The sequence below is a fragment of the Amphiprion ocellaris genome, chromosome 6, assembly GCF_022539595.1.
Source record: "Amphiprion ocellaris isolate individual 3 ecotype Okinawa chromosome 6, ASM2253959v1, whole genome shotgun sequence".
Classification (NCBI taxonomy): domain Eukaryota; kingdom Metazoa; phylum Chordata; class Actinopteri; family Pomacentridae; genus Amphiprion; species Amphiprion ocellaris.
Window position 1 is genome coordinate 30,819,220 of NC_072771.1, and position 54,787 is coordinate 30,874,006.

Below are 54,787 nucleotides of genomic sequence, written 5' to 3' on the forward strand. Positions count from 1 at the left end.
AATGACTTGATTTAGTTTGTGAGGGCTATATTTTAAACTTTAGGGAAATATCGGGTAAGACGCCGCTCTGAAGTAAGAACCCCCCTCCCCAAAAACTCCCCTGCTGACTGATCATTATTGTTAGATAATATGCATTTGCATGCAAGTAACGTCTTAGAAATACACACTTTGCTGTGACCATAGACATAAAGCGCTGCATATTTGCAAGTTCTGATCGCTAAATCCAGATGAAAGCAGCTGTACATGGATATAAAGTGGGTGATGTAGCTTTAACAATACGGGCGCAATCAGTTTTTGGCAGACAATCACTTTTTGGCATGACACCTGATACTCACTTGAGAGGCTGAGGGTAAAAAATGAGAACTGGATCCTGAATGACATTAATGGATGAAGTATTCTGGTATGTAGCAATCCCACAATTTCAAAAATATAATCAAAATGTGATTTGAACTCCCTCTCTGGTCTTTTATTTAACCCCTAAACCTCATCTCTGTGTATCAAAGTTACATATTTGAAGTATTTCCTGTGAAAATGTGTATTCGCTTTTTAATGAGTACTTTTATGTTGAAATTCCCAGTCAGGATGCACTTCCCGTGTTGTTTGAGGTTTTGTGCTGCAGCCAGCAGCCCTGTGGACAAGTACAGTGTGTGCAATGTACAGAAATTGTCCAGACTAGAGCAAGAACTCTTTTCAAATATTGCTGTTTGTTTTGGTACCTGTAGTATACAGATGTTTATCAATCTATAAACAGACATGTATAAAACAACATCTGTATTTTATGTCGCATAGGCATCTTTTGATAGCAACTTCTTAAATTGGCAGAGAAAAACTTGAGTGGCGTAAACATGCTTGCTGCAAATGCAACTTTACAGGTCTGCACCATACTGGCAAAGACAGAACTTAAAACGTCACATTTATGTTCTGTATTTCTAATGTTACCACCAAAAACAACAAAGGAAATTAAAACAGTTTAGGTGGGTCTCTGTTGGAAAATTCCTCTTTTTCACTCTCTGGAGACCTAAAATCCATTTTTATTTTAATCCATATTTTATTTGCTGCCAGGTGGTTATTTTTATTACCTGTCCTGCCAGGTGTGAGGCGCTGATAGCCCTGAAGTCAAACTCTACAGTGTAAAATTGTTGCACAGTGACACCTGGTGAGAAACAGGCTGCAGAGCACCAGGAATGAGTGCATGAATTCAGAGCTACACTGTGATGTTCTCTCTGAAAAACCACAATGTAAAACGAAAATATAATGCCCTAACAATCCATCAGACTGACTAAAAGCTCTCTGCAGCTCAAAAACGACCAGAAATATCACACAATAAGATATGAACATTGTTTATTGAATGGTTTACAGCAAAACATTTTTTCAGAGTACCATAATAGGACAATGTATTAAATACTATTGGTTATTCAATGTATTATTTACACGATAGCATTGAAAACTGTTATTAGAATGATAGAAATTCATGGAAAAAATTTCATTGTGCTTCTTCACTTGGCACTCTTGAAAAACAGATTGGTATAATTCTCATTTACGTGGTAAATTTGACACGTTCACATATTCATTTAGTCTGTAATTACAGTAACACACACACACCTGGAGCTGGAAATGCACCAGCTGTAATTGTAGATAATGTGTCTAAAAAGTATACAGTTTCAGTATTGGTATTTTTTTTTAAAAAAACAAAAAAAACAGAACCCACACTGTAGCACTTGTTCCCACAGTGTTGTTTCGGGACAAGCCAAGTGTGTAACAGTAATGATAGCGCTGTGCACCGATGCAGACTGAAGTAACTGAGCCATTGTCAAAAAGTGATTGCACCAAGATGAGCCTTTGGCAAGAAAGAAAGGAAAGAAAGGAAGAGCACTACAGTTGGAAAAGAGGATGAGTCAGTCCCTCCCATTGATGTAGTCACATGGTAATGTTTGCAAGTACAAAAACCGAGTTATAAAGATAACATAAGGCACATATAAAACAAAAATGTAAACAGCTCTATGATTGGATATAGAAATTCAGTATGAGCAATAATTTTTAAAGGCCCACTGTGAGGACTGTTAGTGTTAATTTCCAACATGGAATAGTAAATATATATAAACCAAGAGGTTAGATGTTCACATACAGTGTGGGCCGACAACATTTACACTCATTTAGTAACATTCAGGCTAATCAGTTGTAACAAACATGGGATGATTTGATTGTATAAAGTGAAACGATCGCGTCAAGTTCTGCAAGTTCAAGGATAAACTTTCTTCCTTTATTAAATACAAACGTCGACAGAGAACTAAGTGACAAGCTCTCTTATGACACAGCATCATCTGGCCACTGGCTAACAAGGGCTAAAAATAAAGGGTGTGTTGCTCTGAGCCAGACATCCAGCTCCCGCCACAGTCCCCGGTAACTGTCGAGAGGATGCTCTGACATTAGCAACCACAAGGCCTCCCGGGTGAGCGATGCCACGGTGGGAGACTGGAGGAGAATTTGGACTAGTTTGTTCTTATTGCCAGAGTATCCTCACTTTGCTATAAGTCACAACATTAAAGCAATGTAAGAGTTCAGGAGGTTAGAAGTTGTAGGAAACATCATGGATTTGTACCTTGAAAGCTGCTAACTGCTCTGGTGTCCATGTCATAAAACCGTTTCTTTGCTCGTTCTTTAATTTCCTTAGTTCAGAAAAGCACTAAACAGTTTCCTCACTACATTCAGATAGCACCAAATAGGAACTTTAAGCATTGAGCTGCAGGATTGTGTGTCAGCTTCACCACTGTATGTTGTGGTTATTGTGTCATAACAACGGGATCTATGTGGATTTGTCTATTTATGTGGCTTTCAAGAAACAGAAACCATCTCAGGCTTTTCCTTTCCATTAGAAATAAACTTAACTGTGGGGATTGTAGCAGTTACTATTTGTTTACTGTATTGTCCAGGTGCGCGACCAAGTAATTTTCATGTACAACTCACGAAAGCATTATATTTTCAAGGTCCTTAGAGCTTAAATGGCCACAAAGCAATTGCACAAGTACATTTAGATATATAGGAGCTAGAAAGGAGGGGGAAACTTGAACACTGACTGACAATATAGTAGCATATTTTTTCTGAATTGTACCGACTGAGACCAATCAAAGCCAAGGTCTCTGCAGTGTGTTAGAAAAATTGGCGATTTTTAATAGATGATTGCCATTTTAAACATTGTACTCTCATCATTTTTATTGTCACTGGCAATAAAATGTCTTTATGTGGAAAAGAGCATATGGTGTGTTTCTTGGATTGTACAAAAGATAGTGTTAACATTTAAGACAGATTGCTTCCCCTGTGCCAGACAAGATTTGGAATCAATCTAGAATTTATAGCTGTCGTTTTTCTAATGGCAATAAGACTATAACTTGCAATTAGTTTTCTCGCCTTTCTGTTGGGTTCAGAAGGGTTTAACAGTGTAGAATGATCAGGAAGGAATGGAATAAGTGTGGAATAAAGAGATTATCCACCTCTGTCAGTTCACTGGCTTTGCAGCCACTGCACCCTCAGTTCCTCCACCTCTCTGCCGTACCAGTCATGGAGTTTGGAGAAGCAGCCGGTGCCTGGAGAGACGGGGCTTTCCAGAGATGCTCCTCTTCTCCTGGGCGGCACTGGTGGAGCTCTGACTCCATCGGCCCCATAACCACCCACATTCCCAGAGTCTGCGCAGCCTTCCCAGGCCACGCAAGACGAGGCTCCCTCCACAAAGCCGTTAGCTAAGGCAGCTGGTGGTTTACTCCATGCAACCCCATTCTCTTTGGAACACCCAGAGATGAGCTGCACCTCGTCCTGGAGGCTCCTCTGGCCAGATAATGAGCCTGACATGGGAGGGGCACTAGATGATGATGATGACATGGAGGATGAAGAAGATGAAGAGGATGATGCTCCAGACCTGGACCGTGCCACCTGGTTTCGCCTGGAGGACTTAGGCCTGCCCTGCGGGCCTCCAACTCCAGCCCCGACCAAGCTGCCTCCTGCAGCCTCCTGGATCTCCTCCAGCTGCCTCTCCAGCTCCTTCACCACCAGCCTCATGTAGTCAAAGCTGGCCCTCGACAACGCTTTCACCCACGACTCCATGGCTGCTTGGTTCTCAGCGGCCATCTTGTACACCCGTGCTTTGGCACAATCAAACTTGATGGCAAAGGCAAACTCCTCGGCTGACTCGCAGAGCTCCACGGTGCATCCTTCAAGGACAATCACACCGATGGGCTCTCTGCTGTCACGCTCTTCAAAGTAGAAAAGCATGTTTCCCTTCAGGACGAACCAGCGGCGGTGATAAGCTGTGTTGCGCTCACCCTTCTTGAACAGGAAGCCCGTCTTATCTGGCGGTGAGTCACAGGTGGCGTAGTGCGCCACGCTACGTTCGTTCAGCTTCATCTTCTCCCTCCTCCTTTTCCGCAGCAGATTCTTTATTTACCTACAAAATATTGTAAAGACAAAGGTCACATCCGAAGTTGGATTAGTCTAAACTCGAGGATGCCACAAGAGTATGCTGCTTTTCCTTCCTGCAAGTCGCTGCACAGGCAGATTTGATTATTAGTTGCTGTCTCAGCTTTAAAGTTGTGCTAATCTCTGTTTGCTGAAAGAAAAAAAACTGCAGCGTCTCTCAGTGCCACATTATTCTACAATTAAGGATCTGAAAAGTTTTATGTTCAGTAAGCAAACAAACTGAGCACTGTTAGAAAGAGGTCAGAATACAGGGTCGTATTGAAAAATACGAGACTGACTCGGTGTTGTACTTCTGGGCTCTTTTGAGGGCAGACACTTGCCAACTGGACTTCAGTCGACATGCTCCGGTTTCCTTCCCACTGAACTATCCTGTCAGTGTAAACACTGTTCTTGTACTTTTATAAGAACTCCCACAGTACAGGTGCGTATAGACAATGTCAAACTTAACGCCGAGAAAGCGCAACTATAGTATTAAATACAGGAAATACTGAATAGACTTGACACACTACAGTTCTAGGTCAATTTATAAGTCTAACTTATACAACAAGAAGGAATTGTTGGGTTATAGGCTGTGTGATCACATGTTCAGCTGTAAAGTAGGACTCAGACCTTCCCTCTCTGTAAACAACTACTAATCCAATTTTACAGTTAAGAAAAAAGTAAGGCTGGATCCTGGAGTAACTTCATCTATCCCTTTATTTGGCATAACTTTTTTGTATCTATACCTACAACCTGACTTGACAAAGCTGTTAATAAAATCCACATTTTAAAGTATGTTTCTACTTACGTGCTTATCTCATATCCAGCAGACATCCACCTCTGTCCTCCATCACATCTGGACCAAGTCTCCACCTTCTTCTTCTTCGTCTGACTTTTTCTGTCCCCTCGGATGAAGACTAGAAAAGACAAATGTTGTATTACATTCTCATTTTAAATACACTAGAAAGACAGAGGAAGTGGCGGCTAACATGTTACAGATTAGCTAGTTTTTTCCACCTCTGCCAGCTAATCGTGTCTGGACGAGTGATTCAGTTTCCAGCGAGCTGGTTGGTCACAAGCTTTTGACACATCAGCACTTTGCCGGAATTGATCCTGGGCCTGCAATAACTGTTTCAGACTCACAACCACAACACAGAGCCTCAAAAACACGCCTCTGTGCCAACTTGGCCTCACGTATCCAGCCACTTTGGTGAACACAAATATGCATCTACATTGTGGGCTCAGAACAAGCTAGCAGTCAGAGCTAAACTCACCCGTTTCGACATTATTTTGCATTTTATTTGAGTGTGTAGTTTGTTTATTACCTGTAAATAAAGGCGTTTTCTTCTTCTGTCAGTCTTTTCGCTGTTTATTTCATTTTTCTTTCTTCCTCCCTTCTTTCTTTTTTCTTTCGTTCCCCTGTCACGTGATCAACCGAGAGTGGTATGTCTGTTGTGTAGTATGCGGCCACCTTAACCGGGCGGAGTTACCCTTACAACTCAATGCCGCCCCTGTGAGGTGTGCTGTACGGATATGCGGTACTTTGAAACATGCGCACCCCGACTTTGCCCTTGTAGAGGAGGCTGCTGTCCGCAGTTTCACCTGATGAATTACACCAGTTTTCATGAATCTGAAACCGGCTTTTGGTCTCTCGAAGGTTAATGAGGTCCAGATTTGATGTATTTAAATAAAACTTTATTAGAGGTCCTTAAAAAGACTTCAACTGCCATTTTTATTTTTTAAATTAAACAAGATATGTTGCCCAAATCTGACACTGCATTGTTCGTCTGCAGACTCCCTCACACTAACATATTATGATGTAATTAATATAACAAGGCAACTACTTCGCGAAATGTGGTCATTTTGTTCACCTTAAGTGAAGAATTTAAAGTTAATATTTTGAGGAATAATCTTTTGTTGTTGTTGTTGTTGTTTTTAATTTTCAGAAATCTCAAACAGTGTTTAAACAGTTTGCAATTTCTCTAAATTCATGTAATAGTCTTAATGTAGTGATTTTTGATTTGTACCTGGTGTTCTATGGTCCACATGAAAAGATAACTTAAAAACAGAGTAAACATTTGCCGATACATATACATACTTAGACAAAATGGTACAACAAAAGCACCCTAGAATTAAAGGCATTTTGTGTTTTATCGCTAGCACTTACTTGCTACCCATTCACATACAAACAGCTGCACAGCACAACCTCTGTCCTCTTCGGAGTTTGTGTGCCTTACTGGAGGGCACCAAGGCAGTGAGTTAAGAATGTGCTTTTCTTATGCACATTTTCTTAGCATATTTTTCCGGTTCATGGGTTTGAACTTATGATGCTCCAGTCTCTAGACGACCTCTCTGTCCCAACGGCCACTACTGCCCTGTCCTTCATTTTATGGAGCTGAGCTGCTGGCTGCAGCCGGGTTCTAGCGTGTATGACCATGACAAACCACCATGAATTCATTAGAATATCTTCTGGAGACAGTTGATGGCCTTTAGCACCGCCGGCCTGCTATCTCGTCCCACTAATCTTCAATTAACTGATGCAGCTGCTGATGCCAGTGAATGCATTTTTCTTTTTGAAACAGCTTTTTGGTTACTTTGATTAAGTGCGGTGTTCTTGCAGTCAGTTTAATTTCCTCTATTTAACACCCAGTTCATCGAGTCTTGACATTAGGAAAGATTAATCTGCAGCCACTGCAGTTTAGAATAGAGAGTACGGACATAAAATCAACACTAAAGTTATTGTTCAGTTTAAAGTATACACACAGATACACACACATTAAATGCAAAGTGTTTACTTCTCACAAGTTATTTCCCAACAGTTTGTGGACACACAACAAAATATCACTGACAGCTTTTTTGAGACATTCCAATCATCTTTAAAACTGTTTTTTTTTTTTTTTTTTTTTAATTGATCCAAAGTCTGGTTGTGAATTCAGTCTAGGTGAAGTTGTGTTGTTCATCAGCAAACATTTCTGAACCCTTTAGTGGCTAGAATGACCTATGAATATGTGTTTGCTTATTTATAGTAATATTCCTCTTACTTTTTATTCTTTATATTTTGATTTTGTCCTTCTCTGGTTTCGATAAGTGCTATATAAGTAAACTTTTTTTTAATTATTTCATTACCAATGGCTCATTGGCCAAAGCAACATGAAACTTTATCAGGTTTACAGTGACTGCAGGATTTACCTGTTGGACATCATATGAGGAAATGAGAGACAATTATTTCTTAACTCTATATTATGGAGAGCAGAGCACCCTGCATGTTGGATCCACCAACAGACAGCCTCTCCACAGAAATGCATAGAAAAACACAGTGATGGCAGGACAAAGTGAAGAGTCAGTCATGCATTCATTTAGCCCCATGCCTCCTGTCTGATAAAGCACAACTAGGTATTTGGTTTATGTCACTTTTCTTCACCACCCAACATTTTCTTTCTCACAATACAACCTGTTCTGTATATTTTCTTGTAGTGGCAATGCTGAAGTTTTTTCATCCATACAAACACTATCCTGCAAAAATAAATAACTCATCCTGCTCTGCCCTGCTGGGAAACATGTACCTCGAGGGAATGTCAGCTTTCATCAAAATACCTCTCAGTCATCCAACACAATATCAAAAATATCATCTCTTTAAATGTTAAAGTCTCTGTAGAAAAATGCCTGAAATATATTGATATCAAACATGTATATTCGTATACAAAGAAAATTTGATGCAAATTATTACTTCTTCAATAATCCTTTAAAGCTGTAACTATGCCACACTTTACTGAATCGCTGTATGTTGTTGTGGAGAAAAAAAAGAACACAGCTTGCATGGCACCAGTTGAGCAAACAGATTTTGATGTACAATGAATATAATCTCTGGACACAAATCAGTGGCCACATCATCATTCATTTGAAAACATTAGTTTCTCCAAAAATACGCAGTGATTGTGCACATGGCACATGTTGTTATCTCCTTATCTGCAGTCCAGCAGAGCAGCATTTTTGCTCACAGGCGGACCTGTTGGGCTCTCCAGACACAATTACAATTCTTAAAAGGCAAATTCCATCGGTTGAGTGGAGCTATTGATTTCCATCTGAGTATGCACAGAGCGAAAGTCTGTGTAGACATCTATCAAATACTGGCTGACATCAATTCACTCTGGTCTGGTACGTCTTCATCTAAACTCACCTCTGTCATTTTGATGATAGAGATTCAGCAGTATTCTAATCTTTAATTTAACCATTTAAATGAACAAAAATATCCCTTCCATAACTATAAATTCATCTGTGTGCACTCACATACAGTGCCTGCTCTTCCTGTTTACACTATTTGACAGTGACATTGCCCAGCACAGCTCTGCCTGAAGGTTGTTTAGTGCTCAAAAGTCAAAGTGTGAATTTGTCTCCTGTCATTTGAGAGCCATTAACACTGTATGTAGAGAAGGTTGATGCTTGGCCTCAGCTCCAGCTCTTCCGTCCCTGATCAGCCAGGGTTGAACAGCGTATGAAGCGAGCATCTCTTCCACTTGTATCTCAATGGGCCCTGCAGAGGAAATAGAGGAAATGCATTAGAGTGAATATCTGACTGCACTGAGGAGAGCCACTTGGTAGAGCACCAACAATTGCTTTTCATAGAGCAGAGTGAAAATATACTAAGGTATCATTGCCCAGACACAAGCACCCAACAACACATATACAAGTCATCAAAGTTAATAAGAACTGTCTTTTGCATTTTCCTCTGCAGATTAAAAAGCCTCCCAAATACAATTGCCAAACCTCATGTCACTCTTTAAACAGCTGCCACTTTTTCACTGTTTTGTTTGGCACGTCTGGAGAGGTTCAATGAGCAGAGGACCTCATCTGGGCCACTGTGGCTCTTACAAATCTGATCCAGTTCTTGAGATATTGTTTACCTTCCCAGAGTAAGGTGCAGCTGATGCCTCTAACTTTTAACAATCTCCAAGAGAGCATGAAATCCTCAGATTAAGTTTGCTTCACCACCAAAGCTTTCCTAGTTGCACTGAGCCATCTCATGCCCTCTGACTCTTTCTTCCACACATGGCTGCATGTACCCGTGAGTGTCTTTTTGTACTCTCATACAAATTTAAACACATGCACATGTATCTCTTTAACATTAAAATATATGCATGTGAGTGTGTGCACACATTTTGACAACACACACGCACACATGCCCACTCACTTTGCCACATCATGACTTTGTCTGAGTCACTGATAAAGAAGCACCAAGACAAGCCAGTATTCATGGTTAATGTGCACCAGATTTACTTCTGAATGTTCTGATGTCTGGCAATGTAGGTCAGGTCTATTTTGTATTCTAATGAACTTTGCATACAGTATCTGCCAATACAAATGCGACGCCTCTGGCACATAACACCAAAATTATTTGGTTTTTCATTTTGTTTAATGCCTCCCTCACAACATTGTCATTTCCGATGATCATAATAAAATGTAATCGATTGAAGAAAACAAAAGTCAAAGTAAATGGTGCATACAGAATGGGGATGAGCAAACAGACAACTGTGTCTCTTGGCAGACTATCACCACCAACAATCAGGCAGAGAAACAACAGCTAATTAATATTCACTGGCAAAATGCGTGTCTCACTCTGACACATTTATTGAGTTTTATTGCACGTTGTGCACTTGGCAAGTTAGAAAACGAGATGAAGACAATACAGTCCGTGGAAGTACTATAAGCACACATATGACTATTGTGTTATAATAAACAGATCATAGTAACAGGTTTACATTTAGAAATGCAACTATATTAATCAACCATTCAGATCTAAGAGATTTTGAATGCATCATGGAGGCTTACTCATGTACCTAATGAAATGACATGAGCAGGACGTGGGGTTGAACTCTAAAACACATGAGCTATAAATGGAGGAGCTACTGCACGTAATAATTTATTACTGGATTCATAACCACCACGATTAGATAGTTCCATCCCTAGAAGGTCACTTGTAATGCAAAGGTAAGGAGAGAAAGATACGGAGGCTGCTGCTGCTCTGAATAGAAAAAAAAATCTGTGAAGTTTTTGATTAGAACATACAAATGGAAATGCTCCCAAAGGTGCTTGGTGTACAAAGTGTGATATGTTTTAATAATAGCTAACTCACCCACATGTATATAGAGATGCATGTTCACAAAGAGATTGTTATGCATACAGATGCTGCTGAGTGGGAGTGAAGCATCATCCAAGGGGAAACGAAGAAAGAAAATGAAGAAATAGTGTGAGAGAGAGGCAGGGAGGGAGGGAGGGAGAGAGAGAGGGAGAGAGAGAGAGAGGGAGAGAGAGGGAGAGAGAGAGAGAGAGAGAGAGAGAGAGAGAGAGAGAGAGAGGTGGGCTATGAACTAGAACTGTGAGCTGTAGGGAGTAGGTCAGTGCAGTTGAGTCAGTCCTGACTCACAATGGAGGCGGTGAAGATCCACCTCCTCCCTGCCCATTACAACTTCATCCTCAAGCCTGAAGCATTGAGTGCAGATAGCCTTTATAAAAACTCCTACACCTATGGTCAGAGGAGCAGCGGTTTCATTGTTACAGGAACAATCTGATAATAACTTGTGGATGTTTTAAAGGTGGAGTCTTTCTGCAGAAAGACTGACTGCGTTTTTCTCCCCATCCTCCTTCCAAGTCACTTCCTTTCAGAGCCAGGGCTGTGTACAAACACAAGATTTTTTTTTCATTGTGCATACACAACGGACAGCAAGTGGACTGTGATTAGATGTTTGTTGAATTGAATTGAACAAAATGTGTGTTGGATTAGAATTGCAAACTTAATTTTTTAACAGTAAAAGTTGGTCAGCCAAATGTCCAAACAGTTTCTACCACTTCACACTGGCATCTTTCCCTCACTTTGACCCTTTATGTATATGAGTAAAGATATGAACTACTGTTGAAACGCAGCAACATCCATTGTGAATCAGTGGCAAACCCTCCTTTTTAGGTGCAGTGCATTGAAGTACAGTCTACTGAAAGCAGGCAGCAGCCTGTTGTAGGATTCATAATCTTCCTAATTTGGACCAACTTTTTGTTTATGCAAGGTTCATGTATAGCTGCTTGTTTTTAGACAATAGGCTATTCATTATTGTGTAGTGAACTCAAGCTCCTTTTAAGAAACTAAGGCAATGTTTTGCAGCAAAATACATTGTATTTCCTGAAGTGAATTATGGAAAACCCGCTTGTCTGACACTGAAACTCAGGTACCAGTATCAAAGCATTTCAAACAATACCCACCTCTAGTAAACACTGCACTAATATCCGCCAGTGTCAATAGTCAAATGTAGTAAACTCACGATTGTGAGTTAGAAAAGGGAGATGTAGATATCCACTGTAATAGCTCAGAGACTGCACAAACAACATTTGTTGTCAAAGCTTTTCAAACTGTCTCACCTCTGAGTTGTAGTCTGTACACATCCGCAAGTTTTTTTTTTAGCTTTAGTGTTGTGGTAAGAGGTTAATTAAATCCAATAAATTTAATCTTACCGTCAGAAATTTTAACTCAATAGAAAAAAAGACTACTTTTGATTAAAAACTTCAATAAAAAAGTCAGAAATACTTCAGTTGAAAAGAGGATACTGATGAGCTAAAAAGGGGGATTACAGATTTAATTTATTTTTTACAATTTTCAAACACTGTGCAAAGCCTCAATCTGATGGTCAAAAAAGAGGAGCGCATAGAAGGAGAAGAAAAGAAGCACAAAATGCCTTTGCTTTTTCAAAGTGTTTTCTGTTATCATACAATGCGAAGTCCACTGTGTCGATTTCCTCGGTTCGATGAATAGTGCATTAGCGAGTAAGGCAGTGCTACAGTAGCATAAGCTCCTAAGAGCTGCATCTATTGATGATACTGGCTGCACTCCATTCTGTTTTGTTCAGCTCTCTCTCTCTCTCTCTCTCTGTGTGTGTGTGTGTGTGTGTGTGTGTGTGTGTGTGTGTGTGTGTGTGTGTGTGTGTGTGTGTGTGTGTGTGTGTGTGTGCATGCTGCTGCCAGACTCATTACAACCCATTAATACAAGGTAAATACAGTGAATGTTCAGAACTAGGAGCAATTATAAAGGGGACAAACATGCATCCACATATGCTCCTACATGGCAGCACAACACAATGCAGCCAAAACAGAACCACCTTCCACTGCATCCATCAGTGTGGGTCTTTCACCATCTCTCTCCATCATACATTCTTCCTTTTGCTCGTCTCTCTCTTTCATTCTGTCCCTCACTTTCCCTTCCTCTTTACCCCTCCACAGTCTCACTCTTTCTCATTTTTCTCATGGCTGAATATCCGCTGATCCCTAATCCAGATGCTGATTTTAGATTGTAGGGCCAGCGAGGTCGTGCATTGGATTAAGTCATCAGTGTGTGTGTTATTTCATACCCTGATTCTTTCAGCCCTCAACCATCAAGCTTCCCACCACCACAACCCTTGACACAAACATATGAACGATATACATATTAAATGTGCTATTTATATAACATCCACACAGAACTGCCCCTCCTTTCACATATATTTACCTTTCTGTTCCTTTTTCTTCTTTTCTTACTTACTTTCTGTGCTTGTTAGCTTGCTCTACCCCTCCCTGTTTATCATAAAAAATATGTGCTGCAGCAGTTCAGAGCTTTGTCAAGGCTAATGTTGGTACAAAGGCTGTCTGAGGCAGTGCTGTTATCTCCTGTAGTCTAATCCAGCTAATTAAGGGCATTGCTGGGAGGAAGGTGCTACTATTCTCATCTAACTCCAGGATATGCTGCATCCCCGAGTCTGCCAAGCTGAAATGTGGTTTTAGACACACCTATGCAAATATGAGAATGTGTGCACAGACACTCAAACAGTTACAGATTCTTTGACATTTGATTTGAAAGCAGTTTCTTATGTATTTAAAATATCAGCACACATAGCTCGCACACACGCACACAGAGCAAACACAAGCTTTATTAAATTTGCTTCTTAATAGAGGCTAATAAAATGGAGACTACCAACTGCTCATATAGACTGAGACAGTATGATATTACTGCTGATTTATATTCCCTTAAGGAAATAAAGTTCAGCATTTTTTCCCTTCCTGATTCTCTCTACTTAAGAGCAGAACTGATTAGATTACTGTCCTTGTAGTCTCATAGATATCACAGTTGGTGGTATAGATATCACAGGGGGTTGGAGGAGGGTGGTTGTCTACACAAATGAGAGTTTTATTGCTAAACATTGAATTTATTAAAAAACGAAATACGAAATTTTTCAATTAGAATGTGCTGTAAAGACATTCGTTAACACAAATCAAAATGGCAGTTGTGTCATCTAACACTTCTCTCTCTCTCCAGCCCAACACCACTCTTTTTCTCATTTTCCATCCCTTCTTTTACTCCTACAGTCTGTCACACCGAGAAAATGGAACTTGGAAGGTGATGAAGGAAGAGGTAGTCTGAACTCATCTATCTGTCAACCCTAATTGTTTATCTGGGCAGGTATGTGTGCAGGTATAGATACCACTACCGGTCTGTAATTGTTTTGATGTATTTGTGCATCCTTTAACTACCTTTATGCGTAACAATATGTAGGTGTCAGTGTATGGGAAAATCTTTAGGGTTTTGGAGGAAATCTGAGGAAAGCAGGTTTACTTGTTTCAACCAGAAGGACATGAATTAATCAGAGTTCCTCTCTGTAACAACTTCTTGAGTTTGAGCCTTGTTAGTACCGAGAGTTTCCAGGAAGACACAGATACAATTAAATTTTAGTGTTGTCAGCTATCTTTCAGCGATCCTTCATGAAGTCACTGTATATTTTTCAGTTAGTGGTCTTCACCTGGAGACATCACACTACACATATTCACCTATGCCCACAAACACACACACGACTACACACAAATAAACTTGTATGCAGACAGACTCACACATATGCATCAGTGCACACATGCAATTGCTCTTTTTCTTCCTCCCATTCTCTCCCTGACAAACACACTCAGACATGCACAAACACTCACCGCTTCTTCCTGATTTCTCTGTGTATGTTTCAGTGCCCATGGCGATGCCTTTCTCTCTATTCCACTCTCTTCATCCATCCTTTTGTTTCCTATTTCCAAATCTTTCCTCTCTGTTTGGATAATCCAAAGTTCAGCTGGAGTAGAAAGCGTTCATAAAGTAGAAAACACTATGAATGATTCAAGAATGTTTAAGTTAGACAGAACGAGGGGGTTCGGTGTCAAACCGTGGTGGTGGTTGATTTGCGTAGGATTGTTTTCTGGGGCTTGAGGGAAGATGTGTGAGGAGGCACACAAGGCGGAGGACTGTTTGTTGTTGGCGGGAAACTGTGGCTGACCGAGAGCCCGCCGTTTTCCAACATCAGCTCGTGAGAAAGCGCGTGGGGAGGAGGTGGGGAGGAGGAAGAGCAGCAATGCACTGGGCTGAGCCTCAAATCATTCAGCTCAGCCTGCAGGTGTAGTTCTGTGTCGTCTACATCATACTGGAGGTCACAGTCTGGGCAGTAGCCATGATACTGGACCTTTTCACTGAAACGGACACGTTCCCTCTCACGAGGCTCCCTGCCAGGGGCCTTGGGGCATTTGTTCTTGTCATGGTGGAGAAGTGGCATGGGCCTGGGCAATGTAGGAACAAGACCTGACTCAGGGATTCCGCTGTCATTAGAAATGAAGCACGGCGTGGAGGAGAATAAATCCCTGCTTGGTTTCAATGGGAAAACCCCGCCATTTCTTAATAGAGACCCGTTAGCCTTGGATATATTCCCTGATAATACTAATGTCGGATGAGGCAGATTCTTAATGTTGTGATCCTCGGCTCTCAATGGGGTAAGTCTTGGAGGTGGTAGGGGCGGGTGTGGTTTCTTGAGTACAGTCAGGACTGCTGAAGGGTTGACAGGGACTGGGGTGAGGGCTGCAGGTGTTCTGAACAAGCAGTCATCAGGGAAGAGCTTCATCTTCTCCAGGCTGGAAGCAGTGGTGGTGGTGGTAGAGCTCGAGCTGGAGTTGAGTGTGTCCGTCTTAGAGCTGTCTGTAAGTCCGTCCTCCTCCAGTTGTAGGTCGCAAGTCAGGGTGTCAATGTCATGAACAACCTGGTGACAAGAAGAGGAAAGAGTCACTGTGACAGCTGAGGTCAGGAATAATAAACAAAAGTGACAATGTGGCATGAGTGAATTAAATATCACTGATAACAATCTTAGCTAGAAAAGCTTGCAAATCTGAAAAGAATGATGATATAGATAGGAGCCTCATGGGCAAGAAAGTGAAGATTAAAAGTCTGTTCTTGTGAGGAGCTGATGGTTTTATGTCTGCAAGTTCTTAATTAATCAATTACTTTCAAATTAAATTTAAAGAAGACACACTTTGATTCAAGATTTATGGGGTTATAGATTGATTATGATATCAAAGCCACAACCGGACTGAAGAGAAAATAAATATCACTACAATTTATTGGAAAAGCCATGAGCCTGCAGAACTTAACTGATACACGACAACAATCTCATGCATGTAAGAGTACCAACCATATCCTATAATGCATGACAAAAACACCCCTACCATTATATAAAACTGATATTCTGGAAGAATGAAAGAGGCACAGGATGGAGGCAAAGGGATATAACAAAAACAAAGGGGTATTCATATGAAAAATCAATAGACTGTTGGTCCTTTATGAGGCAAAATCAGCATAAAAAGAAATACTTAAATTTCTGAATGAATTCATCATCTTGAAATGTAAGATCATTTATGAATACAATAAAGTGCAGGGATGGCTACAAAGAGGACACAATAAACAATAGAAAATGACTGGAACGATCTAGCTTGGTAGAAATTAATTCAAGACATTGCCAGATCCCATGTGTATAGAAGATATTTAGATCCAAAGACACTTGCTTTGCCCTCCAAAAAGAAATGTGCTTTCACAGCTTGCAGGAGAATTGTTGCAGCAAATAAAAAAATAGTTTTTTGGCGGCAAGTAATACTAGAAATACACATCAAACATCCATATAATATATACTGTACGGACATGCATAGAGACCAAAATATGTGTAACAACAGATGTTTTTCAGGAAATTATGAATTTCCACCAATTGACCAATCAGTATGTATCAATCTAAGGCTAACAAATGGCTGATTAGACAACTAATGAGTGATATACTACGCTGTACTTTCACACGTTAGCTCCTGTACAAACAATGGATCACATGTCTACAGAAAGCAAACATTTGCACCTTTTGCACATCCATGGACAAAGCTACTCTCCCATACATTTATGTCTGCAGTGCTCAGACAATACCTGTAGGCTGGCTGGGTTTAAATCACATCAACACATAGCAAACACTGGCCGAGTAACCATTTAGCAAGGAAAATTAAATTTAATAGTGGTGCTAAACTCTGCTGGAACAAATAACCGATATTCAGTTAAATAATGTCCATGTTCTTCAGCCATTTTCAGTAGCCTATCCAAAAATATTCCCTTTTGAGGAGAGAAGCTTCCTGGTTCTCTTCCCTTTGGTTGAGTAGTTATTCCTTTGATGCCCAGAACTGAAGTAGTGTTGGACATTTTATTAATAGTTGCCTGACTACTGTGGATCCAGCACTTGGCCAGTCTAAGGAAAGTCTAATAAAAGTTGAGTTGAGCATGGCTAAGTTCAAAGCACCGTAGATGAAACAACCACGGAGAGAACCTCACCAGAAAGGAAAGTTAATATATTTTTCCTTTACAAAGCAATGACAAGTGCTCATGTTCATTTTTTGAATTCCAGATGCACACCTCAGAGTACCCATTACGTTAACCTACTTTAAAACGTGACTGCTATCATCAACACTGGCTTGAGGAGAGACTAAGAGAGAAAGTGATGAGGAGAGAAAGGAGAGAGAGCGAGTGACTGAGTGGGAGAGATAAAGCGAAAGATAGAAGACCAGGACAGAGAAGGCAGTGGAGCTAAACTCTCCATGCAGTCTTTAAATGGATAATTAGTTGGGATACACACAAGAGGTAATACCAGTATCCCAGTGTGCAGCCCCTGCTGTAGGCCAGGCAGCTCGAACGGCTGTGCCAAGCATCTGGGCAGGGTCCCTCCTCAGAGCCAGGCTCGGCTCCAGCCCTGTCTGTGAGTTATAACAGATAACTGCATTTCAAATGGATTATACCCCAAACACTGGCTTTGATAGTAACACCCCCTCGAGGTATGTGTTTAGTGTGTGCGGTGTCAGAATAACTGATTCTCTACACAATTTCCTGCAAGCAAAAAAATAAAAAATAAATAAAGAAAGAGGGAAAGAAAGAAACAAAGGGGACATCACAAAAAAATCACAATAGACAGATTACAATGCATCCTTGTTCTCATTTATCTTTGGCCCCTGCTGTGAGACACTGTAAACTGTTGAAGAACACAAAAGAAGTCTAATTTAGCTCAAGTTTCAAAAAAAAGAAAAAAAGGAGAAAGGGGAGCAGAGAGGCAGAAGGAGACAGATGCTGTGTCGACTAGCCATCCATAATGCAGGAACCAAAGGCTGTACGCAATAGGGTTTTATTAGAATGACAGCTTGACACGTTAAGGCGAGAGGTTTGGCATGGCAATGCTGGATGCCTGCTGTGTGGCCAGCAGAGGAATGTAAACGTAAAAGCAGGTAAGACTGCAGGATATTTTAACTGAGCTGGCAGCACGGGATTCAGTGAGGGGCATTAGAGGGAATACTGATTCAAAGCAAGCATTGTAATGTGAATGAAATGAAAGAAAAGGTCTCTGAAATTATGTCACTGCTAGGTATTACTGCCTCTATGAGAACAGCTTGCTCTGAATGAAAAAAACCCCACTGAATATCATCTTATAATCCCTGAATCCTACAGGGACCTCCCTTCAATACCTCTGTCTGTGCATCTCTGAGATTTAAAAAAAGGCCAATCAGACAGCTTTTCAGAGTTCTGATCTTTAACAAGAACAAGAGAGAAGAGCAAGAACGCAGGCAACGAGAGATAAAGAAGAAAAAAAGATGAGTTGCTGCGATAAACAGACGTGGTGAAGACATGAAGATAAAGACACCACGAGAGACCTGAAAGAGAGATGACAAGAGAAAAAGAAAGGACCACTTCGAAGCAAACAACAGTCAGCATTAAGATGATGAAACGCAATGCAAAAATGCCTTCCTGGTTGAACCAACTTGGCCATTAAATATTAATTGTGATACAGATTTTCTCACTTTCATCAAAGCTTGTGAGTCAGGGGGGCAAAGACGGTGTCCTGTCACTTCACACCCGGCATCCTCCTCTGCCACATGTCTTTCATGTTGGAGATAATGATCACATACATCCTATACATTAGTGGGTGGGGGGTGGGGGGGCACAATCTGAGTGTGTGTCAGTGAGTGTGTAGTCTTTTCCAGGCCCCAGTGAGGTGGCTGTCAGTCCCCCATCTCCTCTCAAGACAGGGATGCTTAGAAAGAGCATCCTCTCCCAAGGGGAAGCCTGTAGGAACAACATAACACATGGGAGGTGTTTTTCCCTGCTGTGATTTTTTTTTTTTTTTTTTTTTTTTTTTTTACCTCTTTCAGCTCTTTGGCTACATCCTTGAGGTCTCCCAGGATGGTTTCCAGATTCTCCACGATTGTCTTGATCTCCTTTTTCACTTGTACTTTGGAGACTACTCCTTCAGCGTCTGCATTTGGTGTCCCTGACATTCTTCAGCTTATGGCAACAATCTAGTTCGCGAAGGATCTAGTGTCAAATCCTTTGGTCGCTGCCACGCTGCCACTTTGCCAACGCATTTCTTTAAAAAAATAAAAAATAAAAAGCAATATTTAGTCCTCCGCTGCCTCCACTTTTGCTCCTACATCACCAGGACGGAGCGAAGCGGCGTCGGGCAGCATTCTATATCTACCACCAGGCATGCGCAATAGAGCGGAACGCGAAAAAATAACGGTTATGTCAAAATATCGTCTCATAGTGTCTGAGAAACGGCAGGTCGGTGCACCTTTATGTCCGACGACAGCGGAGAATGACGTGCCACGAATATCCCTCACGTTGACAGAGCGCTAAATTCAACATTTTTTGCGAGAAATGCGCTAAAAAAAACAACAACAACAAAAAAAAAAACGTGTTAGCAACGGCAGATACAGAGAAGAACTGAGAGAAGAAGAAGAAACAGGCAGCTGTCCAAATACCGCCGGTCGTTATTGTAACGGTCCATAATCCTCAGGCATCGACAAAATAGTAATACACTCCTCCTCGTTCCGCAAATACGCGCTTCTGGTGGTGATAAGCTCCGGATAGCCGCCAGCTAACGACACCCCAGAGGCACTTTCCTCCGAAAAACAGCCCGTCAGTTTCATCGTGTCTCCATCGCAGCGTCCTCCGAGAGTCTGAGCAGCCAACGTCCAGGCGCAGATGATGCTCTCTCTCTCTCTCTCTCTCTCTCTCTCATTACACTACCCACACTTTGTTTTCTTATGTGCGTGCTTGTGTGTGTGTGTGTGTGTGTGTGTGTGCGTGTGTGTGTGTGTGTGTGTGCGTGCGTGTGTGTGTGTGTGTATATGCATAAACTGCGCTTCGTGCATTCAAACAAATAACTTCATTACATCCATCCCCAATAGCTTGCAATAATGTAAAGACAAGAAAGGGGGAAAAAAGTACCAGAGAATGAAAATTACAAAAATATTTTAATTACAGTAAATAAATGTATTGATACTGTTGCTTTTGAGATTGAAAAATGTGCTTCGTTATATATTTTACTGTATGTATATGTATAAAAAAGTTTTAACCTTTAAAATTGTTTTTTTGTTTTATTTGAAAATTTACATGAAAATATCTATAAAATAAAATTTGTGTGACCTATTATAAATAAAACAGCATTTTCCATTATCAGCACAACAGTTAGTGTGTGAAACATTTAATACATGTATTTTCAGCAATGACATATATGCCGAAATTATTAAACCATATGTCCATTATTAATGCAAAAGTACATCAATTTGACTGGTACAGTTTTTTTTTTTTTTTTTTTTTTTTTACATGAAATAAATTCAAAAATCACCATGTGAATTGTTATAAATATTCTGGCATGTTTCCATTATCAGCACAGCAATATGTACATTTAACTTTGAAAAACTGTATTCTTTTCAAGAAATAAATAAAAAAAATACTGTATTGAATGTTATACATGTTACGGCATTTTCCCATTAAATACAATTTAGAAAGAAAAAATCAAAAATACAGTTTTCTCCTGATTAACTTATTTACAGTGATTCAGTGTTATATAAACAGTGTAAAACTATTTTAGAGTTTACAGATTTTTACCGTCAAGGTTTGACAGTTTTTCACAGTAAAATTTCCTTTTTTTTTTTACAGTGCAGTACATTTACTCTTTTACAGTTAAGTACAAAGTTGTGTTGCTTTTTTCAGACCTAAATTGACATTTCCATTTAATGCTATTTCATACTTAAACCGTACATCAATTTGATAGTCAGGACGTTAACTCTCAAACAGCCAAATACTTAAACTATCCAACACTATAGATAAATAGAACTGAAATTAGTTGATTACTCAAATATTAGTTTGACAGGAAGCGAACTGACAACTATTGTGGCTGTTTTAGTGCTTTTTTCATGCCAAATTCAAAACATTTCATACATTATGTCTGTGGTAATTCTCAGCCATCTAGGTTGCGGTTTTTCTGCTTCATTCCTAATTTTCTTTTAGTTTCTCCAGGACGTTTCACCTTTCGTCCAAGATACTTCTTCAGAACTGAAGAGAAAAAAGAACAACTTGGTCTAAAAAGAAAGAAAAAAATGATAAATTACAGCATAAACCACCAGAGTAAGATCAAACATTTCATGGCTTTGACTTTTGAAATGTAATTTTTTTTATCTCATCTTGTTGGTCAAAAGTTCTGCAATGTTGTAAAGATCAGTCTGATATAAAATGAAAACAGTATATAATGTGTATAATAGAATAATGTGATTAGCAAAGATAACCTAAATATGTTCTTAAGTATGAAAACTTTAGATCAAAGTACAGACTGTATGTTAAAAGTCAATGGAGTGAAAGTGCAATGAAATCTTGCTTTCTGATTGGTCGCTGCTGAGAACGTCCTCCCGTAAACGCGGAAGTGTTACTTGTAGGAGTTCACCCTGCTGTCTCTGGAAACCAGTGCTGCATTCGTAGCCACTGTGTCAGGACTAGTGAAAAACACACTGTGACATATCACAGCAATGTCTCTGTCATTCGAGGGAAGAGTCGTGCTTGTGACTGGGGCCGGAGGAGGTAAAATCACCGTTAGCAAGGCTGTCAAGCCTGTACTAGCTTTTGTAACGTTAGCTCAGAATGCTAACCTGCTAATTGTGCACTTTTGTCTTTTGGCGAAGTATCTAAGCGAAGTTGTTAAGACAGCTAGCGCATGAATCTACTGCCATTCTGTTTAAAGTATTATTAACCCAGCAGTAAATGTGGGTATCTTGCTGATACGCCAACACTCGAAAGATCTGCAAGTCGCAAAGTCGCTAAAGTAAACAATTCCATCACATTGTTATTATCACTGTAGCCTACAACAGGACTGAAACTCACTTTTCTAGCAACAGATTTTTTTCAGATTTTTCATTAAACGAGCACAGGGAGCAAAGTACAAGTGTTGCAGTGGCGTATAATCACTCCACTGAAAGTGTGTGAAAGGGCACATGTAACAACATCATAGCGGTTGTTGCTTCTGCGGCTGTTTTACTCTGTTAAAGTATGCTCACACCTTCTTTTGCTCTTCTGCTTTTCTTTCTACAGGCCTTGGCAGAGAATATGCACTGGCTTTTGCTGAAAGAGGTGCTTCAGTGATAGGTAAATAAAGGATATTTGTTGCAGGCTCCGTACACTTTGTGTTTCTAGACCAAAAAAAGTGGATGTGTTGAATATGTCTATGCCTAACCTGCTGAAAGTGAACCCTTGTAAACTTTAACCACATTTGTGTTTGTTTCTTTGCTGTGAAAGACAGCCATGCTAGGATGCATGTTAATATTTAGCTCAGCATGAATCTCCAGATTTTTCCCCAGGTTGCTAGCTTCATAAATCATATAACCTTTGAGTAATCTTATTAAAATATTTACTATTGTTTACTAATATTATGGGCTACAACAATTATTCAATTTGTTTTCAACTATTAAAATAATTTCCAAGCATTTTGATACTTGATTAGCTGGTTTGAGCATTTTTTTTTCGAGGAAATTTGTCTAAATTCTCTGATACCTGCTTCTTAAATTTGAATATTTTCAGGTTTCTTTACTCTTTAATGATAGTAAACTGAATATCTCTGTATTGTTTACAAAATAAGACATTTGACTTCTTGGGCTTCGGAAATACTGACCAACATCTTTATAGTTTTTTTATTTTTTTAATTTCTTTTTTTTTAACCTTTTTTTTTTTTTTTTTACATGTTATTGACCACAAAACAAAGTGATTATTCAAGAAAATGGTGGACCAATTAACCTTCATCAGTACACTTGGGGTCCAGCTGGATCCCAGTAGTATTTCATCTGTTTCATATTTCTGTACCTGTCCATGTACTCTCAATGTATATTTTCCTAAAACATGTGTCGTCTATAGATACAAATATGAAAGAAACAATGAAATTACTATTGATGATTACAAATGTGTATTGCTTACAATATTAGTGTAAGAACTCCTGAATTGAAATGAAACACAATGCAACTGAAGCAGTCATCACAAGAGCAACACTACCCAAACATACGTAAATAAAAGATGCACAGTCTGGCTGGGGCTCCCATGGACCCCAAATGATTTTTCTATATATATACACCACAAACCTGGTTGAAATCAAATAAGCTTTGGTTTATGTGATGGCAACTATGTGGGTGACAACTACATAAAGGGACTGAAAAATCCAACTTGTGAATAAAAAAATATGACAACTTATATACCCCTGGGGTCTGCATGGACCTCAGGTGTACTGATTAGGGTTAATCAGCAATGAAAATAATCATTAATTCTAGTCCAATTATTGTGATTTCTGTTGACTGCACACTCACGAAAGCAGTAGCAGCAGTGAGTTCTATGTGCCTGACAAGATAACATGAGTAAAAACCTGCAGACTACTGTACTTGCATGTATGACATATTGGTAAAAATGAGTGCTGTGGCTTTGATTTGATTAGGAATGCACAGATTCAATATTACAGATTGGTACTGTCACAGATTTGAACGGCAACAGATCAGATACCGCTCTGATGTGATGACAGAGGAAGTGTTCATTCATACCTAGTTAACTCAACCAGATAAATATAACAATTTGTGCTAAATAGTGATTTCTGGAAATTTTGCATGTGGAAGAGAAAAGAGCACTGGTGTCAGATACCAAGAATTTTGGTGCTGGAATTGGTGCTGTTGAACAAAAAGTTGGATTAACGTAAGTTATAGTTCAGAATTAAGAAGTGTGTGTTGCAGTGACTGCCACAGTAATGATGTTACTTTTTAGGCCACACACTTGCAAATGTTGGCACAAACATTTGCCCTTTCCAAAATAATATCATTTCCTGCTGCCTGAATTGAACTTGCCCTTAGTCTGACAAGGAATCAGCTTAGCTACAGTATTTTCTTAACCCAGTCACTCATGGAGAATTGCAGAACTTACCCCATTATTGCTAATCTTTCTTCTCTTGTTGCCATAAAGTGAATGACCTTGGGACAGACACTAAAGGGGGTGGAAAGAGTTCTGCAGCTGCTGATAAGGTGGTGGAGGAGATAAGAGCGAAGGGAGGCAAGGCCGTGGCGAACTATGGTGAGAAGTTTGGACTAGCCTTCTTGTCTTTTCTGTTCTCTTGTCTTTTCTTCCACAGTCTTATCTCCATTTGTTTTTTCTCCCTTTGCTTTCCTTGTAGAATTTGGGTTATGAAACGGTAGACTGAAAACAGTATTGATTTCTATCAGCCTGACTTGCTCACTGATAAAGCTGTTGGCGAGTATAGAAGACAAATGTATTTTCCTCTCCTTTGAGCATCTCCTATATAAGAGCAAAAATAGTTTTAAGAGAACAATACAGGACTTTTATCAGTGTGTTTTATTGACAATCTTGAACGTGGCAAATTTGTTTGTGGTGTAGTTTACATCCACTTTGTAACAATCAATGATGCCCAACAATCAATAGAAGTGTTATGTCACACATCATTACTCAATAAACAGAGAATGTGACAGAGGCTGTCAACATTCTCCAGTACTAATAATAGTTTCTTCCTACATCTGTTGCATTTTTTGTAACACTAACTGCATATTGTTTCTATCTAGATCAAACTCTGTGGCCAAGAATGTAATTGGAAACTGAGAAAACAAGAACGAGGGATAAATATAGCCTATAGTTGTGTCAGATATTAAGATTATTCACTGATCAAATGGAAAACTCTATAAAAATGGCCTTTTCTTTCATGCACATATAGATTCTGTCGAAGATGGAGAAAAACTGATTCAGACAGCGCTGGATGCATTTGGAAGAATAGGTGTGTATTACTTTGTATGTCATTCATCATTCATTCACTTATCCCAAATGCTACATTATTAAATTGGCATGAATGATTGTCAGTCATATTATTACTATGATTCATTAAATCTGAAAATATGTCTCATCTTTCAGATGTTGTTGTAAACAATGCCGGGTAAGTCATTTCACAGTAATAACCTCAATTTTTTTTTTAAAGGTTTTATCACATCATCTGTTCTTATAATGGCCATTTGGTTGCAGTTACCCTATTAATGCTAGTGTGGGCCACTATAATCACGTAAAAGAGCACCGTAAGTGTTGGCTCACAGGCTGAAAAGACTAAAATCCTTCATTGTCTCTCTTTGCCAAGGATACTTCGTGACCGATCATTTGCCAGGACGAGTGATTTGGACTGGGGTAATTAAATTATGTGTGATCTTTACATTCACTTCACTCTCATTAACTCACACTGTATTTGGGTCATCTCATATCATCACATTATCCTCTGTAATTTAGCCCACCACAACTCTATATGTAGAGGAATATGTTTGTTTTCAACTTGGGTTTGTTGTATCTATAAAACAGATTGTCTGTGTGGGAGTCTTCAAAACCCTATTGTAAGCTGGATCTGATCCACGCTGTTCTAATGTGAAACACCAGAAGTGTGGATTGTTATCTGTTAATGTGTCATTTCTCTTATTCTGCATTTCAGACTTGATTCAGAGAATTCACTTGAGAGGCTCCTTCTTGGTGACTCGAGCTGCTTGGAACCACATGAAAAATCAAAAGTTTGGCCGGTGAGGAGTGCAGCTAGTAACAGCTATTGGCATGGGTAAAAGCTGTGCCATCCTCCTATTACGTGGGAGGATTTTTTATAGATGCAACATAGTTACAGTATCCTCAGCAGACGGACCATTGCTGGGCTGTAATCAAGGAGTTATCGGCCCCAAAGAAACTCAAAATGGTTTTTATGTTCTCCACTTTAAGTGGACTCTTGAGGATATGCGTTTGAGATAATAGGCACGTCTGCTGTCACATTATTCAAGACTGATTTTAGTTAATTAATATCACTCAATAGTCTAGACCCTGTTTCTGTGATAAAGCAGTTGTGTATGTAAATGTCATGGCAATACATGACTAGATGCTTACATATGCATACTCCAGTGTGTCTATGCATGCATAAAAACTGTGTGAGATTGTGTGTGTGTGTGTGTGTGTGTGTATGTGGGCCGTCCGCATCTCCTGTTACTCCATAGCGATGCCTGTCACTTTGCATTAACACTGACATGTTGCCTTGGGTGGTCTGTGGCCAGAATCATCATGACGGCTTCAGCCGCAGGTATCTATGGTAACTTCGGCCAGGCTAACTACAGCGCTGCCAAGCTGGGCATGCTGGGTCTGGCTAACACCTTGGCAATCGAGGGACGCAAGTACAACGTTCACTGCAACACCATCGCTCCTGTTGCTGGGTCACGCCTCACAGAGACAGTCATGCCCCCAGGTAAGTAGAGAGATTAAAGTACACACATTGCATGCAGTTGGTCTATATAATGCATATTGTGCTGTTTGATATATGGGTGCACACATTCTTGTTGGACAGACCACAATAGGCAAATGGATGTTTTTTTCATGGCATCTGCATAATGTAATGCTCATGTAATGTTGATTTACAAAATTTGAGGCAACAGCTCTCCCGTTTGACATGCAAATTTGTCATCTAATATTCAAGAGCTGTGTTTTCTTTGCTGTTCCAACAGCCATGATGAAATCGTGCACCCTGTAAGTGTTTTAAAAGTTTTAATGTGCAGCCTTTGATTTAAATAGGTGACTCTGGCCCCCTTATTTTACTGTAGCTGTTAGCTGTGCTTCCAAATATTCACAAAAATGTTACTTTACTAATGCAACATCTATACTTTTTTTTTAAGTGTTTCTTACGACAGAAGGTCATACAGCGCTGAATACCTACAGTGAACACATTGAGATGGAACTCAGAGCAACTCATAAACAAAGGACACTCTATGCTGCACGTTCATATTATATCAAAGAACAAACCAGAATATCAGCTTTCAAAATAACATCTTTTATACTCACTTACAAAATGATTTTTTACTTTTTTTTTTTGCATTGACTGCAGTGTTTTCAAGGATCTTATAAGCCTTTAAAGACTGGGAGTGTTTTTCTGAGCCACCAGACCCAGTATTTGTACATCTCTGCGAATCATTAGCATGTTGTGCTTGCTTTCTGGCAATAGCTCTTTTGACAGGGGTATTAAGTGGCAAATTAAAGGAATGGTTTTGTTGCCCTGCCGTGCTGGTCTACAGTAGCATCTGTCACACTGCGCTGCGCCAACTGTCACAGGATGGCCTCACCTTAGTAAATTACTTGGTTCCATATGTTGGCTTTCACTGACTCAGACTTTTCTTTAAAACAAACACCAGAACTCATCTAAACTCAGATGAGGGCAGCAAAGCAGAATGGTTTCTTTTTACCACCAGGGTACAGATATTTTCAGCACACATATGGTGCCTAGTGTTAAATCCTAAACAGTTCATACAGGAAATTAAAAGCTTGAGCCATATTGCTGACTTCATTCCAGCATGTTCAGGAATCTGTTTCATAGCAAACTATTAGTACTTGCTTATGACTCCTTCAACTGGCTTTCAGCTTTTACGAATATTTATCCAACAATTTCAAGATTTAATTTTTTAAATAGTTTAGATTACTTTAAACTGATTTTGACCAGTACTTATTTGTCATACATTCAGAAGTAGTTGTGTCTATTGATTCATATACTGTCAGTCAGTGTTTTTGCTATTTGTCCAGCAGGAGGTTATATAATTTAAGCACACAGACAGATGGTAATATGTAATGAAAGCACTGCGACATGACTAATATATATAGATAAATCACAGGCGTGATTTCAGAGCATGTTGAATCATCGTACACATCTTGTATATTTTAACAATCGTAAGATACGTAGAAAAATAGAGTATTTTCTCCATATTATTTAATTCCTAAAAGGATTTCAAAATAAACATAAGCTTGTATCCATGCCTGCTAGCTATGCAGTAAGAGGACAAATGCTCGAAGTTTGTCTAAAAACCTAGAGCTTGTACTTCAAGTATTTTCAGAGTGAGCAAATTAGACAGACATGGCACCATTTTAATAATACACTAACAACCAAGAACAGACACTGAAGCAGAAGCATTCCTCTTGCCTTTAGTGCAGTTGTAAGACAGATGTAGATGCAATGCAATAAAAAGCATCTCTATTGTGCTTGTGTATGCTTTGTTTTATTTAGATCTTGTGGCATCTCTGAAGCCTGAGTATGTTGCTCCTCTGGTCCTCTGGCTCTGTCACGAACAATGCCAAGAAAATGGAGGATTGTTTGAGGTATAGAGAAAAAAAACACACATTCTCATGTAGCTTTGCATTGTTCTTTTTCATTCGTTATTGAGAACAGTAATGTACCACTAATGCATTCAGTTTCCATAATGAGGCAATTTTTTTTCAGGTTGGTGCAGGCTGGATTGGTAAATGTGAGTACTGTGTATGTTTCCTGAGGAAATGTCTGTATGCATTTATGATACTCCATAGCCCCTAGTTCAACGGTACTGTATGTGTGTGTGAGTTTCACCATGCAATGACCCCTTTTATTTCTGTGTGTCCACATGTGCAGTGCGCTGGGAGCGTTCTCAGGGCCAGATTGTGAGAAAAAAGAACAAGTCCATGACCCCTGAGGCCGTCAGGGACCAGTGGGACAAAATCTGTGATTTTACAGATGCCACTAAGCCTGCTACTGTACAAGGTCAGCAATGCACTGCACCAAAGACACACACACAGTAACCTACAAAGTACATATATTGGTGCATGCATAACATAGTGCATGGAGTCCACATACACTTTCATGCATGTACATAAGAACCATACGGTAGATGTCAGGTCAATATTCTTTGCGGTTGAGAGAGCTGTATCTTTATGAAAGCACAAAATGTATTAATTCATCGCCATGCCTGTTGTCGTCAATGGTCATTTATTTATTCATTGTGAACATGATCATTTCTCTTCAAAGCGGTAACCACACAGCTTTATTCTCACAGATTTTCTCTATTAGCATCCAGATCAAAGTTTCACACTTGTTTGACTCATTCTTTGTTGAGTCAGAATGATTCAAAATGCAGATCATTGCTTGGCTACACGGTTAGCCCTTTGGCCTGAAGTAAGCCAGCTCCCTGATGCTCTAAGTACAGACTTATCTTTCATGTTTGAAAAAAGGATTTTAGTTGTGAAACAGATCTCTGGCTTCTTAACAGTACCTGCCTCCTGTAGCTAATAACTCAACAAACTGTGTACATCACATTATGAGAAGAAGGTTTGTGTAGGAAGGCGCATTTAACAGAGCATGTGAAAAGTGTAAAAATAAAACACTGAATTCAGTTTCCTCACAGAATTCCCTGAAGCTATTAATAACAAACTCTTAAGTTCAGCAAAGGCCAGCTGTAGACAGTACTGTCAGTTATGTAATGTTTTGTAGGTCTGATTGCAGGCAGGAAATGTTACACACTAAAAGTAAGATTATCTGTACTCTTTAATGAAGTTTCAGTACCATCAAACGTGTGTCAAATACTATCACTACTGCTACACACGTGGACAAAATTGTTGGTAACCCTCGGTTAATGAAAGAAAAACCAACAATTGTCACAGAAATAATTTGAATCTGACAAAAGTAATAATAAATAAAAATTCTAGGAAAATTAACTAATGAAAATCAGACATTGTTTTTGAACCATTGTTTAACAGAATTACTTTAAAAAATAAACTCATGAAACAGGCCTGGACAAAAATGATGGTACCCCTAGAAAAGACTGAAAATAATGTGACCATAGGGACATGTTCAACCAAGGTGTGTCCTCTAATTAGCATCACAGGTGTCTACAAACTTGTAATCAGTCAGTCAACCTATTTATAGGGTTACAAGTCGTCACTGTGCTGTTTGGTGACATGGTGTGTACCACACTAAACATGGACCAGAGGAAGCCAAGGAGAGAGTTGTCTCAGGAGACTAGAAAGAAAATTATAGACCAGCATGTTAAAGGTAAAGGCTATAAGACCATCTCCAAGCAGCTTGATGTTCCTGTGACTACAGTTGCACATATTATTCAGAAATTTAAGATCCATGGGACTGTAGCCAACCTCCCTGGACGTGGCTGCAGGAGGAAAATTGATGACAAATTGAAGAGACGGATAATATGAATGGTAACAAAAGAGCCCAGAACAACCTCTAAAGACATTAAAAGTGAACTCCAAGGTCAAGGTACATCAGTGTCAGATCGTACCATCCGTTGTTGTTTGAGCCAAAGTGGACTTCATGGGAGACGACCAAGGAGGACACCATTGTTGAAAACGGATCATAAAAAAGCCAGACTGGAATTTGACAAACTGCATGTTGACAAGCCACAAAGCTTCTGGGAGAATGTCCTATGGACAGACGAGACAAAACTGGAACTTTTTGGCAAGGCACATCAGCTCTATGTTCACAGACGCAAAAATGAAGCATATGAAGAAAAGAACAGTGTCCCTACTGTGAAACATGGAGGAGGCTCTGTTATGTTCTGGGGCTGCTTTGCTGCATCTGGTACAGGGTGTCTTGAATCTGTGCAGGGTACAATGAAATCTCATGACTATCAAGGTATTCTAGAGAGAAATGTGCTGCCCAGTGTCAGAAAGCTTGGTCTCAGTCGCAGGTCATGGGTCTTGCAACAGGATAATGATCCAAAACACACAGCTAAAAACAGCCAAGAATAGCTATGAGGAAAACATTGGACTATTCTGAAGTGGCCTTCTATGAGCCCTGATCTAAATCCTATTGAACATCTGTGGAAGGAGCTGAAACATGCTGTCTGTAGAAGGAACCCTTCAAACCTGAGACAACTGGAGCAGTCTGCTCATGAGGAGTGGACCAGAATAACTGCTGAGAGGTGCAGAAGTCTCACTGACAGTTACAGAAATCGTTTGATTGCAGTGATTGCCTCAAAAGGTTGTGCAACAAAACATTAAGTTAAGGGTACCATCATTTTTGTCCAGGCCTGTTTCATGAGTTTATTTTTAAAAATAATTCTGTTGAACCACGGTTCAAAAGCAATGTCTGATTTTCATTGGTTAATTTTCATAGAATTTTTATTTATTGTTACTTTTGTCAGATTCAAATTATTTCTGTGACCATTGTGGGTTTTTCTTTCATTAACCGAGGGTTACCAACTGTTTTGTCCACCTGCGTAGTTATAATGCAGTACAGTTTCAGCAACCACTTAGATGAATTAACCACTTTTAATTTTTATCCATCCATCACTTTTCTATAGCTTTTCAGTTTCAGGTCGCATTATTTTAATTTTGGCATTAGAAATTGTAGTTTTATGCTGCTATGAAATACTGACTCAGTGTGATGTACTAAAATAAAGGCTTTCATCACACTTTCTCACTGTGGCTGGTATGACCTTGAAAAAACATTAAATTTCTTTGTATTTGAAATAAAAAATACGTAAAACATATCAAATCCAACTTTGAACTCTGCAGAAAAATGTCAATTGTTTATTTGTGAAAAAAGTAAAAAGAGTCAAAGGTTATATTTTGTTACTGTCTAAAATAAAGAATTTTTACGTATTCCTCTAGACGCCAATTTCCAAAATTATATCCAAATGGAAAACTACACAATTGGGTTTGTTACTGAAATGGATGGTGTCGCTAATGCCAGCTGTTTTTATGCGATAGTGTGTGTACATTACTGGCTTGTCAACAGAAGAAAAAAGGAAAGTTGTCAGCTGTCAAGGGTTTTTATTCAATTAGGAAATACTTACTAGCTTTTTTGGAGTTTTTACTCAGGCACTCCAGTACAGGAGCCTTGTTAAATCCTCCCAGTAAAGTGGAAAGATTGGCTTGTCTGAGCCTATTACCAGAACAACATTTTAACCATAAAATAAAGGATGAGGCAAAGGAGATTCGTCCAGCCAATAACGGTTCTCTTCCTAAAATCTTCCCTTCTTCCTGTTCACTCGCATCCTTACTGGCCAACTTCTAGGATACTTGCTAGATACTTTCAAGGATACATTTCATAATAGTTCTTATAGATATTGGATGTAATTTAAGCTTTGAAATATACTTTTGCTGCAATGGAAGTTATATTTTAAAAATCTGACCTGACCGAGGAACGCACAGTCTGTCCTTTTACATCAGGGTTCTTTATTTGTATCTGAGTTTATCTTTCTTACTTGTCTAATAATACAATTACAAAAATACAACTCTTTAATGAAATGATGAGAGTTTACAGATCACCACAGATTTATTCTCCCTGGCAGACGCAAAACCATGAATTTCCCAGGATCAAGTAATAGTATGAATAGTGGATGTTCCTTATATACAGACATTTGGCATCTATGTGATGTCTTAATTTGTCCATATTGACAGACCATAGCCATCTCAGACAGCACCAGAAAGTGAGACAAAAGGAGAGTTGAGTTTGTGTCCTTTACCATTCACACACTAACATTTTACTTGTGGATTAAGACTGTGGGAGTTGAACATCTGTGCATCTAGAGCTATTCTAGAGTTTTATCCTGACGCTACCTCTGCAGCTCTCATCCTGTCTGCTCACTGATCCACGGCCAAATATCCTGCCTCAGGTCACTCTTTTCTAACCACTTAATATCTGTATCCCTTACACTCATAGACTAACAAAGTTCAGCTGGTATCTGTAACAGACATAAAGGTGTTTTTTAAGGACATTGAAACTGTAGCAAATGATTTTAAATAAAGGCCTCGGGTATAAACCCATCAAGTGTAAATCCTAGACAAGACAAGAAGCAATACGGCTGGAAACCTTTACATCAAGTGCACAAAATCTGCTTGTTTGCAAAAGTGAATAGGAACAGGCTGTAAATTTGATTCAAAGCTTCCAAATGTCAAAGTCAACAGTTATTAAACAGTTATATTGGTCTTTTCCTCCTTGGATGTGTTGTGATGTGAGTGAATAAAGAATTAGTCCAAAGATTTCAAACATTGTTGATATTAGTTCTTGAAGCTGCTTCATTAAGTCTAAAAGAATCTTCAAGTGCTGATGGAGTTCCGTCTTCCAAGGCCTGTCAGTGTGATGCAGGAATTTACTTGTTAACTGACCAGTCGTGCTGCTGTTGCCACTTAGTCATCTTTTCAAATGACTAGTGCTTGAATTCTTCTTTTGTTGGTATTCTTATCTTGAATTTCCTTTCTTCAGAGTGATGCAGTGTGTCTAGATAGTCTTAACCCTGTTTTGTTTTGTTTTTTATACACTTTTAGCTCTCCCTGTATGAATATCCTGCATTAGATCATCTAGAAATGCACTGGGGTTTATTGGTTGTTTCAAATTCGCCCGTAGGTGTGAGTGTGAGTGTGATTTTTTTGTCCTGTTTTAAGTTACTGTATTGTTTTTAAGTTATTCTCTTGTTTTTCACTGTCAAGCACTTTGGTCACCCTTTGGGCTGTTGTAAAGGGCTACAGAAATAAAAATCGATTGATTAATATCACTAGTTTGGCTACCTGGAGTCACAGATAGTGTGGTCGAACTCATGATGTGCTCGTGATCAGGTTCGCTGACCAGTGTTTAGGTCTAATTTATGTTGCATTTCATTAAGATATGTCTTTCATTATCAGAATATTTCTGTATCATAGTTATCACTCCATCATTTTATCAAAGTACTTCCTTTAAAGTTAATCACTCATTAGTATGTTAATAGATTTGGTATTAGTGGCATGCAGTTGGCACAATCAAGTGGCTGCTCTGGATCTGGCTGCAGATGCTGCAACCAGTTTTGGTTCTGGTTGTTGTTCTGGCAATTCTTCTGAGTCTTTGTAATCAGAATAGACTTACTGGGGTTCATCCTTTTCTTCATAGGCCTCCACTTTATGTGTATTTTTGTCATCTTTTTCTCTCATTTCTTCAGGGATGTAGCAGGGCCACCTGAAGTCTGGGGGTTAATGAGCTAGTGTAGAGACCCACAAGACCTTCACATTTGCAGTCATAAGGTGTATAATAAGGCCTCTTAACTTTGTCATCAGTGTCTGCTTGTCTGTTCTTTTTGATCCACCTTTGGAGAGCTCAACCACAAAGAATTGCCATTCAGATTCGTCAAAAAGCACATTGTCAGTGTAGTCATCATTTAGTCACACTGTCTGAGTGAGCTTTTGTGAGAGTGTGAACCTTCTGAAACATGAACTCGGTTTTCAGCCAAATGAGCCCTTTTTACTATCAGCTAATCTGTATTTACAGTAAGTTTGGTAACAAGACCAGATGGTGGAGAAAAGAAGCCAAGGTGAATATGATATCGAGTATGAACACGTCCGAAAGGTCTCATGAAAACAAGTGGGTGGCAAATGGTGACTATTATTTCTCTCCGCCTCCCCCACCCTCTCCACACTCTCAGAAGTACATTTGAAGAGAAGGCGGTTGTGTTAACATTAACTGCATGGGGGTGGCAGTCCCACAGGGCGCTAGCTGGTCTCATTAGCATGGCTTTGTAGTGCCTCCTCATTTGTAGCTTATTGCACGGACTTGTTGCTTCATCTGTTATGTATCCGTCTGCTACTCACTGACAGTTATGTGTAGTTGTGGTCTTTCCGGCCTCTCTTTCTGATTCTGTTGGTAGTCCAGGCTTGTGCTACCTGCGTGGATCTATTTACGCTCTATTTTTAGGCAAACTGAAAACACACAGTGCAGACTCAAAGTCTCAAGTATGTAAACAACAAATGTTAGAATAGATCTGGTTTATTCTTCACTAATATGGATGTCACGTCCATCCATTTTAAAGCTGCTCCTTTATCAGTAGGTGTTAAAATTTAAAGTCATGCTGTGTGTTATCATCTCCCGGGAATTTAATTTAACTTCACTTAAATCCTTTTGACTTGAGATTAGAAATCTTCTGGAGCAAAAAATCCTTGCGCTCATTCCCGCTAAAGTGCAGGTTTAATCATAGTTATCTGGATGATTCCTTTTATTGTACAGTGAAACTCATACATGAACAATTTGTTAGATACTGTATGCGACTCAAAGTTATACATCAGTTGAGGAATGTTAGTCTTACAATGTTAGGTGAAAGAATTCACATTATTGATAAATCATCAACATGTCCTAGCATGTTGTTATAATTTAATAGCAGTGACCCAGCATTAGAGACTGATATCAGAGCAATAAAATGACATGCTCTAAAAATACAGAAATGTGAGTGTACTGACATTATTAGTACAAACACTATACTTTTGGTTGTATATATTTGCAATATATTTAATGAACTATTTGACATTTATAAAATTCTGCTTATTCATTTTATTGTCAAGAGCTAAAAGAGGCTATTGATACCAGCCTCATGTCTGTATGCAAAATACGAAGCCCATGGCAGCAGCTAGCTTAGCTTACACCCACTGAGGTTGCACTCAGGTTCTAAAGATTACCGCTGAACTTTTTATTTTTATCGAGGAAACTAAGACAATAATTTGTCGTCTATCTCTCTTACTATAAGTAATGTAGTTTCTTCAGCTTTTGCAATAGTTCAGCGCCAGCAAACACAGTTTCAACTCTCTACTCATACCTTCTTTACCTCAAAGTGCGAGTGTACCATTGTCTGAGATGACAAATGAACTCTCTAACTATTTTTTAGAAATGAAATGAACTTGTAGGGATAGATCGACCATCGGCCTGGCTGATTATCATGGCCGATATTTAGCATTTTTCCACATTATCAGCATCGGTATTCTTATTGACCAATTACTCTTGAATTAAAGGTGCTACTTCAGGTCTGATGTGTCCTCCTCTCTCTGTCTGTCGTCACTCTGTGGTCTCAGAAATATCTCTGAAGCAGACACTGCAAAAAACTGAACAAGAAACACAAGCTGTTGCCACAAACCAGGGAATTTGCTCCTCTCACAGTGGCTAAGGCTATGCTATCAGCTAGTGGCTAAGTTAGAAGGCAGCCACAGATTACCTTGAAACAGAGTCTGGAAAATAATAAATGATAATGCTTCAAGATACGGACATTTATAGTAAATAAAAATTATGTAACAGTGGAATCTTTACAAAATAGAGAAGACAACATTACCAGCAGTGTATTTCAGTTCCAAATATTGGTTATTGGCCTTTCTTAATTACTATCAGCATCAATATTAGTCTTAACAAAAAAACAAAAACAAACGTAGTTTGATCCTTAGTGGAGAGTTACCAGGATAATTTTTATCTGGCTAACAAAGTGCTCACCTGGACTAGTTAAACTGCTTATGAAGGATGGTTACGACTGATGGGTTCATGGTCAGTGAGATTGTTCACACAAGTTAAATCTTTTCATAAAATATGTGTGAGTACCTCTGTGTTTCTGCAAAGTCTGAGGATTTTTAAATTTAACAAATGGCACTGAATCATCAATCTCTTTCTGTCCCCGCTTTCTGTAGAATCTCTGCAGTCAATGGTGAGCGTGCTGTCTCGGATGGAGTCAGAGGACCAAGTTGGTGCGAACTCGACAGCGGCTGCAGCTTCACCAGCGTCGGCATCAGGGATTAATCCTGTAAGTATAAACGGCTATTGTTGCTTTTTTTCTCAGACAGAAATCAATTGGCTGGTTGCAGATCTTGAACAGTGTTTAAAATCAATGAGTTTATTTGCCTTTATAATGGATTTCTCTTGCCTGCTCTTCACTGTAAGATGAGAAAATCTGTTTGTGTCCAATTGTGGGCTTTTAGGAAGCATCAGTCAGCACAGTTACCTACAATAACTGAAACACTTGTTAGCACTTAGTGGGCAGGTTTTAGCAAAACCTTTGTCTCACTTAACCAGCACATTCTGACATACATAATGACTTCATCCCACTATCATTCTGCTACGGAGGAAAATAACTCTTTCGCTTGTTTACATTTCTTTAAATTAGTCATAATCGTCCTAAGCAATGGATGCAGCTTCAGTCAAAATAATCATGAGTGGAATTGCTTTGGTGGAACATTTGCATATAGTGAGACGAGGGCTGTGACTAACATTGATATTCAACTGAGAAAAAATTAACTAATCATTTTAAAATAAATAATTAATTTTTTTTTTTGCTTATCTGGGTTTAACTTGCATTATTGTAGTTAATTGTCATTAGGAATGGCTGTTACTTTCTGCTGCTAGGAAGTCTTGAAAATGTGTGAAAAAATACTTAAAAGGCCATGTCGTCCCTTTCGTTTACCATCATGAAACAAGTAATACATTTCATTCTATATGGTATTTTAAAGGCCTTAAAAAGTATTTTATTTAACACAGTGCACTGCTTTTTCTTCTCACATACTGCATCTTACTAATCTTTTACATGGCGTCCTTCTCCTTCTTTTGTCTTTTTTTTTCTTTATCCTGCATTATTCTGTGGCCTCTGCAGTTCTGAACTAATCTGCCATCACCAAACAAACACGCAAGTGCAAGTTAGTCTCAAATCTCTGTTAATTTTTGATTAGAGACCTACAACCAGTCAGAGCAATGACTCTTCTCAAAAGTGAAGGCTTGAATTGCAGTTGTTAATTCCTCTTTTAGAGAAAATAAAACTTCAAGTTCTATTTAAAAACTGTCTTGGTTGTTTACAAAAGTGCCTCAATGTTGCCCCTGTTTACAGTCAAAGCATCAAACCCACTCTATATTGAAAAACATGGTTTTGATTGGACTGGCACGGGCAAAAATGGGTGTAAATCAGTTTGAATGGGAGGGTGCTCAGGTGCATTCTGCAAGAGCAAATTAAACATGACCTCTCAGATTTGTGTAGTTCCCCAGCTAGTTCTTAACCTCATTTTTATCAGTGGTACTTAATGTCCATCCCTGTTTTTCTCTACCTCATTTGCTAATACCTTGTAATTCCTCCTACTGAGAACATGTTTTTAATGGTTGCTCGGTGATGACTCCTGAAAGTGCACAGCTGTAAAGTGAGTGTTTCAAACATGGCAACTCATGACTTTTTAATGCCGCCACACTGTATTTACTCAGGGATGATGAGAACCTTCTCAGCAAAACTTGACAACATACATAAGTGCTTTGATGTCTCCTGTAAATATGACAAGTGTCTGCTCACATTAGCTTTTAAAACGCGATTTACAAATGATGTCGGAGCACAACAGTGCAGCGGTGAAGACTCCCTGGATAGGTGCTCCTTCACTTTACTGTGTTCCCTATCACTGGATTCCACAAAGTGAACTAGTTACAGCTCACCTATGGCTGAACTGCTTAAATAAAACATTGAGCCACAAGTACAATTACATTGCATGAAATAGTTATCGCAGCGAGAGCCACTGTCTTATATTCCTGTGGCAAAAATCAAACTACATTGACAGTAGTATGTAATATCACTCAAGCAGATGACAGAATCTGATTGTGCAGATATTTAGGAACATTTATTCCAAATCGTTTTGAAATTGCTCCTTTTGCATCCATCTGACTCATCACAATTTAAAGGATGGAAGTTTATACGGGATGAATTCTTTGTTTAATCCATCATGGAGCTTTCTAAAATATGTATTGCCCAGTAAGGTCTGTATCTTAAAGCATTTTTAATTATTGATTTCCAGACTCAATTTGTGGCTGCCTTCTAACTTAGCTGCTAGCCGTTAGCGTAGCCTTAGCCACTGTGAGAGTGGCTGATTTCCTGTTTTGTGGCAACAGCTCGTGTTTTTTTGCTCGATTTTTGCAGTATCTGGTCGAGGGACCGTGTTGAGACCAGAGTGACTAGAGCCAGACAGAGCTGGCTGTGTCAGACCTGAAGTAGCACATTTCATTTATCAATAATCAATCAATAAAAATACCAATACAGATAATCAGAAAAATGCCAAATATCCACCACATAAATCGGTCAGGGTGTAACAATACTGCTCAAAGGTCTAAAAGTGATTCACTGCTGGACCATCCTTACAGTCCAATAGTTGCAGTTTACACCTATGATCTAAAGTAAAAAGCCATAAAAATGTCTACAAAAGGCACAATAAATGTGTTTTTGCTACATTTAAGTCATTTAACCTAGCACCGCAAAAGACACCAGTTCACTCTAACACTGGACCAAAAAAAGTAGTTATAAATGTAATAAAACCAACTAAAATTTCCATATAACACAAAGAAAGTGTGGCAATAATGCAGGATAAAATGTGCTGAATTGTGACTATCTGCACAAAAAACCCCGTCTTTTACATCCTGTCAGGCATCAGCACAGCTATAATATCATGATCCACTACTTAAAATGTTAAATGATTTACGCTCACTCCCGGGTATCACCGTCCTCTCCTCTGTGAGTGTGTGTTAGTGTGTGTGTGTTAGTGTGCGTGTGTGTGCGTGTGCATGTCTGGACTGGAGATTTGGAACAGAGTCACACTGTAGCCTCAAGACAAACATAACCATTGTGTCCTCAACTGACTTGGATTTGTGCTCCATGTGTGTGTTGTTGCTGTGTATGTGTGTGTGTATTTTGTATTCATGTAGCTCTACACACACGCACACACAGACACAGACACACAGGCTATTTCAGATGCATTCGTTTCTCTGTCCTTGTCACGGTTTCTGGTGCACGTATTGCTTAAGTTATGCCACTCTGCTGCTTTGCTTTTATTTACCGTATTTAATCTGCTGCACCGCTACAACTGCTCAACTAACAGTTCTAAATGTGCTTATATGTCACATTTAGGTGTTTGCCGCAAAATGTCAAGAAAATAACAGGATTTTAATGTTGGGTTTGTGTTTTAGAGAGGCAATGACTCAACTGTAATTACAGATGCAGTAGTTTATGGTGCCATTGTGCTGTGTTGCATTGAGTACAGAGGTGTTTCTGTGTTGCTTTCTAAATGGGATGGAGAAAATATCAGAAACAGCTTTTTGTGTAACGCAATAATGCAATTCAAAAATCCATAAACTGCTCCGAAGCTGAGCCAATTCTCAAACACTCAAAGAAGGAAGGCTTTATAACTGGAAATGCTGGTTGTATATAACCAAACTACTGGCTCACTATAAGTCAGGAAATTATAAAATGTGCTTTTAGTCAGTCAATGGGAAGTTTAACTATATTGATAACTGAGAAGCAATAAAATTATCACCATTTTGACATTTCATTGGTAAACTGATTAATAAATGAATCATGAAAATAACTGTTAGAATAATGGATAGTGAATAAATTGTAATAGTTTGCAGCCTTAATTTCAGTTAACAAATCTGTATATTAAAATACCTGAAGAAGGAAAGAAAATCACATTTTAATGTATTTTACTTTTAATAAAATAAGCTGCGATCATGACTAGACAAGAAATGAGAGAAACACAAGGCTTTTCATCAGCATCTAATATTAAACCACTAACACACCAAGATGCCCCAAAATCTGATCTCTCTTTTATTTCGGGGTTAAGTTTTATCTTGATAAAGGGATTTTTTTCCCTTAATCTCCCAAAGTAGATTGACTTTACACCTTAGTGAGCCAACACTGCACCGGTTCCTCAACTGCAGCTTTAATCTAAGAGCATATACCATTAAATCCTCAGTAAAGGGATGAAGGAAGAGTTCTAAAAACATAATATTTCCCACTTCCAAATTTAAATGCAGTTTTAATTAAAAACTGGCCTCTAGAGGCTCTCCAACAGCTGAGAGGTGATATTATGCAGAATGTGAATCTCACCATTCTGCCAAGTAATGGCTAACAGTGGTTGTTAATAAGACAAAAGAGTAACTGCAGGACAATTATGACTGCTATGTTTCCACAGATGTGTGTTTATAGGGTTCTTTACTGAATAACTTTTAATACAACATTCCCCTGACCAAAGACTGGTCGACATGAAAGAGCCAGCTGAACTGCGGCTTTTCACATGTTTTTCTGCTCTGTTTCACTCAACTGCTTCTTTTTGTTTGCACTCTTCTGTGTGTCATGTCAAGGTTCTAACCAACTCCTTAATACTGCTGCTTTCAGTGCAATAATAAACAATCAGCATTTCTGCAGCACAGAAACGGGGCTGTAGCTGCCACTGAGAAACCGAGGGCCTTGGTGTTTTTCTGGGAATTTAGCACCAGTGGAGGATTTCTTACACTTCAAGCGGTTTGTGTTATACCAACAAGATTGTTTCTTATTTCTTTAGCAGGAAGTAGCATTCTAGTGTATCATTTTTTTGTACCGTTTTGTGTACTTTACTTACTTTTATAGCCATCTTGTGCACATAACATAAAAGGTTCAGTTCAGGTAACTGAACTTGAGAAAAATGGTGAACAAATAATTGAAATGTTAAGTGAATCACTGCTACTACAGACCTACAGTTCATATTCTCTCAACAAATGTGCTCTTTTGGTACGAACTGCAGCAAAAATCACACGTTTTTGTTCTTTTTTCTCCTTCCCTACTAAAACTGCGAAGCATACTTTCAAAATAATGATGTAATATATAACCCAGTAGTCCTGACTGCAGCTCCGCTAAAACAAAGACCTCACCATGTTATGCAAAAAAAAAAAAAAATGTATATGTAAAATATATTTACAAAGAAGACCTAAAGAAATAACAAAGACATCAAACATACTGCAGATGAGCCTAAACTGTAGAAACATCTAATGGGAAATTTTAAAAATGGTATTCAATTAGTTTTGTTGCTGCAGGTTTCTCCAGCTTCTTTCAGTGCTGTGATGTAAAAATAATGATCAGTTTGAGTCTTGAATGATCAGAAAGCCCTTTCGGACGATCTCGCTCTGGGATTGATGAGAGCTTTAAAACATTTACAGTCCAGCTCAGGGCTCCACCGTACGGCGCTTTAAAAGGGCCTTTGTGACTTTGTGTCATTAACACTTGATTACTGTGATGGCCTGTTCAGGAGCCTCGGCCCATTTCCTGGCTGCTCGTTAGCAGAAGTGCAAGCTCAAATTGAGCGTCGCTCAGTTTTTGGCCTCCCTGCGCTGGCCACCAGTCAAGATCAGGAACCCGTTTTAAAATTGTGCTGATCACTCACAAAGCTCTGCCTGGTCTGGCCCTGGAGTACATTTCTGAAATGCTGATTCCTCTTAACTCTGTGAGATCACACGGGTCCTCAAACTAATGACTGCTGATGATCACAGATTAAATCAAACACATGGTAAGGCCAACTTTACGCTGATAAGAAGCTTCTAATATTTTCTCATCCTAAGATGCTTTTGTAGCCTTTTGATGGTTGTTTACTCAGTTGTGTTTTCTACTTGCAGCTTATTTTTTGGCTTTTATTTCCTTTCCTTCAGTCTGTCTTTTCTCAAAAGACATTAAGGAATAAAGACATCTTTCTTAAAAACAGTAATCGGGTGCCAACATGAAGAGTAAAACACCTTTTGTGCTTGTTGTAATCATTCCTCCTTTTCATGTTAAATGTTAAACCTCTTAATGCGCTTTCAATGTAAGCAATGGAAGACAAAATGTCCCGTCTTCATTTTGTTTGAAGTTAGACTAAGTGAGTGGAAGCTTTCCAAAGTAACGGCATGTTTAGTACAAAGTCCCTCTTTGTCTTCCTTCAGACAGTGTTTCCAAGACAATGCTCAGCTGCAATGCAGAGGTTTTAGCAACAAAAAAGGGGGAGTTTTGTACTTAAAAGTCATTTATTTTGGAGGATATCCACTTAGTTTGTTGAAATTGGCTGGGTGCAGTCTCATTATCTGCAGAAAAAAATTAAACATTTTAATACATTCTGACAAGGAAAACTGAAAAACTGCAAAGCTATCCTTGAGGTTGTAATTATTGTTAAAACTGCTTTTTAAATATTTCAGCTGCACTTTGGTGTGACCTTGATTGCTTCTCCTACTTTTAGCACCCTGAAAACACATGTAACCGTGTAGAAAGTTGCTCTGGCAGGAAAGAAAAATTGCAGATTGTGTATGTTTCCAACTATTCTGATCATCCACAACATTAAAACCTGCACAATGTAAGGCAGGAGGCTTTAGTCTCACGGCTGATTGGTTGACACACAGTTGCAGGAGTCATTAAGTCACTGTATGTGGCTGTATGCCTCATCATTTGTCTTAGCTGTGGAGCTAAACTACAAGCGTATTCTTACTTTTCTGCAAACCCTAAAGTTGCATGTTCTTTTTCTTTGTTGAATTTACAGGATATCTGATCATTTTCTCCCCTTTCCCCTCAGTCTATGGCAGTGGGACAAAAACTACCACCGACCACGTTCAGCTTCACCCACACCCAGTGCATCCTCTATGCGCTGGGGGTTGGCATGTCCACCAAGGATCCGGACCATCTTCGGTGAGCATCGACATGTGTTCGTGACTGTAGCTTCCCCAACTTGTGTGAAACTGAACAGAAAAAAAAAAAGGTATAATCACTGCTTTAGTCATTACTTTTACTTTGACCTGCTTAAGTGGGAAAATCACTGGAATCCGTCCACGCTAACACACATGCCTGTGCGGCCATCTGTGCAGTTATTTTTATTTGTATTCATCTATGAACCATTCCTAGGAAAGCATGTTTTTTTTTCACAGTTCACTAACACTTACATTTTAATGTAGGTTCCTGTATGAAGGCTCTCCGGACTTCAGCTGCCTCCCTACCTTCGGGGTCATTCCCTCCCAGGCGGCCATGATGGAGGGCGGCCTGAGTTCAGTGCCTGGACTCAACATAGATTTTACACAGGTGAGAGAATATGTATGTCAGTGTCTTAGATGTGTGTGATCTTGCTTGTGTGCTCCATGTCGTTGAGTTTGCTGTACATATGTGCATGCATATTTGTATCCATATGGTATCATTTGCAGTAGCAGTAGACACATTACTCATGCTAATGAGGCTTTAAGACTTTGGTGTGATTATATATCACAGCTGTTGCAATGTTTTCTGTCAGGTGTTGCACGGAGAGCAGTATCTGGAGCTTTACAAACCCCTGCCAACCTCAGGTAATTCCTCTCTGGTAATAGAGTACATCCAGTTTATTGCATTTGTGGTACTTATTGGAATTACTATAGATTTTGCATTAAAAGCAATTTTAGAGCCTTGCTCAGTCATTATACCTGTATTCATGTCACTGTATGTCATAAAAGTGGGACCAGTCTGAGTTTAATAGATAATTTAGGCCAGAAACTAATCAACTTTGCAAGTCCTTTCAAGCCTGTTTTTATGATTAATCTAATAATAAAATGGGCCATTTTATATCTTAAGCCATGATCAATTTTTAACTGTATGATTATACATCCTATCATAGCATATCCATACTGAGATAAAGTCTACATGTGGATCAGTCTGAACCCGGTTTGTGCCCTCTATATTGCCTTTACATTCAAGTCACAGAGCAAGGTTTTTGTTTTTCTAAAAGATAAATCCCTGACAATCCATCAGGAAGCCAGAAGGCCGTTTAACAACACCCACTGCTGTTTTTGAAGATATTTCAGGAATCCTCAAAGACTCCAGAAGCTGTCTGTAAATTGTTTAGTGCATTGTAAAAGAGTTATTTTTTTTAACCTTTGGGACTCCGCTTTTGAATTTCCTGTTTTTAAATTTCAAGCAAAAATGGTAGCTGACAGTGACATAACTTCTAGCTTGATCTCTACAAGGCGAATAATATTTTAAAAATGGTATTCATTTCCCACATTACTCTTTTGGGGAGGCTGATCAGCTTTGAAAAACTCCAAAATATTCTGGTAACTATCGTGTAAAACAAGGAAAAGTGGCAGATCTTTAAGTTGAGTTGGATGTAACTATTCCATGTTTGGCTCCTTTTCTTGAAAATGAAATTAACCAGTTAATATTTTGAGGATTCATTTCCTGATTGACTTATTGATTAATTGAGATTGAGCAAGAAGACAAGCCTTCAAGTAATGTGTGAATACTTCAAAATAATAATAAATCACCTTCTGGACTTTTCAGCAGTCAACATGAATTACACAACCATGTCATCAATCCTCACTATGTACTTGACTAAAAGTAGAAAATAAAACAAATGAAAATGATTCAAGATAAACTGCATTTTAGGTAAGCTTACCTCTGAGGCCACCATAGCGGACGTGTTGGACAAAGGCTCTGGAGCCGTCATCCTCCTGGATGGTGAGTTCCTTTATCCTTCAGGATGCATTTTTTTTATCATATAATGTATTTATTCTATATTCATTTATTATTATTACTTTAATGTTTCTTTTCCTGAAAGTTGCCTCTCAGGCTGAATTAATAAAAGTTAATTTACAGTCTGTGTCTGCAGGGACTGAAATAATGGACTGAGAACGGCTCATATTTTTGTTTGACAATTCCGTAGAGATGGATGATATTAGACCCACTCTGATCTATAATTAATCCAACTTAAGACAAATAACACAAGACCTCAGGTTCCCCCGAGCACTCGCACAGGGGAATTCTATGAAATTTCTTTATAAACTATCAGCTTGTGTTAGGGTGAATATGAAGTTATTTCCGGGGAAGACAGCACGTCGCACTAACGCCCTGCAGAAGCAGCTTTATTTGTCTTTATGCCTGGTTATATTTTAAATTGACCTAATGAAATTAATCAGCCAGCACATTGACTATAAAGTGGACTTGATTCCTTTTGACAGTTACTAATTGTTTCTTCACATTCGGTTTCCATGGCGCTCTTGCCTCCTGTTCTGATTGGTGTCTGGCATGTGTTCTCCTCACAGTTTATAGTTAATGTGACAGTATGTGGCATCGTGGGCAGCTGAATATCATTGGGTTTGATTGCCAGGCTAAGGACACTCAATTGTTTCATCACTCTGAAGTCAACATGCTCTACACACCGGTATCTTTAGCATTCTGGAACATGACAAACTATAACCTCAAAGCTTCTTAATGATTAAAAATAGCGAGAATATAGATTTTATTGTATTTAGTACTATTAAATGAGCACCCTTTACTGCAGTCTTAGCAGGAACAGCGCAGCTAGATTTTACATTTCTAAAAATATGCATGAAGTCTGACTTATGAGATGTTTCCCTTCAATATTTCCTTTCTTTATACTCAGTTACACTTAGGAGACAAATGTCATAGTTTTTACTGCACTGCATTTATTACAGGTACAACACGTCTCCTTGTAAATTTGTTTCCATTCAGTGTTTCTTACCAAAACACAGATGCCTTTACAAATGTAATTTTCCATTAAATGATACGATCACTTTAGAAAATCTTATGGATTTTATTGCATTAAGCTATCCCAATTATGATGTTCATTATTATTACATTATTGTATTTAAATCAGCTGAAAATATCATTATTTTACAGATATTTGCTGTTATGTAAAAGAAAAATTGTGTGTATTATGGATTGAAAAGTAGTAGTAACTTTACCTGTTTTGTTAAATTCCAGACAATAACCAGCAAAATGGCATAAAAACTGGATATTTACATGTTAACTATAAAAGAAAAAAATGATGAAACTGTATGATTGTGTTTAAATCTTCTCTCTGCCGTAGATATTAGAGCATTCATATGCTGCTTACATATTAATACTATAATATTGATTCTGATAGAACTGACAAGAGCTGATCTGATGTGTAATGTATACTTTTTTGTGTTTTTTGTGTACAATACATATTCTTCAGGACATTTACACAATTACATATTCAGAATTTTATATGCAGAACTTGTAATGTGCTGTTATTACCTTGTGGCATTGCTTTTACTTTTCCGAATACTTCTTAAACCAATGAAAATGGACATAAAATGACACGTTTGTGCTGCCTTACAGTGCACACCTACAGCGGCGGTGAGCTGGTTTGCTACAACCAGTTTTCAGTGTTTGTGGTTGGAGCTGGAGGCTTCGGAGGAAAGAGAACCTCTGAGAAAGCCAAAGTATGTTTTCCATATTTGAGTTGCTTCGCCAAAAATATAGAGAAATGAGACATCATTACTAAATGTTGCCTCATATTTGAGTTATTTTTTTATTTGTGTTTTAATTCCTCCAGGCTTCTGTGCCGCCTCCTAAACGGGCACCAGATGCTGTGGTGATTGATTCGACCACAAGAGACCAAGTGAGTGTGTCTGTGTGGGTTTTGGTGCAGAATAAATCAACTGCATTCATAATATGTGGGTGAAAATAGGACATATTGTTTTGTGCCTCTGAAATAATCATAAAGTTCTCGACAAAATGTTCTGCAGAAGTGTTGAACAAGGTTTTCATACTGTCTTGTACATTAAAAAAAAGAACGCTGACTGTATGATGCAGCAGAAAATAAAAAAGAAAGGGGAATAAAAAACTAATCCCTTAAGCAATTTAAATGACTGCAACTATACTACTTCAAAGACATTCTTATTTTAGGTGTCTCCTCTATTGCCTTCATGATAATTTCATTTCATCCCGTATCTGTGTATGGAAAGTTCAGGCATTTATGAATTAGATATAGATCTAAACAATGTCTGTTTCCCCCGCGGTTACAGGCGGCCTTGTACCGTCTGAGTGGAGACTGGAACCCCCTTCATATAGACCCCAGCTTTGCTGCCATGGGAGGTGAGAGTCTGCACATCTGTTGAGGATTAATGGGTGTCAGAAATGTTGTAAATTATTTTGGTCAGGGCTAAATCTCTCCCTGGAATATTAGGTCAAATGATGTCTTTTGATCTCATTTATACTTGAACATGCTTGTGCTTAGAAATGCTCTTTGGTCAGGTTTCAAGGCTCCCATCCTCCATGGCCTGTGCTCCTTCGGCTTCGCTGCGAGACACGTCCTCAAGCAGTTTGCCAACAATGACCCCTCCAGATTCAAGGCTATCAAGGTGAGTGTTACTTTTGATTTATGCTCTGTCAAACATTTTCTCTCGTTCTCACACAAGGACCTCTTGTAGAAGTGATTTAAGAGAGTTTGTCACTAATTTTCTCTTACTGATGAGTTCTGAGAAAAGTAACCCAGACCTTTCATTCAGGTCATTAATGGAAAGTCAGATATTCTTCAGAAAAGGGCCAAGTCCACAGATATGTACATGGGTATTTTTTGTGTTTCTTCCTTTGTTCTCAAAAAAAACCCTCCATATTAAAACGCAAACACTCAGTTGAAGTGCTGCTAAGAGCATGCCAAACCAACACGTGGCAATATAACCCGAATGCTATGTTTGCTGGGAAAAAAAAACTGTTAATGGTTCCAGTAGGCTAACTGACCATGGCTGCATCCAGGAATACGGGGAATCAATTGTGGACTGATTGTGACACCTCTGTTCTGCAAAATAATGGAAGAGTAATTGCACGTTTACCATTTTTCTAGTGGTTAGCATTGACACTAACAGGGCTGATTGAAAAATTACGTTGAAAAACTGTATCTAGTTTATATTTGGCCACCAGACCAACTGAAGCAGTAACCTTGTGCAGCAAAACAGTAAACCCAGTACTTCTTCAAAGAACTGTTATGTAAACATATCAAGCACTGTCTGAGATGAGCGCCTTCCACGTAACCTCAGAAAAAGTCGCAGCTCCACCTATCCTACCAGTCACAGCGATGGTGTTGTTGTTGCTATGACCACGGACCCACCCACATGCCATTATGCCACAGTTCAGGTTGAGCCGAGTTTTTCTTCCTCAAACCCATCAGGACATTCAAGTAGACTTCTGGCTTGACAGTTGGAGTCTAGGGGACTAAATTCCCCGTGCACAAAAACGCAAATCTTGAAGAAAACGAGGATGGTGAGCTCCTGACCTATCACTTGTCTGATTTTTGGAACCTGTGGGCTCTTCCACTGTGAGACCTGCTGTTTCTCCTTTTGGTGGTAGCTGCAGACCTTCCTCTCATCACCAGTGATGATTCTTGACATGAAGGTTGGCTCATCTTGGCTGCTGACTAGCTCAGAATGAGATGTCTTCTCTCTTGTAACACTTACTGTCTACTGACTTGCAACGTTTTTAGAAATATTTTTGTCTGTGAATTGTAATGAAAGTCAATGGTTGCTCTTTTTCTACGTCTTATTTTTTTACTGTTATGCACAAAAACACCATGTCGAATTCAGTGTCTTTGAAAACCCACTGAACAATAAAATTGATTCTGGTTCTGCCATGCAAAGCCAAAACTCTAATCTACCTGTGTACACATCAATACAGCAAATACAGTTTCTGAATATCTTCACCCCGGTAGGAGTTTACCAGAAGTTCTCTTTTCAGTGAGCTGAAAATGCATGGACGAAAGGTCAAAAAGGTTATAAAAAGCTACGTTTTGAATAATATCCATGTACATATGGACAAGGCCTAGAGTAACCATCCAGATGTATGCCTCCACCAACCAGCCGAGTTGCAGTTTACATCCAGTTTCCCTTCTGTTCCTGAGTTATGGTTTTGAATAACAACCAGAGAAGTGTTTTTGCAGAACATCATGATCTAACAGCGAAATTGAGCTTTGACCTTTTGGATTTAAAAGGTCATCACTTCATAATTGTATCATATTACACATTTGTGTGAAATGTGTGTAATTTATGCACAGATATTATGGCCAAAAACGTGTTTTTTGAGATTATGGTGACCTTTGACCACCGAGTTTTAATCAAGCCCAAGTGAACATTCGTACAGAATTTGAAGAAATTCCCTGTGGGCCTTAAGGAGAAATTGCATGAACAAAAACACTGTTGTCATTCCTACAACAGTGTCTTCACTCACAATCATTTTAACTGGCCAGAGATGTAAATGAGTACAAGAAATTGGGCTCTTGTTTCTTTTTGGTCTCATTGAACTTGTACATCTCAACATCTTCACTACATATATTATATGAGTCTGAACAGAAATGGATGTAAATTATGACCTGACTGAGAGAAAAGCACAGGTGGCTGATATGACAATTTGAATGTGAAAGTAAAACCTCAAAAACATACATCTACACATGAAGCAGTGGCACATATCAGGTTAACACGAGCAAGAAATTGGCACAGTTTAAGGAATCGGGTGAATCCAGGTGGTTAAATGTTCTAAAACGACTTAGTTACGGATCCACTGATGCCATCACCCTCTTTTAGCTTAATCCCTGTCTGTCTTGCTCAGGTTCGCTTTGTGAAGCCGGTGATGCCTGGTCAGTCGCTACAGACTGAGATGTGGAAGGAAGGCAACAGAATTCACATCCAGTGCAAAGTGAGTATTCAGCAGCAGCATGGTTCAGTGGATAAATGAGTCTGATCTGTCGTTTCAGCGCTGCTCTCTGGTCCTACCTGAATGTTTTGCATGTGTTGTTCTAATCAGCATTCGTCTCTTTCGTACAGGTGAAGGAGACAGATGCTGTTGTGCTCGCTGGAGCCTACGTGGATTTACATGGTGCATCAGAAGCTTCTCCAGAAAACCTCACGCAGGTACGTCAGTCTGAAAATACTCAACAAACCTCATTCATTTTCCTTTATTACATTCTTTCATGGAACTTTAAGTCTCATCTCCTTTCAGTTTTGTTGGTGATTTAGACTAAATTCGTTTGTGCTTTTGAAAATAGACATCCACAAATGAGCTTTAAGATGAATGTTTCTATCATTTCTACCTTTTGTGCAGGGTGGAGGCCTTCAGAGTGAGCTGGTGTTTGCAGAAATCGGTCGTCGCATCAAAGACTTGGGCTCGGAGTTGGTGAAGAAGGTGAATGCTGTGTTCGGCTGGGAGATCACTAAAGATGGCAAGACCGCTGCACAGTGGAGTAAGTGCACTGAATGCCTTGCAGCCGCTTCACACACAACGCTATTGCATTATGGGGATAATATCAGTTCAACTCGGATCATTACTTTGCTGCAAATGGAGTAGTTTTTGTAGCAAAAAAAAAAAAAATGTGAAAAAAAGACGACTGAAGATATTAATGTGCTAGTGCTGTATACCCAATGCAACACAGAAAAGAAAAGAAAGAAAGAAAAAACTACTGAAATCAGAGCACGGAAAGATAAATCTCTCAGCTGTGTTGGGAGCTAAGATGTTTATGATTTATCAGAATTAAGAGATAAATTGAAAACTTTTGGAAGTAACTTCTGTGCTCTGATAGAAAGGAGGGTCCCATTAAGAGTCCTTTAAAGGCCCCATATTGTGTCCCTTTTAAGTGCATTCATGAAAGTCTTTTACATTTCTCCAGAACGGTATAATTTTTCAGTTAAAATACCGTAGAAATGGTTCATTTTAACATGACTGCACCCCTGAGGTTTAGCCCTGTTCGACTGCTGCTGTTGACCGCAAGGCCGACCAGGACTTTCCATAGCTTCTAAACATCTCTCATTTTACATGGAAATGCTCCTAAATTCAGCCATTTTTTTGAACTTGTGTTTATGGTGAGTTTGCCCAGACAGCATTATGATAACAAATTGGTATCTTAGCGGTACAAAGATGCAGTTTGGAAATGGCTCTTAAGTGAGTTCCGGTAAACATGTAGCATTAATAGACTGCATTTCAGTCAATATTTCTTACTCATTCCGTTATCTGACAACAGAAACAGAAAAATATCTAAATGAGAACAGCTATATTGGGAATTTTGCTACGTTAAAATACATTATATATGAGCACAGAGAGCAGGAAAGAAACATACAGATCAACAGTCGAAGAGTCACCTGAAAACACAGCAACACTCAGTCCTTGTTTTTTCATTTCAAACTGTCTGAGTTTGCCCTCAGCATTACATTTTTCACATAGTTCTGACCTGTGGGCATATGATCGAACTAAAGGTAGCTTTAGCCACAATAGCTACACAGAGGATTTCACCATCAAAAACTAAAGTACCCTGCTGGATCTGGAGTTCCTCAGATGCTGGGAGTGCATGAAGACTCTTGTGTTCAGTGTTGCAGCCAACAGTTGTTGTGCTTTGTTTGTGGCAGACATATTTGAGTTAGCAGAAGCAGCTTGAAAAAAAAGTGAATAAACCTGGCAGACTGTGAGGCAGCTGCTCATTCTGAATGCCTCAACTCAGAGGCAGTAGGCAGTGAGGGGGCACAGACAGAGCTAAACGGCTAGCGCTTTGTCAGCTGGAACATAGCAGTCCAGTAAAATTCTTACTGGCTTGTAAAGCTGGAAGGTTATCTAGCTTCAGGGAGGCTTGAGGAACGGCGGAAGTAAATGTCTTCACATCTTAACGGCTTCCATTTTACACTTCCAAGTTTACATCAGCCTCAAAACGCAATAAAAATGGATTTTCACCACGAGGCCGTTACAAGAGGAAGGTCCAGGGGTGAGATGACACCACGTCATTCCCCTGCTCTCGCCTGCTTTTCTCTCTACTGTCACTATTTAACAAGATCGCAAAAATGTCACAAAAAAAAGAAAAAGAAGATGGCCCAGATTTGCTAAGATGGATAGAATTTACCCCGTGATTAATCTGCTAAACACATCTGACAGAAGAGGCCGCTGCTCATGTTGCTCAGATGATTCATGTTTGGCTCGTTTAAATTTCAGGGTCAGGACTGATGCTATGATGGATTTATAACACCACAAACCTCCGGTCAGCATTAAATAATTGTCGCTGGCGTGTCGCCTACTAAATTTGTTGTTTCCCTTCACTTCTGTTTTAACCCCTTGTCAGTCTCTTCAGGGCTACACTCAAAAATCACATGCTACACTCTCACGCCAAGGCTGAAATATCAATAAAATCGACTAGTTAATTCGATCCAAATTAACATTTTGCTCACAAGCTGTTCAACAAACCATTGGAACCAGACAAGATCTGTGCTAACGACTGAATAATGACTCTAAACACAAGTGAGCTGTGGAAGCAAAGCAGATGAAGCCGTCACGATGAAGTTTTATTCCATCGTCCGTCTCTGTTTGGCTTTTTTTCTCCGACTAGCCATTGATCTGAAGAACGGCAGCGGCTCTTTGCACAAAGGTCCTTACAGCGGAAAGGCGGATGTGACCTTCACGGTGTCAGACGAAGACTTCATGGAGGTGGTGCAGGGGAAAGTCAACCCTCAGAAGGTGAGCAGTCAGTCACAGTCGCTCTCTGTTATATCTTATAAAAAAAAGGTTAATTAGCTAGTGAATTACTTTGTTTACTCCGGCACGTTTAATTATTTATCCGCTCTCGTAGAAGAGAAATGTGGCTAAAGTTTTGCCAAATATGCCAAAACAACTTATGACAATAGGGTTTTGATGAAAATATAGCCTTGTATTTTAAATCCCGTCTTCTCTACGATGTTAAAATTGCTTCCTGTACATTTTAATTAAAGAGAAAGTGCCTTTGAAGGGCCCTTCAATCGGCAATGACTTCATCCTTGATCTCGTCGTGTCTGATTAAAAATGGAAGCGATGATCTATCAGACCTGCTTCAGAAGGCACTCGGCGCGGTTAATCAATCGACACCGCTTGTTATGTCTGTAGCATCTCATCTGTCACTGGGAGTGGCCATCACTGTACAGAATTTATTTGCTTCCTGAAGCGCTTGATATTGATCTGTGTGTGTGTCTAAGTGTGTGTGCGTGTGTGTGCGCTATAAGATGAGTGTCAGCAGGCTGCAATGCTGAAGATCCCTCAGGCGGGGTCCTTTCCACTCTCTCCGATGATGAAAGGAGAAGCTGGGAAAGATTAGTTGATGGAGTTGAGAGGGACACCGCTAGCTGTCATCCAGGGTCATGATAACCCTGGCTTGTGATTGATTTTAGCAGAGGAGAGGAGTTCAGTTCACCCAGTGAAGGGACTTCTCTGCTGCACACTCATGAATATGAATAATCTTCCATTGTTCTGCTGCCAGAACTCCAGTGGTCACATATTCCCTTTTGCACGAGACCCTGGCTTGCTGCTTTTTCAATTGTGTGAGATGTTTGCTGCAGGCGTCTTGGCCCCCTTTTGCTCCCTGTGCGCTGAAAAACAACTAACATTTCAGCCTGCTATTTAACAGAAGAGACTTTGTGCTTACTTGGAAACAAACAAACAAAAAAATGCTCATTTGTGTCTTTGTTGTCTTGCTAGGCGTTCTTCTCTGGCAAACTGAAGGTTAGAGGAAACATCATGCTGAGTCAGAAGTTGGAGGTCATCCTGAAGGACTACGCCAAGCTGTGAGCTCCTCGGCCGACCAATCAGACGACTTGAGGAACTAACCCGTCAGCTCCCTCCTTCTGCCTGCTTTCCTTGTGTAGTGTGTTTGTATTTACACGCTTTGCCTCTCAAGGGAAATACAACAAAATTACTCACTAAGATTAGCAATACTTCAGATTGAACTTTGTTCCATAATTAAACTTCCACTGCAGGCTGTCTCAGATAAGACATTTCCTTTTTGTACAACTTGCATAGATTTATAAACTGCTTTTCACGTCTTCAGCCATTTCCATCAGGAGAAACAATAATTCAATGGCACCTAAAGTTCTAATTTTTGTTCAGTAAGATCAAACCTGTATCTATTACAGTTAATCTGAATGAAGTGCTAATGGTTAAAATCTGAGCCAGTTTTTTAGTGGTCAGTGGTGATTTCATCAATACTAATTCACCAAGTCAGAAACAGTTTTATGTGTCTGATCAATGTAATCTGAGTTGCAGACTAAATTAGGCTTTGTAAGCTCTGATAATAATGACCGATCTTGATTTTTAATAACGTCCATGCAATTGTAATGAGCGTAGTGGTTGCTCTTCTCTGAAATTAAAGTGAAATAAAATCTCATTCCTGTTTGTTTGATACTTGTTCAACCCACAGCTTTATATTTCTTGTCTTGCTTTCAAACGCTGTAACATCATTGTGTAATACTTGCACCTTTATTGGCGTATTTAGCTAGAACAGAGCTAAAATTGAGCCAGGCAGCCAGAAACACTCCTCTAAATGAGTGGTTTTGTTGTTCTGTACCTCCTGGATATGAAAATTAGCAGCACCATCAACTTAAAAGGTGACGTCTCAGGTGGATAAATTTGTAAGTTTTTGCGGGTTTAGTGGTTCACCGTGGAAGATTTGGCCACTAGCAGCGCTCAAGAGCGACGCTTTTATTGGTGGGTGCCTGTTTTGTGTGTTTTCTGGGCAGAAAAATCCAAGAGTAGCGATACACCACCCTGCTGTTGATTT

At 39.3% G+C, this 54,787-nt stretch overlaps 2 protein-coding genes across 3 annotated transcripts; one reads left to right on the forward strand and one right to left on the reverse strand.

The window, feature by feature from the left end:
• Positions 1–1,324: 1,324 nt before the first annotated feature.
• pheta1 (PH domain containing endocytic trafficking adaptor 1) lies at positions 1,325–19,817 on the reverse strand. 2 transcript variants are annotated; one of them, XM_023264441.3, is made up of 4 exons: positions 14,434–14,644; positions 5,772–8,977; positions 5,255–5,363; positions 1,325–4,435 (listed from the first exon to the last, which is right to left on the reverse strand). In XM_023264441.3, exon 4 carries the CDS (start codon positions 4,393–4,395, stop codon positions 3,499–3,501), a length of 897 nt encoding a protein of 298 aa, XP_023120209.1. In that variant the 5' UTR covers positions 4,396–4,435; positions 5,255–5,363; positions 5,772–8,977; positions 14,434–14,644; the 3' UTR covers positions 1,325–3,498. The 2 variants fall into 2 exon arrangements, 1 of the variants encoding a protein (XP_023120209.1); XR_008602068.1 differs by lacking the exons at positions 1,325–4,435; positions 5,255–5,363 and adding an exon at positions 18,970–19,817 and having other exon boundaries at positions 7,223–8,977; positions 14,434–15,518.
• A 1,711-nt stretch (positions 19,818–21,528) lies between these two features.
• Positions 21,529–54,394, forward strand: hsd17b4 (hydroxysteroid (17-beta) dehydrogenase 4). Its single transcript, XM_023264408.3, has 25 exons — positions 21,529–21,685; positions 22,193–22,246; positions 24,092–24,199; positions 24,852–24,911; positions 25,046–25,067; positions 25,263–25,309; positions 25,605–25,689; positions 26,206–26,393; positions 28,194–28,285; positions 28,407–28,431; positions 28,572–28,700; positions 36,359–36,471; positions 43,031–43,143; positions 43,407–43,530; positions 43,736–43,787; positions 44,860–44,931; positions 46,579–46,682; positions 46,796–46,861; positions 47,268–47,337; positions 47,497–47,603; positions 49,840–49,926; positions 50,055–50,141; positions 50,332–50,470; positions 52,592–52,719; positions 53,710–54,394. The coding sequence occupies exons 1-25, from the start codon at positions 21,634–21,636 to the stop codon at positions 53,797–53,799; spliced, it is 2,214 nt and encodes a 737-aa protein (XP_023120176.2). The 5' UTR covers positions 21,529–21,633; the 3' UTR covers positions 53,800–54,394.
• The last annotated feature ends 393 nt before the right edge of the window (positions 54,395–54,787 follow it).

What these genes read in the sequence shown, in the direction of transcription:
- hsd17b4 (XM_023264408.3), top strand. Translation starts at nt 21,634, where the DNA reads ATGTCTCTGTCATTCGAGGGAAGAGTCGTGCTTGTGACTGGGGCCGGA. An exon ending in AAGAGGTGCTTCAGTGATAG is followed by an intron (nt 22,247 to 24,091) that starts GTAAATAAAGGA and finishes GTTGCCATAAAG; the next exon opens with TGAATGACCTTGGGACAGAC. An exon ending in CAGCTTTGCTGCCATGGGAG is followed by an intron (nt 47,338 to 47,496) that starts GTGAGAGTCTGC and finishes CTCTTTGGTCAG; the next exon opens with GTTTCAAGGCTCCCATCCTC.
- pheta1 (XM_023264441.3), bottom strand. Translation starts at nt 4,395, where the DNA reads ATGAAGCTGAACGAACGTAGCGTGGCGCACTACGCCACCTGTGACTCA.